Raw genomic sequence first — 72089 nt, 5'->3', positions numbered from 1 at the left:
ACAGATGCGGTCAAGTACCTGGGGGTTAACCTCACATCTACTTATGATTCCCTCTATAACCTTAACTTCCCCCCCCTTTTCCGAGAGCTGAGAACTCTTTTGAGCAAGTGGTTGCCCCTCCCTCTTTCGTGGATGGGGCGCATTGCGGCGGTTAAAATGAGCTTGCTCCCAAAATTATTATATTTCTTTGAAACCCTCCCAGTTAAGGTACCAATAAAGGAGCTGAAGTCCCTTCAGGCGGCTATCCTTAGATTTATTTGGTGTAACAAACGTCATAGGGTGGCCAGGGAGGTGTTGATGGCTCGGAGAAACAGGGGGGAGGCTTTCTGTCCCGGACATCCTAAAATACTATTGGGCGGCCCATCTTAGGAGGATCCCCTGTTGGGTGTCCCTTTGGGCATACAACAGGTGGACTGAGATTGAAAAACTTTGGCTGGCGCCTATACATCCAAACGCGCTCCTGTGGCCCCCGGCCCAGTGTGATTCGCCCCCCCCTCTTCTTGGACCGATGCAGTTCACTAGGGACCTCTGGGCATTTTGCATTAGAAGATTTCCTTTGGCATCCCCCTGCTCCCCTCTGGTGTCCTTCATATACCAACCCTTGCTCCCAAGCAGTCTGGAGTCGGACATGGTGCACCCCTGGCTCAAGGCAGGTCTATTCAGATTTGCAGACATTATAGATGGAAGTACAATGCAGATCCATTCCTTTGAGTACCTTAGAGATAAATTCTCTCTCTCTAATCGAGAGTTTTTCCAATATCTGCAGATCAGAGACTTGGCTGGCTCCTTGTTTGGCAGGGCAGGGGCCTCGATTCCCACAGATTTTGAGAAAATTTGCAGAAGGGGCACTGATACTAAGGGGCTGATTTCGGAAATTTACATTTTGCTTTCTGATTCACGGGAGGGGCCCGAGGGGTCTTTTCCATACATGCGGAAATGGGAGTCTCTATTGGGAAGGCGGATACTTCCTCAGGAATGGGCAGCAATCTGGGGAAACGCCGCCAAGACGTCAATATGCACACTATATAAGGAAAATATCTATAAAATTTTGCTATTTTGGTACCACACTCCAGATTTCCTTCATGGCATAGACCCCTCCATACCGGCTTGTTGCTGGAGATGCGGGGGAGGCAGGGGCACCATTCTGCACATATTCTGGTCCTGTCCAGGGATAGTCCCCTTCTGGGAGCGGGTTAGAGGGTTGATCCATAAAGTACTATATATAGAGGTTGATCTTGATCCCCTGATCTATGTTCTGGGTCTTGGGAATGGGGGATTGGGAAAAACGGCCTCTAAGCTTTTGTCCCACATCCTTACGGCGGCCAGATGCTTAATTGCAAAGAATTGGAGGCAGCCAGGGACACCCTCACTCCAGAGCCTCAAGTATAGATTACTGGACGTTAGACGCATGGAACATCTCACGGCACTATTGCATGACACAGTTGACCGCTTCCAGGCCGTGTGGGCACCATGGGACTACTTTGCGGGACAGGAGGATCTGTGAGACTGAGGCCTATGGGTCCTATGGAAGGAGCATGGACTCTTGAAACCCTTCCCTCTTCCCTCCTATTTCTCCTCTCCCCTCCTAACCCTCCTCACCTGTCCTGTCATTGTTTGTCTAGGTTCGATAAGAATTGTGAATTTTATGTTTTATTTTATGTATGAAAAACGTAAATTGAAAATCTCAATAAAAATTCAAAGTTTAAAAAAAAAATTGGGGGGAACCGCACGCCGTTTTTTTTTAATTATTTATTTATTTATTTTACTGCACAGTATAGACACGCCCACCGGCTGCTGTGATTGGGTGCAATGTGACACCTGTCACTCAGCGTGGGGGCGTGTCTCACTGTAACCAATCATAGGCGCCGGTGGGCGGGGAAAGCAGGGAATAGGAGATTGTTTAATGAGCGGCCGGCTTTTTCAAAATAGTAAAAGCCGCCGCAGCAGTGTGAATGCCGTGCAGCGCTGCGGCGGAGATCGGGGAACGGTAAGTATGAGAGGGGGGGGGAACTGACCGACAGACTGTGAGAGAGGGACAGACAGACAGAGAGACCGACAGAGAGACTGACCGACGGACTCAGGGAGATTGACAGACATACACAGAAATAGAAAGAATAGCCGACATCACTAGAAATAAAAACACCAAACGGACACGGACTATAGGTATATGCATACGTGTTTACTAACGTGTGTGCACATACCCATAGACTTTCATTGTGTCCACGTGTGCGTGCTCCGTGCAGATAACGGACATGCATCCGTGCCAAACGCAAACACATACGGATCACGGACACGCACACACGGACATAATGAAATAACGGACGTGTGACCACAATAATAGATTAACATTGGTGCACGTTTGGCCGTGTCTCCGGTATATACGGAAACGGACCAAACACGCACGTGTATCACGGACGTGTGAAGGGGGCCTCAGTTGGACTCCTAAAATTCTCATCTTAAGGCTGCTTTACACGCAGCAACATCGCTAGCGATGTCGCTCATGAAAGCACCCGTCCCCGTCGTTTGTGCCTCACGGGCAAATCGCTGCCCGTGGCGCACAATATCGCTAGGACGCGTAACACGTACTTACCTTCCTAGCAACATCACTGTGGGCGGCGAACAACCTCTTTTTTAAGGGGGAGGTTCGTGCGCCGTCACAGTGACGTCACACAGCGGCCCACCAATAGAAGCGGAGGGACGGAGACCAGCCGCATTAACGACACGCCCATCTCATTGCCGGAGGATGCAGGAACGCTGCTGTTCGACGTTCCCGGGGTGTCACACATAGCCATGTGTGCTGCCTCAGGAACGACGAACAACCTGCGTTCAGCACCAGCAACGATTTTTTTTAAAATGAACGACGTGTCAACGATCAACGATTAGGTGAGTATTTTTGATCATTAACACTCGCTCATAAGTGTCACACGCAACAACGTCGCTAACGACGCCGGATGTGCGTCACGAATTCCGTGACCCTGACGACATATCATTAGAGATATTGTTGCGTGTAAAGGGTGCTTTAATATCAGGATTATACAGCCAATCTGACATGTCTTTTTAAAAGTAAATAAACCAGTCTCATCAAGTCTAGAAGGCCTATTTAATAATGCATACAGATTGTATTTGGAAATCTAGTGACAGATCCGCTAAGGCTATGTGTCCACGGGAGAATGTAGCTGCAGATTTTTCTGCATCAAAATCCGCAGCTTTCCCGCAAAATCCGCACCTTTTCAAAGGTGCGGATTTGCCGCGGATTTACCGCGGATTTGATGCGTTTTTTTTTTTTCCAATTTTAAAGCCAAAATCCGGATGAAAATCCGCAACAATAATTGACATGTTGCAGAATTTTCCAGACCAAAATCCGCACGAAATCCGCTGCGGAAAAATCCGCAGCGTGGGCAGAGCATTTCCAAAATGCCATAGAAATGGCTGGGAAGTACCTGTGCTGCAGATTTTCGGGAAATCCGCGGCTTTTCCGCGAGAAATCCGCGGCAAAATCCACGCATTTTCCGCAGCGTGGGCACATAGCCTCAAACAATTATTATTATGTATCTTAGATTTAGATCCAATCTATGTAATATGGATGACATTTTGGCCAAGATTTATCATTTGCGGGTTTTTTAAAGTTGCTTTTCAGTGTTCAGTGATTGTTTTGTGGTATGGTATTTCCTGAAGTTTATTGCGCAGAATGAATCACAATAGCTCATGCAGTTCATACATTTTGTGCGAAGAAAAATAAGGCTTCTTTCTTGTCATTAACCATTTATGTGAACTTTTTAGCAAAAGTCGAACAAGATGTGGCTGTGATGCCAAACACCCAGGTGTAATGAGACGCTAAACCACTAAAGGCCCTGTCACACACAGAGATAAATCTGTGGCAGATCTGTGGCAGATCTGTGGCAGATCTGTGGCAGATCTGTGGCAGATCTGTGGCAGATCTGTGGTTGCAGTGAAATTGTGGACAATCAGTGCCAGGTTTGTGGCTGTGTACAAATGGAACAATATGTTCATGATTTCACTGCAACCACAGATCTGCCAAAGATTTATCTCTGTGTGTGACAGGGCATTAAGAGTCACTAGATACACTAGTGGGAGGAATTCTGTGGGGTAGTCGAACAAGCCAGGGGTCAGGAGCCAGGAGATCACGTCAGTAACAGAGGGAGATAGAGAAGCTGAAGTGAATGTGCAAGCTGACGGTCAGTAAACCAGGAAGTCTTGTCAAGTACCAGGAAGGGAGCAGAGCTGGGATCAGGGTATCAACCGAGGTCGGTGGCCAAGAGGACACTTCGGATACAAGGGAGAGAGTGGAGCCGGGATCAGGAAACAAGCCGAAGGCCAGTGAGTCAAGTCAGAGTAGGGGAGGACACGGGACGGGGTACAGGAAACTAGTTATCGGGACAAGATCAGGTCAGTCACTTACGGGAACCAGAGACGTGCAATAGCTCCCAGATAAAGCAAAGCAATCACCCGGAACGAGGCTCCAAAGACACACAGCACACAGGCACACAGGACTAGACCGGGAACAACATGCTCACGAGCTCATATGAGGCTCAGTATAGGCTCTGCAGGAGAGCAAAGCACCGGTAATCAGTATCATGACGGAGGCTTTTGACAACCATTGCATAAAACTACGCCAGGGGTGGACTGGAGTTCTGCCAAATCTTGTGACTTTTTTTAAAAAGTTGTAATTGATTAAGCAGGCAAAAATATCTGGAATCACTAAACTCCACCCACAATGCAGAAAACATAGAAAGAACAGGTGAGAATATATAACATAGACTTTAAAAAAGGCACAAATAGAATAATGAAAAAAAACCGGTATAAGATTAGACAAAAAAAAACAGGCACAAAGGCAATGATGAATCTGTGCCTTAAAGTAAGAACACTGATGAGGGACAAATTAGCTACGGATATTTCTATATCAAATCTGCCTGCAGTAAGCTATGCAGAAATCCTGCAAAGGGGGAAAAAACAAAAAAATAATCAATAGGTATGAAATGTAGAGTTGCACATTTTAAAGCAGACCTGCACTAAAAAAATGCAACACATTCAGTTGTGGACTTTTTACTTTTGACTTCCTTATCACCGTCAATGGGGAAAATCTGCAACAAGGTCAATGGGTGGAAAAATTCAACAGCGCGTGGATAACAGTTATTAAACTCGTATCCAGACGGCTGGTACTTTAACGGCTGTGGTTATTTTGTGTCAAATTCTACCTGGAAAACCTGCAGCATTATCATGTAGATACCTGTAAGGCTTCCTTCTACGCAGATGATGGGTGGTGGTTCCGGCTTCTAGGATCCCCTGTGATCACAAGGCCTACCTGCAAGTCTGTGATGTCAATGGGAAACTATACCACTCATGGCTAATAAAGGGCAGCTAGATATAGGAGATCCTCCGCATGCATTCTTGTTATTCAGGCTTATGGATAAGGGCTGATCTGTATGACATTTAATCAATTATCATACATTATATACACATAATATATACAGCAAAAGAAGGCCATTTTACTTGGTTCTAGGGAAACCTTTTAGCCCATGGCACTTGATATTTATCGCCCCATTATCAGAGAAACTAGTTAGGTCAGAGGAAAATTGACGTGTGCAAGTGTTAATTTTGGGCACATTTTTAATAAATTATAGGTCGACACCCTAGACAATATGGCTTTCCTTATATCACCCACTAGGGTTATCATTGAAATATCCTAGGCTTGTGTATAGCAAATCTGGCTATGTGTATAATTGTGGAAAATTTGACATGTAGCGTAAATAGGAAGAAAAAATATGGAAAAGATGTATCACAACCACTACATGACCTGTCATAGAAGACATATCATCCATTCCACCTAGAAACCAATTTAAAATCAACCTGTCATCAGATTCAACATGGATCAGCTACTGACTGTCACGAGTGTGTCACGTCCACATGTTACCTCTGGGATATCTGGGATAAGGACCCTTTCCTTTCTGGCTGAGATTACTCATAGCCTTAATCACAGTTGCAGCATCTTATCATCACTCCCTTCCACTATATTTAACCACCCCTAGCTTCATTCCATGCTGGTTATAGATGTTCTGTTATAACCACTTTAAAGGAGCCCTTTTTCTAGAGAAGCTGCAGTGTTTATTTCAGTTGTAGCTGTGAAGTTTCCTACTGGAGACACCGAGGAGTGCTATTTGTTGAGTCTTTGCACACCCGCTTATCTTACCTTCGTTATATTGTCTCACTGGCTTACACACTAGTCAGGGTGAGGTCAAGGCCAGCAATGGCCTAGGCATATGACGGCACATTGGGGGAAGGACCATCTAGGGAGTGCAGACATCAGACTTAGGTGAATGTTAGGAGGTGACCCGCTTCCCTCTCCCTATCGCCAAGACCTTATGTTGTACGTCTTCCCTGGTTTTCCGTTTGTGTTGGGCCACTCACTGGGTGATCTCTTGCACCCAGTGTGACACTGACTCCTCGCAGCCAAGTGTTTTTCATAGTTTGAAGAGCTTGGGAATATATGGAGAGACCTGACTAGTCATGCACAACGCCAAGTTGGTTCCTCCCCACCCCATTCCAGTTGATTGACAGATCTTTTGCTATGTGCCTACACAGGAGGAGATCTATCAGTCAAAAAGATCGTGCAGGCAGGCTCTGATTCACGCTGCCCATGGTTCGGACCAGACTAGCACATGCATTGGATTAGATTAGTGCAGGGGTAGGCAATTCATTTTCCTGAGGGGCAACATGAGCTACCATGACTGGTGTGGAGGGCCGAACAAATCGGGTGAAATTAATTCTGCTCAATATTAGTATTCACATATTTTTTTTTAAATCAGATCTTTTTTATTAAACAACTAAAAATCAATACAGAGAAAATATATTGCATCTTATATAACTAGTAAAAGCGTACATTGAAAAAACATATGTCAGTATTCACATAGTATTATTATTATTATTTTATAGTAGTATTAATTGCATTCCTTAACACACCTTCACCCCAATTTTCTCCTCCCCTTCTTCCAAGATCTTCCAAGAGCCATAACGTTTTTATTTTTCCATCAATATAACCATATGAGGGCTTGTTTTTTGCAGGATTATTTTTACTTTTGAACGACATCATTCATTCTGCTCCATATTGTACTGGAAAACAGGAAAAAAAATCCAAGTGCGGTGAAATTGCAAAAAAAGTGCAATTGCACGATTGTTTGGGGTTCATTTTATTTACCATGTTCAGTGTTTTTGAAAATCTAACCTAGCATTTTGATTCCCCAGGTCAGTATGAATCTGTTGATACCAAACATGTATAATTTTACTTTTAAGTGGTGAAAAAATGGGGCAAATGCGGGGGTGATTTGAACTTTTAGGGTTTCTATTTTTCTTTTATTTTTTTTAACTCTTTTTTTTGTTTTTTTCTTTTTTTTTTTTGTATTGATTCTGCTTGTCCTCCTAGGGGACTTTATGGCTGCACTGTCTAATTGCTTGTGCTGATCAGAGTGATGCTTCAGCTTTTTGCCATCCACGTTTATTTCCTTTATGTGTATTGGAACAAATAACTTAAATTAATCACTTCCTATAACCATCAACAAGCTTCTTCCACCTCACAACTGGAATTTTGGACCCCTTTTCTTTTCCAAACTGCTCCAGGTCTCTCATATATGAAGGTGCCGTCCAGTGGCGTAACTAGAGTTTGATGGGCCCTGGTGCAAACTTTGGACCGGGGCCCCCCTCCATGTACACAACACTTAGGGTACGGGATAATGATGCTGACACTTGGCTTTTACCCACAGCACCCAGGTTTCCCATGATCTAAAATCCCTCTATCAGCACCCTGCTTTCCCATGCTCTGTCATACATCTTTCCCTCAGCACCCAGCTTTCCCATATCAGAGCATGGGAAAGCTGGGTGCTGAGAGATGTATAGCAGATCATGGGAAAGCAGGGTGCTGAGAGATGTATAGCAGAGCATGGGAAAGCTGGGTGCTGAGAGATGTATAGCAGAGCATGGGAAAGCTGGGTGCTGAGAGATGTATAGCAGAGCATGGGAAAGCTGGGTGCTGAGAGATGTATAGCAGAGCATGGAAAAGCTGGGTGCTGAGAGATGTATAGCAGAGCATGGGAAAGCTGGGTGCTGAGAGATGTATAGCAGATCATGGGAAAGCTGGGTGCTGAGAGATGTATAGCAGAGCATGGGAAAGCTGGGTGCTGAGAGATGTATAGCAGAGCATGGGAAAGCTGGGTGCTGAGAGAGGTATAGCAGAGCATGGGAAAGCTGGGTGCTGAGAGATGTATAGCAGAGCATGGGAAAGCTGGGTGCTGAGAGATGTATAGCAGATCATGGGAAAGCTGGGTGCTGAGAGATGTATAGCAGAGCATGGGAAAGCTGGGTGCTGAGAGATGTATAGCAGAGCATGGGAAAGCTGGGTGCTGAGAGAGGTATAGCAGAGCATGGGAAAGCTGGGTGCTGAGAGATGTATAGCAGAGCATGGGAAAGCTGGGTGCTGAGAGATGTATAGCAGAGCATGGGAAAGCTGGGTGCTGAGAGATGTATAGCAGAGCATGGGAAAGCTGGGTGCTGAGAGATGTATAGCAGAGCATGGGAAAGAGCCCTTTTCCCTCAGCACAAAACATTCCCATCCCATACTTGTATCTTTTTCCTCCCTCATATATAGTTCTCCAAATACTATAATGGCCCCCACATAGCCTTCATATAGTATAAAGGGTCCCACATAACCCTTTATATATTAGAATGCACCCCCATAGTCCTCCATGTATTATAATGCATTTCCCATAGTTCTCCATATTTTATACTGCACCACAGTCCCCCATGCTTTATAATGCACCCCCACAGACCATGTGTAAGGTAGCCTCCATAGTCCTCAATATATTATAATGTAGCCCCCATAGTCCTATATGTATTATAATGCAGCCCCATAGACCTCCATGTATAATGCGCTGCTATAGTCTATGTATAAGGTGTCCTTCATGTTTATTATGCAGTCCCATAGACCTCCATGTATCATGCAGCCAGCACCACCAGGCCTCCATGTATTATGCAGCCAGTCCCACCAGGGCCTCCATGTGTCATGCAGCCAGCCCCACCAGGTGTCATGCAGCCAGCCCCACCAGGGCCTCCATGTGTAATGCAGCCAGCTTCCTCCGGGCCTATATGTGTCATGCAGCCAGCCCCCCCAGGGCCTCTATGCGTCATGCAGCCAGCCCCCCCAGGGCCTCTATGCGTCATGCAGCCAGCCCCCCCCAGGGCCTCTATGTGTCATGCAGCCAGCCCCCCCAGGGTCTCCATGTGTCATGCAGCCAGCCCCCCCAGGGCCTCCATGTGTCATGCAGCCGGCCCCCCCAGGGCCTCCATGTGTCATGCAGCCAGCCCCCCCAGGGCCTCCATGTGTCATGCAGCCAGCCCCCCCCCAGGTGTCATGCAGCCAGCCCCCCCAGGGCCTCCATGTGTCATGCAGCCATCCCCCCCAGGGCCTCCATGTGTCATGCAACCAGCCCCCCCAGGGCCTCACTGTGTCATGCAGCCAGCCCCCAGGGCCTCCATGTGTCATGCAGCCAGCCCCCCCCAGGGCCTCCATGTGTCATGCAGCCAGCCCCCCCAGGGCCTCCATGTGTCATGCAGCCAGCCCCCCCAGGGCCTCCATGTGTCATGCAGCCAGCCCCCAGGACCTCCATGTGTCATGCAGCCAGCCCCACCAGGGCCTCCATGTGTCATGCAGCCAGCCCCCCCAGGGCCTCCATGTGTCATGCAGCCAGCCCCCCCCCCCCAGGTGTCATGCAGCCAGCCCCCCCAGGGCCTCCATGTGTCATGTAGCCAGCCCCCCCAGGGTCTCCATGTGTCATGCAGCCAGCCCCCCCAGGGCCTCCATGTGTCATGCAGCCAGCCCCCAGGGCTTCTATGTGTACTGCAGCCTGCCAGCCAGCCCCACCAGGGGCTCCATGTATCATGCAGGCAGCTTTCCCGGGCCTATATGTGTCATGCAGCCAGCAAAATAAAAAACAAGTACCTCTCAGCTCCTTCTGACCCCTGCGACTGCGGTAGTTATGCACCTGCCCCCATATGTCACACACCCTGCTCCCTATACAGCCTGCACCCCCATATCACACACACACCCTGACCCACATATCTCACCCTGCCTGTACCCCAACTTACCCATCTCAAACACTCTGCACCCTTCACATGCTTCTGTCACAGTCTGCAGCCCTCATATCCCACTCACCCTGCAGCCCCCCCCCTCATGTCCCCTCTTTTCTCATTACCACTCATGTGTTCGAAGTATCTTCTCCTGCTTTCTCCCCGGCATCCTGTGTCTCCTCCCACACAGTCACATGGGCGTGACGTCATCGCAGGTCCTGGTAGGGATGGATTCCGTCTGCTGTGCAGGAGCACATCTCCTCTGCAGCAGGTCAGGAACGCCTGGTGGCCTCTCCAGGTCAGGGGCCCCTCTGCCCCCTGCAGACACTGGGCCCCCCTGACTCACAGGCCGGCCCCCTAACGATCTCACAGTCGGCCACTACATAGTGGCACTACACATAGGGGCCCGGCAGCCGGCTCTGCAGAGCGGCTGCCGGGCCCCTATAACCCTGCGGGCCCGGTCGCAGTGGCGACCTCTGCGACCGCGATCGTTACGCCCCTGGTGCCGTCTCCTAACAGCAATTTTAAGTACTTTCCACAAGTGTTCAATGGGATTTAGATCCGGACTCATTTCTGACACTTCAGAACTATCCAGTGCTTTGTTTGCATCCATTTCTCAGGGGCTTCTTGTAGTATATTTGGAGTCATTATCCTGCTGGATAATGATATAGGATACAAACCCAGCTTTCTGACACTGTGCACTACATTGCGACCCAAATTCCTTTGGACTTTTCAGATTTCATGATGCTTTGCACACAGTCAAGGCACTCAGTGACAGAGGCAGCAAAACAACCACAAATCATCTTTCAACCTCCATCATATTTGACTGTAGGTAATGTGTTCTCTTTGTAGGCCTCATTCCATTTTCGGCAAACAAAATTATGTGCTTTACCAAAAAGCTCTATCTTGGTCTCATCTGTCCACAAGACGCTTTTCCAGAAGGATTTTGTCTTACAAAACATTTTGGCAAACTGCGGTCTAGCTTTTTAATGTCTTTGTGTCAGCAGTAGGGTCCTCCTGGGTTTCCTATTTCCTGTTTTATTTAATTCAAATGTGGATGGATAGTTTGCTCTGATACTGATGCACCCTGAGCCTGGATCGCTTCAATTTCTTTGGAACTTGATTGGGACTGCTAGCCACCATCCGGACTATCCTGCATTGCAATCTGTCATCAATTTTTCTCTGCCATCCACATCCAGGGAGATTAGCTACAGTGCCATAGGTTGTAAATGTCTTGATTACGTTCTGCAAAGGAACATCAAAATCTCAGGAGATGAACTTGTAACTTTTTTTTGTTGAGGAAACTGTGTGAAAATGGGTGTGGCTAACAAAATGGGTGTGGTTACAGAATGGGTGTGGTTTTCAAATAGGCGGGGTTTACAGAGAACCTGTTGTTAAAAATTTGAATCCCACCCCTGCCTATATTTACCGCCGTTCTCAGGTTAAAGGGAACCCGCCAGCAGAAATTTCGCAATAGAACTAAAAGATTCCCCCTCTGCAGCTCCTGGGCTGCATTCTGGAAAGGTTCCTGTTGCTATTGTGTCCCCTTTGAGACTTAAATAAATACTTTATTATCTTACCTCTTTGTATGCAAATTTTTTTATGGTCACAGGGGCGGGCTGCCTTGCGTCCGTTATTCGCCTCCTGCCGCTTTACGCCGTCCCCCATTGCTCATTTCCATACATGAGGATGCCGCCCAATGCTCCTGAGGTCCCGCGCATGCCCAATGACACTATCGCGGGACAGCAGTGTAAAGCGTGACGGCTGGTGAGGTGATTGCGCAGGCGCGAGATTATGGGTGGCGCTGTGATTGTCATCAGCAGCATCATTGAAGTACCCACCCATAATCTCGCGCCTGCAGTAATAGGTGACGTGGGTTCATATGGCCAGCGCTTGCACATAACGGTGGAGGCAGAGGGAAAAGCGCGGGCACGAGATTATGGGCGGGTATTTGGATGACGCTGCTGATGACAATCACAGCGCCGCCCATAATCTCGCGCCTGTGCAATCATCACCTCACCAGCGGTCACGCTTTACACAGTGCTGTCCCGCGATAGTGCCACTGGGCATGCGCGAGACCTCGGGAGCAATGGGCGCCGTCCTCATGTATAGAAATGAGCAATGGGGGACGGCGTAAAGCGGCAGGAGGTGAATAACGGACGCAAGGCAGCCCGCCCCCGTGACCATAAAAAAACATTTGCATACAAAAAGGTAAGACTTTATAAAGTCTTTATTTAGGTCTCAAAGGGGGCACAATAGCAACAGGAACCTTTCTAGAAGCAGCCCAGGAGCTGCAGAGGGGAATCTTTCAGGTTTAATGCGAAATTTCTGCTGACAGGTTCCCTTTAATGGCGGTGGACAGGGTATGGGTGGACACGCTGTATATAGACCATCACTGGTCAGTGTGTGTTCCACTGTGGACAGAATGAAAAGGTCCTAGTGCGTCTGTGGCGTAAAACATACTGGTAATTCTGGGTGTCCCGTATTGGTCCCAGTGTTATTTGAGATGGGGAATTTAGATGGCAAGATCCATTGTGAGTGACGTGGGCTCATGTCGGAGATGACTCTCTTTGTACAACGCTTCAGAATAGGTTAGCGCCACATAACCGATAATAAATAAGGAAACCGCAGAGCACACAGTAGGGCATTGTTTTTCAACAGTTTTTTCATTCATGTCACTGACAGACACGCAGCATGGGTTAACGTATTGCGGGTCCGTATCAGTGTGCACGGCACAGCAGTAGCAGAAAGCCAATGTTCTGTCTGGGATTTCTCCACTAGATTCTACATCAAATACTATGGATATTTGTCAGGATACAAGAACCAGCACCGAGACGATGACGGGAATCGCCCCTATATAGACGTATGAGGCGCTGGTGTCTACTGTTGTATGTGTGTGCTGGCGCTCTGCGCATGACGGTGTCTGCACTGCCCCCTAGTGCCACTTCCTGCACCTACAACTTAGCCATGAACGTTTTACCTTCCTCGCATAATCAGCCCTTCTCTCATTGGCGGATTCCGTGCATGGGCGGAGTCTATTCAGCGGCAATGTAAGCTGTGATTGGTGGAGAACAGTGTGTCCGGTACACGTGTCCTAAGAGTCACCGGAGCCGGGATGCAGGTCTGTCCGGGAGGGCGGGGGCGGGGAGTATTCTCAGCTCACCGGTTTATGGTGGAGTCATTAACCGTGCAGCGTTTTGGCAGTCAGGGTGTGGCCAACCCGTGGCTCTTTAGATGTTCTAGAACTACAAGTCCCAGCATGCATTGCTTGTTGTCACCTGTAGCATCCACACAGCTGCTAACCTAGATGTTAGTGGCCTTCCCTATAGCTTTTGTGCTATGTCCGGCTCTCCTGTTTGGCGGTCCATAGGTGTGAGGATAATTTATAAGATATGACAAGGTGTTGTGAAAACTACAAGATAAAATGGGGGTTGCTGCTAGAATTATAACTGCAGCTTACTGCCATAATGGAGCGAATCATGTAACAGGCGTTTAACATGTAACATTAACCGAAATGATCCACTCCACCCCTAGTGTGATCGCTCCAGCCCTGTGATCGCTCCTGCCCAGCGATCGCTCCTGCCCTGCAATCACTCCAGCCCTAGTGTGATCGCTCCTGCCCTGTGATCGCTCCAGCCCTAGTGTGATCGCCCCTGCCCTGTGATCGCTCCAGCCCTGTGATCGCTCCTGCCCAGCGATAGCTCCTGCCCTGTGATCGCTCCTGCCCTGTGATCGCTCCTGCCCTGCAATCACTCCAGCCCTAGTGTGATCGCTCCTGCCCTGTGATCGCTCCTGCCCTGTGATCGCTCCTGCCCTGTGATCGCCCCTGCCCTGTGATCGCCCCTGCCCTGTGATCGCTCCAGCCCTGTGATCGCTCCAGCCCTGTGATCGCTCCAGCCCTGTGATCGCTCCAGCCCTGTGATCGCTCCTGCCCTGTGATCGCTCCTGCCCTGTGATCGCTCCAGCCCTGTGATCGCTCCAGCCCTGTGATCGCTCCTGCCCTGTGATCGCTCCTGCCCAGCGATAGCTCCTGCCCTGTGATCGCTCCTGCCCTGTGATCGCTCCTGCCCTGCAATCACTCCAGCCCTAGTGTGATCGCTCCTGCCCTGTGATCGCTCCAGCCCTGTGATCGCTCCAGCCCTGTGATCGCTCCTGCCCTGTGATCGCTCCTGCCCTGTGATCGCTCCTGCCCTGTGATCGCTCCTGCCCTGCAATCACTCCAGCCCTAGTGTGATCGCTCCTGCCCTGTGATCGCTCCAGCCCTGTGATCGCTCCAGCCCTGTGATCGCTCCAGCCCTGTGATCGCCCCTGCCCTGTGATCGCTCCTGCCCAGCGATAGCTCCTGCCCAGCGATAGCTCCTGCCCTGTGATCGCTCCAGCCCTAGTGTGATCGCTCCTGCCCAGCGATAGCTCCTGCCCAGCGATAGCTCCTGCCCTGTGATCGCTCCAGCCCAGTGATCGCTCCTGCCCAGCAATAGCTCCTGCCCAGCGATAGCTCCTGCCCTGTGATCGCTCCAGCCCAGTGATCGCTCCTGCCCAGCGATAGCTCCTGCCCAGCGATAGCTCCTGCCCTGTGATCGCTCCTGTCCTGCAATCACTCCAGCCCTAGTGTGATCGCTCCAGCCCTGTGATCGCTCCAGCCCTGTGATCGCTCCAGCCCTGTGATCGCCCCTGCCCTGTGATCGCTCCTGCCCTGCAATCACTCCAGCCCTAGTGTGATCGCTCCTGCCCTGTGATCGCTCCTGCCCTGTGATCGCTCCTGCCCTGTGATCGCTCCTGCCCTGTGATCGCCCCTGCCCTGTGATCGCCCCTGCCCTGTGATCGCTCCTGCCCTGTGATCGCTCCTGCCCTGTGATCGCTCCTGCCCTGTGATCGCTCCAGCCCTGTGATCGCTCCAGCCCTTTGATCGCTCCTGCCCTGTGATCGCTCCTGCCCTGTGATCGCTCCTGCCCTGTGATCGCTCCTGCCCTGTGATCGCTCCAGCCCTAGTGTGATCGCTCCTGCCCTGCGATCGCTCCTGCCCTGCGATCGCTCCAGCCCTGCGATCGCTCCAGCCCTGTGATCGCTCCTGCCCTGTGATCGCTCCTGCCCTGTGATCGCTCCTGCCCTGTGATCGCTCCTGCCCTGCAATCACTCCAGCCCTAGTGTGATCGCTCCCGCCCTGCGATCGCTCCTGCCCTGTGATCGCTCCAGCCCTGTGATCGCTCCTGCCCTGCAATCACTCCAGCCCTAGTGCGATCGCTCCAGCCCTGTGATCGCTCCTGCCCTGTGATCGCTCCAGCCCTGTGATCGCTCCTGCCTGTGATCGCTCCTGCCCTGTGATCACTCGCTCCAGCCCTGTGATCGCTCGCTCCAGCCCTGTGATCGCTCCTGCCCTGTGATTGCTTCTGCCCTGTGATTGCTCCAGCCCAGTGATCGCTCCAGCCCTGTGATCGCTCGCTCCAGCCCTGTGATCGCTCGCTCCAGCCCTGTGATCGCTCCAGTCCTGTGATCGCTCCAGTCCTGTGATCGCTCCAGCCCAGTGATCGCTCCAGCCCAGTGATCGCTCCAGCCCTGTATTCGCAGGACGGGGCCATCAGCGATGCCCGTAATCTGTGGTTGCTGGAGAGCGCCTCTTAGTTACCTGGCTGGTGTGACCTCATTGATTGATGTAACACACATGTGATGTTATGTCAGCCTGGATAGTCCAATGAAGAACTGCGGATGCCACATGAAGAAGCGGCTCCCATGGCTCCAATCCAGCGGCCACAGATTTACCACCTGATCACTGGACCAGGTCCTGCAAATTGATTGGCTCTAACTCTATCCCAAGTCCTCTGTTCACTCCTACCAGGATGTAACGGACAAAAAAGTGAACCCAGCAAATCCATGTCTGTGGGACTGATGGACTCAGCCCTGTACTATTACCCAGATTTCCTACACCCCTGAATGACCTCTCTGCCTAATTCTGCTAGGTTCCTATTTATCGCCTCTCTCCGGCCAGTTGTTTTATGTGGATGGCTAGTTGTGCTGTGATCCAGGGTCCCTAGCCGGATCAATAAATGCTGCATGCAATATTTCATCCGGCTCCATGAACGTTCCAATAGAAAATTATATGATGAGTTCTGTCATTAATTTCCTCCTGATTTAGGAAGCGCTCAGAATGAGGAAAACCTAAATCCAAACTACAGATGACCTAATGTAATATATAAAGCTCAGTGTATGTATGTATGTATGTGTGTATGTATGTATGTATGTGTGTATGTATGTGTGTGTGTATGTATGTGTGTGTGTATGTCCACTTAAGGAATTTGCACCGTCGCATTTACAATCATAAAATTTTGCACAGACGCCCCATGTGACCCAGGGAACGTCATAGACTATGTTTTGACGGGAAAAATTAACCCCGCGCTTTACAGTTACTCTCAAAAATCCAGCCTCCATTAAACTGAATAGGTGGGAGCTGCAGGCTATTAATAGCAACTGTCAGTGGTTGCTATAGGAACAAAATAAACTGTTAGTATAAGAAGCTTATGTGTGAGGTAATAAGATGTCGGTGGTGAGACAGAAAGAGACAGACTCAGAAAGACCTGGAAAGAGACAGACCTGGAAAGAGACAGCCGGGCAAAGAGACATCCGGGCAAAGAGACATCCGGGCAACGAGACAGCCTGGCAAAGAGACAGACCTGGAAAGAGACAGCCGGGCAAAGAGACAGATGGGCAAAGAAAAAGAAAGACCTGGAAAGAGACAGACCTGGAAAAAGACAGACAAAGACAGACGGGGAAAGAGACAGACGTGGAAAGAGAGAGACAGACAGACACAGAGATGGCGACAGATACACTGATACAAATACAGACAGAGATAGAAACAGACAGACAGAAACATAAACACAGATAGACAAAAAAAGGCACAAACAGAGAGACAGACAGCGACACACAGACAGAGACTGGGAGAGACACAGAGAGACAGTTACTATCCCGGGCAACGCCGGGTACTACAGCTAGTATATTATAAAGGCCTTATCCAATGACACAAGGAGGAGGAAGACTGTAATGGCAGCCACTAACATGATATGTAATCGGCCTATAGATTTAGTGATGAGCGAGCACTATCATGCTCGGGTGCTTTGTAGTCGTAACCAGCAGTGTGCTGAGTATAATGGAAGTCAATGGTGAACTGGAGCATTTTTCTAGAAAAATGCTTGAGTCCTCCTATTGACTTCTATTATACTTGGGTGCTCGAGTTGAACCCATCCGAGCAGTAACTACTCATTATGATAGTGAGCACCTGAGCATGGTAGTGCTCGCTCATCAATATTTGTCAGCTATCGCAGGCATGCCCCCCACCCCTGTCTGCCACTTAGCCATTGTTAGTAATACTTGTGTTCTTACTTGCTACATATTGATAAATGATTGTATGGAAACCCTGTTTTTGTATGTACGGTGTCCTAAAATAATAATATAATAATAATAATAATAATAAAAAAGGTCTTGTGTATAGAAGAGATGCCATGGTTCCATCCCACAGCTAAATAAGTGTTTCTAATCTGGGTTATTCGTGGTCATAAAAATCGCTATATGATGAAATTTTGTCTGATTTTATATAGTTAGTGGACTCATTTCCTCATCCAGTTAGCGCAGACTAGAGTCAGACGGCCATCTATTCTCCAATCCGAGAGAATCAGGCCAATTATACAAATCACACTCTTAAGCGGGCTTTATACACTACGATATATCTAACGAGATGTCGGCGGGGTCACGTCGTAAGTGACGCACATCCGGCCTCGTTAGTGATATCGTAGCGTGTGACAACTATGAACAAGCAGAAATACTCACCTTCTAGTTCATCGTTGACACGTCGCTCATTTTCTACAGGCAGCACACATCGCTCCGTGTGACACTCCGGGAACGATGAACTGCAGCTTACCTGTGTCCCGCCGGCAATGCGGAAGGAAGGAGGTGGGCGGGATGTTTACGTCCCACTCATCTCCGCCCCTCCGCTTCTATTGGCTGGCCGCTGTGTGACGTCGCTGTGACGCCGAACGTCCCACCCCCTTCAGGAAGTGGATGTTCGCCGCCCACAACGAGGTCGTTTGGAAGGTAAGTACGTGTGACGGGGGTTACAGCATTGTGCGACACGGGCAACAAATTGCCTGTGCCGCACAAATGATGGGGGTGGGTGCAATCGCAAATGCGATCGCACGAGAAATTGTAACGTGTAAAGGGGCCTTTATCAGTTTGATCAAATTCTTTCAGATGAGAAGAACACGAAAAAAAATTTCTCCATTGTGTCAGTCTGTGAGGATCGCACTAAACTCTGATGTCATCCAAGTGAAGTCCGATGTTTTCCAAGGACCCATTGACTTACATGGCTGAGTGCGATCCAACGCGGTCATAATAATAGGATACAACTCAAACGTGGCAAATTCTTTGAAAAAAACCAAGCATGTGCTCAGCCCTATTTATTGCTTCAAGAGCGATGATTTGTCAGATTGCACTTGGACAGAAAATACAGCAGTGAGCGAGCCCTTAGGCCAGGTTCAGACACCGTATTTCATGGTCTGTATACCGACCACAATGTCCGGGCATTGCATACATGGACTGTGATATACGTGTTTGAACCCGACTCAAAGGATTCACTGGGACTTAAAGGGGTTTTCCAGGATATACAAATGTAGTAGAAATAAAAAATGACTTAGTCACCTGGTACCGCTGCGTTGCCTCTGATCTGGTGCTCCCGCCATGGTGTACATACTGGCATTATTGTGGAGACACTTCATCCCAGCAGGACAGGTGAAAGACTAGCAAAGACCACCCGAGCATTGTGGGATTTAGTACCTGAATATGTCAGTTTTTTATTTTACCACATTTCCTTCTCTTAGTACAATTTTTTTCTTTATATTTTGGACAATATTCTTAAATATTGAAGTTCTTTCCTGAAGTAAAAGTGACCGTACGCATTATGATTACATTGGCCAGTCTACCATTAAATAAGTATGAATTGTTTGGATGTGTTCATGAAAACACGGGTACGAACGTCTGTGCCACAGATATGGAACGTGTACGGGCAGCTTTATGCCACGAATATTTAAAGGGGGTGTCCAGACATCTAATACTGATTATGTATCCTTACCTTAGAGTAGATAATCGATATCAGATCATGGGGTCCATCACATGTCATTATTATTATTATTTATTATTATAGCTCCATTTATTCCATGGCACTTTACAAGTGAAAGAGGGTATATGTACAACAATCATTACCAGTACAAAACAGACTGGTATAGGAGGAGAGGACCCTGCCCGCGAGAGCTCACAGTCTACAGGGAAACTCATCCCAATGATCAGCTGTTATCACATCTGGCGGGGACGGGATATAGACATAGAACAACACAGCTCTATTCAGTGTGTAGCTGCTTCCCAGAAGATAGGAGACATTACCAGCAACATATGTAAATGTCAGAGTAAAGTTATGTGGAACACAAATTTAGACGCCATTTTATGTTATTTTCTTTTATTGTCTTTTAGGACATTCAAAATGTGCCCATCGACATCCAGACCAGCAAATTGCTGGGTAAGTAGATATTTATCAGGGTTTTTGCCAGAAATCAGGAGTAGAGCTAGAGTTGGTGCAAATCAATTTGCAGGACCCGCTCCGTCGGTCAGTAATCTGTGGCCGCTGGACACGAGCTCTATGAACCGCCTCCATCTTCCCGGTATCTGTGGCTCCTACTTTGACTAGTCAGCCTGTCATCGTTGTGGCGAGAAAAGATGAGCATGCAGGACCCGGGTCCAGTGGCCACATTTTTAATCCATTACCGCTAGATTTGATCCCTGCGAAGAGCATCCTACATGCCAGTATTTGTGACCGCTGGATCTCTGTGATCCGCCTCCGTCTTCCCGACATCCATGGCTCCTCATTTGACTAGTCGGCTTGTCATCATTGTGGCGAGAAAAGATGAGCATGCAGGACCCAGGTTCACTAGCCACATTTGTAGTCCATTATTGCCAGACAACACCCCTGCGAGCCGCTTCTTACCTGACGGTATTTGTAGACCCTGCCTAAAGTTTTCCTTGCGGCATGACACGCGTATGATGTCTCATCGGGCCTACTAATCAGAGGAGACCGGGATCCAGTCCGGCGGCCACAGGCTACTGACATGGCTGCTTGACCAGGCTCCTTTGATTCCATTATGTCCTCTCTACCAGATTCGGGCTGTGTGTAGGAGAGTAATTATAGCAACAACTCAGGCAAAATGCAGAATTTTTATATACCGTGTGTGTATATATATATATAATAGTTTTATGTGGATTATAAAACCTAATCCGCTCTAAAATCCAAACTGTGTGAACATGCTCTTAGGCCTTATTCTGTTTTTTTTCTTGTATGTAATAATTCAGATGGATTTTCATCTGTCTTCAGTCAGTCTGTTCATTTTTAGCATTAGTGATTTTCTCATACACAAGAAAAAAAATGGCAAAACTTCTCCCCATTATAATGTTAATGAGAGACAGCTCACAAATTGCACACGGATGCCATGTGTGTGTTGTCCATGCTTTTCACAGTCCCATACACTTGTAGGGGTAGATTTTATCTTATTTCTTATTTATTTTACTCACTTATATAGTGCCATTAATTCCACAGCACTTTAAAGTTGTGGTCTTCACTCTCCCCATTGGGGCTCACAATCTAAATTCCCTATCTGTATATCTGTTACCCTAAGTGAAGATAGCCATGTTCCCATGATTTTTTTGTGCACACACGGTCAGTCCGGAAAAGAAACACAGACATCTGAACTGCTCCATAGATTTTAATGAGTACATAGTCTATCTCTGAAAATCACAGGTAGATCTTCTACCTTTAAAAATGGACGTCTGAATGTGGTGAGGCCGCACAGTCAGGTTTTCTAAGGGAGTCCCAAAGCCGGGTATGAATGATAACGGGAAAGAAAGGATGGAGGACGGATCCTACTTCTCCTCTTTTCTGCATCCAATCCTTATTTTATCTATAACACTTGCATCAAGGACCTGCACACACAAAACCGGACTGTGTGGCCTCACCCTCAGGCCCTGTTCACAAGGACTAGAAGGTGCTTGGGAGACTTTCATCTGTATTTAGTAGAAATGGATAAGATCCAAAAATGGGTGAAAAATAGAACATATGTTACAGACGTGACGTAAAAAAAAGTCCCTGGCATGTGAATAAAACATTACCATGTATAAATGAGTGTCAGTATTCTCTTGTGCTCACTCTGTCCCTACACAGATTGGTTGGTCGATCGCAGACACTGCATCCTCAAGTGGCAGAGCAAGGTCCTGCAGATTCGAGAAAAGGTGAATCAAGCCCTTCAGGACATGCCAGAGCATGAGGATATCCGGAATCTTCTTTCTGGAACATGTGAGATATTGGGAATACTGTGATATCCTGAGATAATGAGTTATTTATACACCTGAACAACATGGAACTGATCCTATGAGGTCCGAGTACAGATTACAATATCCGAACCGGCTGCGGGTCTCCTGTGTCCAGTGTCATATGCGTTTGAGATGTTAAAGGGATTTTCCCTTGAACAAAGTTGACTTTAATCAATAGATCTTGGAATAATAATAATAATAATAATAATAATAATTTCCACAATTAGATGTTTTAAAAAATGTTCCTGTGCTGAGATAATTTTTGTGTCCCTGCTATGTACTGTGTAATTGCTGTGTCTGACCGTACAGGGACATGGTCTGATTATACCACATCTCCTGTCCTGGGAGAGGGAAGAAGCAAGAGAGTATAAAGACATTAAAGCACACTTTTTGTGAGGTAAAACACTTCCTTGTCTGTTTTTAAAAAATGTTTTACCTCAAAGAAAGAATTATTTGCGATCCCATGGTGTAATGTTTGTATATCTTTTTGTTTCCTCCCCCACCCTGGAGATGTGGATCGCACACTTATAACACATAAGATCGAACACCCACATACATCAGATCGCACATACTCCTACATCAGATCACACACACTCCCACATCAGATCACACACCCACACACATCAGATCGCACACCCACACACATCAGATCGCACACCCACATACATCAGATCACACACACTCCCATATCAGATCGCGCACCCACATACATCAGATCACACACACTCCCACATCAGATCGTGCACCCACATACATCAGATCACACACACTCCCACATCAGATCGTGCACCCACACACATCAGATCGCACACCCACACACATCAGATCACATATATACACACACACATCAGATCACACACACACATCTCATCGCACACACACATCTCATCGCACACCCACACACATCAGATCACATATATACACACACACACATCAGCTCGCACACCCACCAGATCGCACACCCACACACATCAGATCGCACACCCACACACATCAGGTTACACACACTCATCACATCCAGCGATACCAATTGCTTCCAGCCGGCAGAGGAACCTAGGACGCAGTGCAGTGGAGAGCCAGGACCTGTGGTGGAACACATGGAGGACCTGGCGGTGGAACGCCTTGATGATTCAACAGTTGCAAAAGTTGCAATTGTTGAATCAGATGAAACATGTGAAAAAAATCTCGCCCACACTAACAAACAACATAAAAACAACACAGATGAACACATATAAAATAGACTTTAAAAAAGGTGCAACTCAAAGGAAGTATAAGGTGCAAATGAAAAATAGGCAAAAAAAACACCAAGCTATAGAAAACAAAAAAGCACAAATAATAAATTGGGCCCCAAGTCTGCAATTTTTTGCATGTTTGCCTGGTGGGATTGTCCATCGTGCCCATTGCTTTTTACTGGCTGGAAGCTATAGTTATGATAAGAAGACTTGTCATGATACCAGGGCTTCTATAAGAGGATGCAGAATGTGGATTTATAGATTTTATCGTTATATTTTTCATTTATTCCAGATATTAATTACTTCCACTGCTTAAAGATTGTGGAGATATTAAAGGGAACAGAAGCTGCCACCAAAAACCTGTTTGGACGATATTCATCTCAGAGAATGAAGGTAGGAAATTATATCTATATACAAATAAGATCTATGATGGAAAACGTTCCCTAGTAGAATTAAAGGGGTTTATCTGACACCTTTGTGACAACCCTAAACATCGGCTGAGAATTGAGCACCATCCGTAGGTATTTTGACCATACCCTGTTCATTAAATGTTCAGTACCTAAAATTCCTTTCCTAAACATTATCTTTACACCCTAACCATTTTTGTATTTTGTTTTCTTATATATTACCCTACATTTCTCTCTATCTATCTAATCCCCCGATGTAAGTTTTTTTTACTGCACTTCCTCTGAGGTTTGGTTTGAGAGCAGTCTCAAACGTGACGTCACGGGAGGCTGGGGCTGCACTTACTCCCTGTAGTGTCCATTGCCCCTCCTGGAACAGAATGTCACCAGGGGGCAGCACTGCAGTTACCTACTAGTTTCTTGCATTGCAACCCTCTCTGAAGACAGCCTGCATCCATTATGATATTCTATGGAAGATGTGAGTGTAGTGCCAGCACTCTGCTCTCGTCATCAGGAGGCGGTACTGGTGTCACTCACTGCTTTTATCACCGCCATCAAATGAATCCTCATCAGGGGGCAGTAATAAAAGCAGGAAATGACGCCAGTGCCACCCCACAGCTTCTAGCACTGCCCTCAAACAAGTTGTCATCAGGGGGCATCACTGGTTTCACTTCCTGCAGACATCATTGCCCCTGATGATGATTTGTTTGAGGGCGGTAATAGAAGCAGGGAGTGACACCAGCACTGTCCCCTGACGATGATTCTTTTGAGGGCGTTGCTAAAAGCTGTGAGGCGGTGATAGTGTCACTCATTAGTTCTATCCCTGCCCCCTGACGACATCTATTGCTGCAGCAAAGATAGAATCACATTGCCAATGCTGTGTTCACAACTCATATCTTCCTTAGTGTCTATCATCTTGGATGCAGGACGTCTTCAGAGGAGGCAGCGATGCCTGAAACTAGTAAGTAACTGCAGCGCCGCTCACTGATGACGTCCTGTTCCTGGAGGAGAGATAGATGCTGCAGGGAGTGAGTGCAGCCCCAGCTTCCTGTGACGTCACGTTTGAGACTCCTGTCAAACAAAACGTCACAGGAAGTGCAATAAAAAAACACATTTAGAGATTAGCAATATAGGGAGAAGTGTAGGAAATTGTGTAATAAAGATAATTACAAAAGTTGTTAAAGTGTAAAGATAGATATTTAGAAGGGTCACTTTAGATTCTGGACCACCTTGTTGACTGCAGCGATCGGTGGGGAAGCCAAATGCTGCTCTAGAGGCAGATGTTAACTATATAATATAGCTGGCGTCTTCCCTCTGTGGAGTGGACTCTGTTTATGAGCCTGCTGCAAAGTCCCTGACACGCTATGTGATGGATATTATCCATCATGGGATGTTAAAGGGTTAATAAAGCACCAGAATGTTAACAAAACATTGTACAATGCCTAAAATGTGTAGAATGACTTCCCCTGATATGTAAGGTGAGTGAAAAAGCCCCAGAAGTCGAGCAACAAGTGACAGACAGTGATTTGGCTACATGTAAACCAGATGCAAATAAAGCACAGTATGGTCAATGCAGATCAGCAGCCGACGTGAAATAACACCAGACTGTGACTATATACACATGGCGGGCAATTCTGTCCTTGCTGTAATGGAAATCAGCTATCCTTGCACTGATGTTTTGGTGAGTTTGTGGTGGTCTTAAAGGGAATCTGTCACCATGTTTTTGCTCCCCCATCTGTGAGCAGCATAATGTAGAGACAGAGACTCTGATTCCAGTGCTGTGTCACTTACTGAGCTGTTTGCTGTCATTTTGATAAAATCAATGTTTTCTCTGCTGCAGATCTAGCAGTTATATAGACCTCATGAATATGCTGGACTACCTGGAAGCAGGTCAAGTAGTCCTCTAATGATAATCTACTGCTGATTAACAGTGATTTCTTTGTCACTCCATTGGGAGACCCAGACAATTGGGGTGTATAGCTTCTGCCTCCAGAGGCCACACAAAGTATTACACTTTAAAAAGTGTAACCCCTCCCCTCTGCCTATACACCCTCCCGTGGATCACGGGCTCCTCAGTTTTATGCTTTGTGTGGAAGGAGGCACACATCCACTCATACATTCTCATACTTAGTTATGTCGGTTGGAAGAAAAGAGGGCTCCCACGGGGCCCCCGGCATGTTCCCTTCTCACCCCACTATGTCGGCGGTGTTGTTAAGGTTGAGGTACCCATTGCGGGTACAGAGCCTGGAGCCACATGCCGTCTCCTTCACCATCCCTTATGCGGCTCTGGGAGAAGTGGGATCCTAAGCGGTCATCCATTTACTGGGACCGTGCTCCCTCCGCAGCCCCTGTGGGAACCTGCCGGACCGGAGCCTCTTCAACCTCAGGGACCGGGCCCTGCAACTCAAAGGTACTCTGTGTCCCCATTGGGGACTGTGCAGGGAGCGCACCTTCTTCCCGGAAGCCGCGGCAGCTGCTGAATTGAGAAGGCCGGTGGACTTCCGCGCCAACCGTGCCTGCTTGTCGGGCACGGTCTCAAATTTAGTCCCCGGCTTCATCGCGGCCTAGTCGCAAAAATCCCGCCCCCGGGCCTGCCTGTCAGGGGTAAGGGCGGGATTACCGACCTGACGTCGGCTGTGAGGGCTGGAGCATCCTGCATGTTTTCCTCCCCCCTCACTGATCACTGTGGGGACCCCAGATTCCCGCACTTTCCTGGCGCCGCCCACGGCTCCACTCCTCCCCTGAGAGCTTCGGCAGCCATTTTTTGGCATTCTGCCGGTGGAGGATTCTCAGTGAACAGCTCTGTAGCTCCGGGGGATCTAAGGCAGGGAATCTGGAGGACACACTCCGCTTGTTAGCGGTCGGTAAGCCACACCGGTCACCCGGTGCTGGTCCCCCTAGGGTGCCGGAATAGATACGTATATATATATATATTTGTTCGGTCGGGCTGTATACCCCTTTCCCATATACCCTCAGTGATCACTCTCCTAGGAGACAACAGCATGTCGTCCACAAGGAGCAAAGCTGCTAAGGCACAGGGTTTTTTTGCGGCCTGTACCTCTTGTGGGGCTATGTTACCTGCGGGTTCCACCTACCCTCACTGTGAGCAATGCTCGACCCCTGTCTCGCTTGCTCAGCCGGAGCCTCGGACACTAGTGGGCCCCTCGGCTCATGTAGACCCCCCTGCTCCCCCTGTCCAGGCTGCAGGGACAGAGTTCGCCTCTTTTGCTGAGAAACTCTCTGAGTCACTTTCTCAATCCATGGCTCAGTCTATGGACAAATGGTCTTCTAAGCTGCTAGAGGCTTTGCAGTCCAGACCGGTCCTTTCACAGGCCCCGGCCCCTGTTGGCTCGTCGCCTCCAGGCCCCTCTCGGTCCGCGCCGCAGCGCTCCCAGGTTGGCCCCTAGGTCTCAGGCGGAGGACTCCTGCCCGGACCACAGTCCTAGACCGGCTAAGCGGGCTCGCTGGGAATCTTCCCCGACTTCCTCACGCTGCTCGGGTTCCCAGCTTGAGGACTCTCTGGAGGACGAGGCGGACGTCGCAGCTCAGGGCTCTGACCCTGACGTCGCCCTTAACCTTGATACACCTGAGGGGGACGCCTTAGTAAATGATCTTATCTCGTCCATCAACCAGGTGTTGGATCTCTCTCCCCCGCCTCCTCCTGTAGAGGAGTCGGCGTCTCAGCAGGAGAAACACCAGTTTCAGTTCCCCAAACGTACACGCAATGCGTTTTTCGATCACTCTAACTTCAGAGGCGCTGTCCAGAAGCCCAGAGCGGTCCCGGACAAGCGCTTTACTAAGCGCCTCACTGACACGCGTTACCCCTTCCCATCTGAAGTCGTTAAGGGTTGGGCTCACTGTCCCAAGATGGATCCTCCAGTCTCAAGATTGGCAGCTAGATCCGTGGTATCGGTTGCAGATGGCTCATCGCTAAAGGATGCCACTGACAGACAGATATAGCTCCTGGTGAAGTCCATCTATGAGGCCACGGGCGCGTCTTTTGCCCCGGCCTTTGCAGCCGTGTGGGCACTCCAAGCTATCTCGGCTTGTCTGACTGAGATTAATGCTGTCACACGTAATTCTGCTCCGCAAGTTGCGTCTTTGACCTCTCAGGCGTCAGCCTTTTCATCCTACGCCATGAACGCCGTCCTGGAGTCTGCTAGCCGTACAGCTGTAGCATCCGCTAACTCTGTGGCAGGCCGCAGGGCCATGTGGCTGCGCGAATGGAAGGCAGACTCGGCTTCCAAGAGGTTCTTAACCGGTTTGCCGTTTTCTGGCGACCGTTTGTTTGGCGAACGATTGGATGAGATTATTAAGGAATCCAAAGGAAAGGATTCCTCCTTACCCCAGGCCAAACCTAAGAGACCTCAACAGAGAAAGGTTCAATCGAGATTTCGGTCCTTTCGTCCCTCCGCCAAGTCCCAATCCTCTTCGTCCAACAGGCCGGAGAAAGGCCAGAGGAACTCCTATGCGCGGCGATCCAAGTCTCGCCCACAAAAGGCCGCAGGAGGCACTGCCTCCAAGACGGCTTCCTCATGACTCTCGGCCTCCCCTGACCGCATCCTCGGTCGGTGGCAGGCTCTCCCACTTTGGCGACGCCTGGTGGCCACATGTTCAAGACCGATGGGTGAGAGACATTCTGTCTCATGGTTACAGGATAGAGTTCAGCTCTCGTCCTGCGGCTCGCTTCTTCAGAACCTCTCCGCCCCCCGCTCAGGCCGACGCACTTTTTCAGGCAGTAGCCGCTCTAAAGATGGAAGGAGTTGTGATCCCCGTTCCCCTTCAGGAACGTGGTCGCGGATTTTACTCCAAATTGTTCGTGGTGCCAAAAAAGAACGGGTCATTCCGTCCCGTTCTGGACCTCAAGCTACTCAACAGACATGTGAGAACCAGACGGTTCCGGATGGAATCTCTCCGCTCGGTCATCGCCTCAATGTCACAAGGAGACTTCCTAGCATCGATCGACATCAAGGATGCTTATCTCCATATACCGATCGCACCCGAGCATCAACGTTTCCTGCGTTTCGCCATCGGGGACGAACACCTCCAGTTCAGTTCGTGGCATTGCCTTTCGGCTTGGCGACAGCACCACGGCTTTTCACCAAAGTCATGGCATCCGTTGTGGCGGTCCTGCATTCTCAGGGCCACTCGGTGATTCCCTACTTGGACGATCTCCTAGTCAGGGCCCCGTCTCGGGTGGCGTGTCAACAAAGTCTATCTGTCACTCTGGCGACTCTCCAGCGGTTCGGGTGGATCATCAACTTCCCGAAATCCAAGTTGACACCGACCCAATCACTGACGTACCTTGGGATGGAGTTTCATACCCAGCAAGCGTTAGTTAAGCTTCCGAGCGACAAACAGCTTTCTCTGCAAGCAGGGGTGCAATCCCTTCTTCGGAGTCAGTCACACCCCTTAAGGCGCCTCATGCACTTCCTGGGGAAGATGGTGGCAGCTATAGAGGCAGTCCCGTTCGCGCAATTCCATCTTCGGCCACTCCAATGGGACATTCTCCGCAAATGGGACAGGAGGTCGGCTTCCCTCGACAGGAACGTCTCTCTTTCCCTTGCAACCAAGAAGTCACTTCAGTGGTGGCTCCTTCCCAATTCTCTATCGCAGGGAAAATCCTTCCTACCCCCAACCTGGGCTGTGGTCACCACGGACGCGAGCCTGTCAGGGTGGGGAGCGGTTTTTCTCCACCACAGGGCTCAGGGAACCTGGACTCCGATAGAGTCATCCCTTCAGATCAATATTCTGGAGATAAGGGCAGTGTATCTAGCCCTATTGGCTTTTCATCGGTGGCTGGAGGGCAGGCAGATCCGTATCCAGTCGGACAACGCCACTGCCGTCGCATACATCAACCACCAAGGCGGCACTCGCAGTCGTCAAGCCTTCCAGGAAGTCCGACGGATTCTGCAGTGGGTGGAAGCCACAGCCTCCACCATCTCCGCAGTTCACATCCTGGGCGTAGAAAACTGGGAAGCAGATTTTCTCAGTCGTCAGGGCATGGATGCGGGGGAATGGTCTCTGCACCCAGACGTGTTTCGAGAGATCTGTCGCCGCTGGGGAACGCCGGACGTCGATCTCATGGCATCACGGCACAACAACAAAGTCCCGGCATTCATGGCACGGTCTCAGGATCACAGAGCTCTGGCGGCGGACGCGTTAGTTCAGGATTGGTCGCAGTTTCGACTGCCTTATCTGTTTCCTCCTCTGGCGATGCTGCCCAGAGTGTTACGCAAGATCAGGTCCGACTGCCGTCGCGCCATTCTCGTCGCTCCAGACTGGCCGAGGCGGTCGTGGTACCCGGATCTGTGGCATCTCACGGTGGGTCAACCGTGGGCGCTTCCAGACCGCCCAGACTTGCTGTCACAAGGCCCGTTTTTCCATCTGAATTCTGTGGCCCTCAACCTGACTGTGTGGCCATTGAGTCCTGGCTCCTAGCGTCTTCAGGGTTATCTCAGGATGTCATTGCCACCATGAGACAGGCCAGGAAGCCTACGTCCGCCAAGATCTATTATAGGTCTTGGCAAATCTTCCTATCCTGGTGCGCTAATAACGGTTTTACTCCATGGCCGTTTGCCTTACCCACTTTTCTTTCATTCCTTCAATCCGGAATGGACAAGGGTTTGTCACTTGGCTCTCTCAAGGGCCAAGTATCGGCGCTCTCTGTATTTTTTCAAAAGCGTCTAGCCAGGCTTCCGCAGGTCCGCACGTTCCTGCAGGGAGTTTGCCACATAGTCCCACCTTACAAGCGTCCGCTGGAACCCTGGGATCTTAACAGGGTGCTAACGGCTCTTCAGAAACCACCTTTCTAGCCGCTGCGGGATGTCTCTCTATCACGTCTTTCGCAGAAGGTGGTTTTCTAGTGGCAGTCACATCACTTCGGAGAGTGTCTGAGCTAGCAGCGCTGTCATGCAAAGCCCCCTTCCTGGTGTTTCACCAGGATAAGGTGGTTCTGCGTCCGGTCCCGGAATTTCTCCCTAAGGTGGTATCCCCCTTTCATCTCAATCAGGATATCTCCTTGCCTTCATTTTGCCCTAATCCAATTCACCAGTGTGAAAAGGATTTGCACTCTTTGGATCTTGTGAGAGCACTTCGGCTCTACGTGTCTCGCACGGCGCCCCTGCGTCGTTCAGATGCGCTCTTTGTCCTTGTCGCTGGCCAGCGTAAGGGTTCGCAGGCTTCCAAGTCAACCTTGGCTCGGTGGATCAAGGAACCGATTCTCGAAGCCTACCGTTCTTCTGGGCTTCCGCTTCCTTCAGGGCTGAAAGCCCATTCTACCAGAGCCGTGGGTGCGTCCTGGGCATTGCGGCACCGGTCTACGGCTCAGCAGGTGTGTCAGGCAGCTACGTGGTCTAGTCTGCACACTTTCACGAAACACTATCAAGTGCATACCTATGCTTCGGCAGACGCCAGTCTAGGTAGGCGAGTCCTTCAGGCGGCGGTTGCCCACCTGTAAGAGGGGGCCATTTTTTTCGGCTCTTTTTTATTGAGGTATTCTTTTACCCACCCAGGGACTGCTCTTGGACGTCCCAATTGTCTGGGTCTCCCAATGGAGCGACAAAGAAGAAGGGAATTTTGTTTACTTACCGTAAATTCCTTTTCTTCTAGCTCCTATTGGGAGACCCAGCACCCGCCCCTGTACCCTTCGGGCTGGTTGTTCTTTTGTGTACACATGTTGTTCATGTTGAATTGTTCTTTTGGTTCATGGTTTTCAGTTCTCCGAACATCCTTCGGATTGCATTTACCCTAGACCAATTTATAAGTTTCCTCCTTCCGGCTTTTGCACCAAAACTGAGGAGCCCGTGATCCACGGGAGGGTGTATAGGCAGAGGGGAGGGGTTACACTTTTTAAAGTGTAATACTTTGTGTGGCCTCCGGAGGCAGAAGCTATACACCCCAATTGTCTGGGTCTCCCAATAGGAGCTAGAAGAAAAGGAATTTACGGTAAGTAAACAAAATTCCCTTCTTTATCAAAACTACACAAAGCAGCCCAGTAAGTGACACCGCTGGAATCAGGATCTCTGCCCTTACGTTATGCTGCTCTCAGAATAGGAGGCAATAACCTGGTGACAGATTCCCTATAAAAACAGCCATTCTGCAGAAACTAATGGGGAGGGACAGAGCAGTCACCATAACCAGTGATCAGGCAGATGCTCTGATGCAATATATCACAGCTCTCTGACAAAAGATCAGGCCAACCTTTAGGCACAGATTTGTAATATTTAACATAAACAACTTACAGCAGGACTCTGGGTTGGGGTCCTAGGTTCAAATCCCACCAAGGGCAACAACTGCAAGGAGTTTGTATGTTCTCCCCGTGTTTGTGTGGGTTTCCTCCCACACTCCAAAGACATACAGATAGGGAATTTAGATTGTGAGCCCCAATGGGGACAGTGTTTCTAATGTATGTAAAAATTGAGAAATTATATCTCATAGGTAAAAAACCTTATAACACCATATTCAGTTGGATATTGTCAACGGGGAGGAGTTCCACATCTCCCAAACATTATCAAGCTTTTCAGGGCAACCTCTATTTTTGGTATAGAGTCTGTTTGTATGGAATTATTGTATTGACTAGTTCTATCCAAGCTCGTGTAGTTGGGTGAGAGCTACCCATCCCACGAAGGACTATGAGTGTCCTAGCCATAAAGAGAGTCTCTCGCAGGAAAATTTTGAAGTGATGGGGCCAAAATCCCTCGTCCATAACTCCGAAAAGACAGAGCAGTGGAGCAAGGGGTATGGAGAAGGAGACCAGGGAAGATAGAATCGAGGCAACCTCTCACCAAAAGGAGGCGACTACTGGGCAACTCCAAATCATGTGGACAATGTCTGCATCGTGTTGAGATCATGGTTGATGCCCTGTATATTCCCATCCATACTCCTCTGGAATACGGAAAATCATATTTGCTTATTTAGGTGGATATGTGGATCTTCCGGTGATTATGGTGGGTGACTTTAATACATATTCACATCCATGTTGGGACAAACATCATTCAGGAACTATCCCACAAAATGTTAGACCCAGATATTTTCCTCGCTTAATAGCAGACACGAGAATGAGAGTGATATGGGGACTGCACCACCCAGGGATGCGGCCATAGTCTTGTTATTCGTCTCCACATCGGTCATTCTCACAAATAGATCTAACCATTGGCAATGATCTGTTGTTAACGTATGGCAAATCTATAACATTTTTACCCAGAAAAATTTTAGATCAATCCTATGATTGCATTTAAATGTAAAAATACTATTATTTATTTACTTTTCGTAATGATAATTGCTATAGGTACATTGTGTTTTTATATTTAATACAAATGATCTAATTAGAAAAAACCCCACAGTGTTTAGACCCCTGTAGTGTATTTTAGTGAGGTGTGCGGAGTGGAGTATCTGGACTTGGGCCCCTCCATCTGCTGCCATATTATAGGCAAAAGTGCCATATAGGTGATGGCTTGTCGAGTTAGGATACATTGCGCAGATCAACGACATACACGTTGCTGTATTACATTAAAGCAATTTGTAAGATTTATCCTAAGTGGACAACCTGCTTTAGAGTCGGAGACTACGTTTTATGTTTTGTTCATCTGAAAAAAACAAGGTGTCAGTAGCTATATGTTTTGCTGGAAGCTTAAAGGGGTTATTCGGTGTTCAATTTTGCATCGGAGGCTGACGACGTTACGACCCCATACACGTGCCAAGACGTGCACTATCAACAATTATCATGTACATGTCAAATTTTAACCTCTTAGATGCCACTGGCAATTGCTTCCCATTTTCCAGTAAAACATATGATACAATGGATGATGTCACTCAAAGGTACAACTAGTCCCACAACAAATAAGCTCTTATATGGCTTTGTCTGTGGGAAAATAGAAAAGTTACAGATCTTGGAAGAAGGGGAGGGACAAGTGAAATCGTAAAAAATGAAAAAATTGCTTGGTGTTTAAGGGGTTAAACTGGACATATGTTACATGTAGGTGAATGGGAATCTCCATTACATTATATAGAGGAGAACGTTTTGTGGGGTGCGATGCAGTGTAAATAATGTCTTAGAAATAAACCCCTTTGTGTTAAATGCGCGGTATTTCATTAATAAGGTATTTTCATCTTACACATATATGACATACCTAAATATTGTTTTTATTTTTAGGATTGGCAAGAAGTGATCTCTCTATACCAGGCCGATAATTCCTATCTGGGTAAGTGCTACAAATATAGGATTCATAATAAAAACCATAAATACCGTATTTTTCGGCCTATAAGACGCACTTTTTTCAGCAAAATTTTTTGGGGAAAGTGGGGGGTGCGTCTTATAGTCCGCTGGCTGCGGTGAAGTGGGGTCGGTGGTGGTGGAGCAGGTCATCAGAGGCAGGAGCAGGCTGTAGCAGCGCCTACCGTGATCACGTGGGCCCGCTCATTAGCCTCATTTCACATGCACTGCATCCCAACGCCCATCATCTCTCAGCCCTGAAGCCAGCGCTGACAGGTGGGCGGGATGATAGGCGGGGGGTGCGCACATACTAAACAGCCGGCCCGTGTGATCATTCCTGGCTCCTACAGCCTCGAGTGAACATGTATGGCTATATTCACTGCCCTCGGTGTATCATCATCAGCGCGGGGGGCAGTGAATAAGTATACTCACCGGTCACCATTTCCTGCAGCATCACGATGACCTCCTGTTTGCCGGCCCGCTGATGTGTGTGGAGAACGGTGCGCACAGTGATGACGTCATCACTGTACGCATGGCTCCACACAGGTCAGCGGTGCTGCTGCTGGTACAGACAGGAATACGAGCGATGCTGCGTGGAGCGAGAAAAGGCGAGTATAAACGTTAATGTTTTTATGTGTGCCACAGGATGTGGGCCATATACCAGGATGAGGGACATATATACAAGGATGGGGATCCTATACAAGGCAGGAGGATCATTACCAGGATTGGGTACCTTAGTAGAGAATTTAGGGACATTAACCCCATAACAGTGTCAACAGCAGATCCTCGCCCCATAACAGTGTGTCATGACCACATTTTTTGCTTAAAATTTTATTTTCCTATTTTCCTCCTCTAAAACCAGGGTGCGTCTTATAGTCCGAAAAATACGGTATAATATATATAATGTGCAGAGGCGCCATCATTATAATAAATGGGACATTTCAAGTAGCTGCATGATCTAGTCATCAGCCAGTATCTAAGTGCAGTTACCGCGTGCTGTTAGGTGCATGGTGGATCTGGACAATTGAATAGTAGGAAGCAGATTCCGATTAAAAGTTAAAAAGAGGAAACGGGGGAGTTAGGTTAGTGAGTTGAGGTGATAATCTTGTCTAAAGAGATGTGGATTAAAGCATGCTTAAAAATGTGCGGGCTAGATACTAGTCAGATCGTCTGGGGTAGTGTGTTCCAGAAAACTGGTGCAGCACACTCAGTAAGGCTTGATATCGATCTCCTTCTTAATGCTATCACTGTTCCTGTATTATATTTTTAGTAAAATAACTGGTTTTAATAGATAATAATAAACATTTATTTTTATACTCATGCTCAAATTTTGATTTGAATGTGGTGTTACTGTACTTGATGGGCTGCTCTCAGCCAAAGGTGTAGGCATACAGTAGAGAATTACCCAATTCCCGTATATTGGCTGTAGAGTAAAAGCTGACAGTCATATGGTGCAGGTGCCATAAAGAAGAACTGCTCTGTTTCCATCTTTGTTATGGGGGCACTGTGACATCTTTCTCATAGTCAACATTTTTGTATCCTATTCATGAATCTTGGATTCTCATCATTGGATCTGGACAGCAACAGCCATACAGAAGAGTCGCTATGGCTGTATAAACATTAATGGAGACCCTTCATTCTGTGGGATCCCCAGTGGTCAAGGCCACACCACTTAGAAACTGATTAATCACTGTTTGACACTTGAAAAAACGCCAATACCACATAGGAACATAGATTGCAGAAATGCTGTGACACAATGTCTGTATGAAAGCTATACAATAAGAGCTGGGATAGTGCATAGAGTTAATTAATGTGCGGCTTTTGTATATAAACTGTGTTAAGCCGTCCATTCACCATGCATGGCTGTTGGAAGCTTGATACTTTGGATGATCATTCAGCCAACAGTCATCTCGGCCATATCTTCCATTCACAGGAGCACTCGTTTGGCTGCGAGCTCCTGTATTCTGTATGAGAGAGCAAATATGTCTGGTAATGGCATATCATCAGAAGAACAAAGTGATCGGCAGGCCGAAATCAGACATGGATTGATATATTCCTCAACAATAATTGGGGCTTTTATACCCATTAGTGTGTTGGCCAAACCAGTCAATATCGGGGAGTTCGTCCGACATTGGCCTAATGCTTATTAGAATTTCCAAGAAGTGAGCAGTGAAGTGGTCAAACATACATACTCCAGTTATTTCCATATGGACACTTTTTTGTATATTATGGGAACTCCTTTTTGAAACGTTTGTAGGGTAAGAGCCTCCTTGCGGGGTAGATAACTATGACTGAGGTGCCTAATGTGTTTTTTGCCCTTTCTAGCGGAGAGTGGCAGTCTGCTGATGCGTAATGTGAGCTATGAGATCCCTGGCTTAAAGAAACAGATAACCCGGTGTCAGCAGCTTGGTGTGGAGTGTGAGCGCCGGGCCGAGGAGTGTGTGCAGGGCGCAGCGGAGCAGCGAGAACAGTATTATAGCAGCTGCAAGCGCTATGGAATCAATGTAAGTGTACAAAATAATTAGTTTTAAAGTAAATACACATGAGAGGCTGAATCTGCTACAAAATCCACATTTTTATCTAGCAGATTTGCTGTCAATTTCATCCTTTTACATTGGTAAAAAACGGACAGCACTTGGATGCTGATTGTGGTCCAATTTGCCCAGACTGCTAGATAGGAAAATAATAGAGAATATTATTTTTCACGTAATGAGAAAAACTGATGACACTTGAGCCAACTCTGATGACACTCAGACCAAACTGATGACGCTCGGACCAAACTCTGATGACGCTCGGACCAAACTCTGATGACGCTCGGACCAAACTCTGATGACGCTCGGACCAAACTCTGATGACGCTCGAACCAAACTCTGATGGCACTCGAATTAAACTCTGACCTAAAAAATCAGTTCATTTTTCTCATACATGAAAAAAATAAGTATCTGAATAAGGCCTTAGGGCTCGTGCGCACACTGCGTCCTGACCAGTGCAGAAAAAAGCATACCCGCTGGCAGACTTGACACTGCGTTTTGACAAAAAAGAATGCATCCAAAACGCATGTATTTCTTTGTCGCTCCATTGGGAGACCCAGACAATTGGGTGTATAGCTATTGCCTCTGGAGGCCACACAAAGTATTACACTTAAAAGTGTAAGGCCCCTCCCCTTCTGGCTATACACCCCCAGTGGGATCACTGGCTCACCAGTTTTTGTGCTTTGTGCGAAGGAGGCAACACATCCACGCATAGCTCCACTTTTTAGTCAGCAGCAGCTGCTGACTATGTCGGATGGAAGAAAAGAGGACACATATAGTGTCCCCAGCATGCTCCCTTCTCACCCCACTGTATGTCGGAGGTGTTTGTAAGGTTGAGGTACCCATTGCGGGTACGGCGGCAGGAGCCCACATGCTGATTCCTTCCCCATCCCTTTTTACAGGGCTCTGGGTGAAGTGGGATTTACCGGTCTCCAGGCACTGAGACCGTGCTCCATCTACAGCCCCTGGAGAAGATGCTGGATGGAGCGGAGTACATCAGGGACATGGCCCTGCTTCCTCAAGGTACTCTGTGTCCCCGTGCATTTGGCGCTCACACCGCAGCATGCTGGGTGTTGTAGTGCGCCGGGGGACATCAGCGCTGCGGCGCCTGTGCCATGGCCTCATTCAGCTTTGCTGAAGCAGGCTCACTTATGGGAATTGGTCGCGCCGGCCGCTGGGACTGCGGCGCGGCTGGCACTTGTAGTGCGCCGGGGACTTCAGCGCGGCCTGCGCTTTTACGGCGGCCGCGCTGATAACTAGAGTCCCCGGCTTTTGCGGCCTGCTTCCGTTCGTTCCCGCCCCCAGACCTGCCAGTCAGGAGAGGGGCGGGACGCTGGCCACTTCCAGGAATCGGTCGCGCCGGCCGCTGGCAGCGGCGCGGCTGCCACTTGTGGTGCGCCGGGGACTTCAGCGCGGCCCGCGCTTTTACGGCGGCCGCGCTGATAACTAGAGTCCCCGGCTTTTGCGGCCTGCTTCCGTTCGTTCCCGCCCCCAGACCTGCCAGTCAGGAGAGGGGCGGGACGCTGGCCACTTCTATGAATCAGTCGCGCCGGCCGCTGGAACTGCGGCGCGGCTGGCACTTGTGGTGCGCCGGGGACTTCAGCGCGGCCCGCGCTTTTACGGCGGCCGCGCTGTTAACTCGAGTCCCCGGCTTCTGGGCCTAGTCTCCCTTCGTTACCGCCCACAGCCCTGACAGTCAGGGTAGGGGCGTGACGCTGCATAGAGCAGCGCTGAGAGCTGGAGTATGTTTTGCATACTCCACCCCTCTCACTGTGTGCACTGTGAAACCGGATTCCCGCACTTTCTCAGGCACGCCCACGGCTTCCTTCTCTACAAGGACACCGGCAGCCATTAGTGTCAGTTTCTGTACGATACAGAGACAAGTGTGGAAGACCCTGGCATTCTGATAGTCACACAATCGCTGTAACAGGCGTTAAGCAGCACCTGTGGTGCTAACCCCACTAGTGCAGAAGTGCACTTATAGATATGCTTGTACTATATACATTGCACTGTTTGGTCGCACGTTGTATATACCCTCCTGGATTATGCGGAGGAGTTATCAGCATATTCTCTGTGTAAAACAAAGGTGCAGAACCACATGTTTTTCTATACAGCTGGTACAGCATGTACGGCTATACGGCCGGCAGGTACATAGACTCCCATTGTATGCACTAATGGCCAGGGGATGAGGACGGTGTCTGCAGTATTTACTGACAGTTTTTCTGAGACTATGGCTATGATACTAGAAGCCTAGCAGTCCGGACATGTCTCTCACAATATGGGCACTGTTGAATCATTGATCCATGGCCCCCCTCAGTGTGAATAACTAACAGCTCCGGGAATGTCACACGCATCCCAGAGTCACGGCTCTGCACGGACGTCAGTCCCAGACAGCCTAAGTGGGCTCGCTATGAGCGGCCTCGGTTTCATCAGGGTCCTAACAGAAGGACTCGCTGTGTAATGAGGCGGAAGTAGCGGCTCAGGATTCTGATCCTGAGACCGCTCTCAATCTGGATACACCTGATTGTGACGCCATAGTAAATAATCTTATAGCGTCCATCTATAGAATGTGGGTTATTTCTCACAGCTCCTCCAGTGGAGGAGTCAGCTTCACGTATTTTTCTGGACCACTCTGCCTTCAGAGAGGCAGTCCAGGAACACCACGCTTATCCAGATATGCGCTTCTCCAAACGGCTTAGGATACACGTTATCCCTGTCCCCTGACTTGGTCAAGGACTGGACCCAATGTCCCGAGCGGCATCCTCCAATCTCCAGGCTTGTAGCTAGATCCATAGTTGCAGTGGGAGATGGAACTGCAAACTCAAAGATGCCACTGACAGACAGATGGATCTCTGGTCGAAAGCCATCTATGAGGCTGTCGGCGCACCGTTGGCTCCGGCATTCTCTCCCTTGGGGCACTCCAAGCTATTTCAGCTTGTCTTACACAGATTGACACGGTTACACGTACATCTGTGCCGCAGGTGGCATCCTTAACCTCTCAAATGTCTGCATTTGTTTCTTACGCGATTCAGGTTGTCCTGGACTCTGCGAACCGTGCGGCGGTAGCCTCCGCTACTCCGTGTTTTTAAGCAGAGCCTGGTCTGCTCGTTAAGTGAATGGAAGGCAGATTCTGCTTCCAAAAAAGGTTGCCTAACCAGTTGCCTTTTTCTGCTGACCGACTGTTTGGTGAGCGTTGGATGTAACCATCAAACAGTCCAGGGGTAAGGATTCATCCTTTCCTCAGCCCGGACACAACAAACCCCAACAGAGCAAGAGGCAGTCGGGGTTTTCGGCCTTTTCGAGGCTCGGGCAGGTCCCATTTTTCCTCGTCCAATGTGGACTCAAAAGGATCAGAGGAGCTAAGATTCTTAGCGGGCTCAGTCTCGCCCAAAAAAGCGACAGTCTGAAAACCCGCTTCCAAGGCGGCTTCCTCATGACTTGCGGCCTCGGTCGGTAGCAGGCTCTCCCGCCTTGGCGATATTTAGCTGCCATAGGTCAATGACCATTGAGTGTGAGACATTCTGTCTCACGGGTACAGGATAGAGCTCACTTCTCGTCCTCCAACTCGATTCTTCAGAATTTCTCCACCTCCCGGCCGGGCCGCTGCTCTTCTGCAAACAGGGTGCACTCTATAGGCAGAAAGAGTGATGACCCCCGTTCCTCTTCAGGAACAAGGTCACGGTTTTTACCCCAAATTCTTTGCGGTACCTATAACAACGGGCCGTTCCGTCCCGTTCTGGATCTAAAAATGCTCAGCAAGCTCGTGGACACCAGGCGGTTCCGGATGGAATCCCTCCGCCATGTCATCGCCTCAAGGTCCCAAGGATATTTCCTAGCATCATTAGGCATCAAGGATGCTTATCCACACGTGCCGATTGATCCAGAGCACTAGCGTTTCTACGCTTCGTTATAGGAGACGAACACCCTCTGTTCGTAGCTCTACCTTCCGGCTAGCGACAGTCCAACTGGTCTTCGCCAAGGTCAGGGCAGCAGTAGTCACAGTCCTGCACTCTCAGGGTCACTCTGTGGTCCCGTATTTAGACGATCTACTTGTCAAGGCACTCTCTTAGGAAACATGCCAACACTGCCCGAACGTTGCGCTGGAGACTCTCTAGAGTTTTGGGTGGATCATCAACTTTTTAAAGTCAGATCCGACCCCGACCCTATCGATAACATATCTAGGCATAGAGTTTCTTACTCTCTCAGCGATAGTGAAGCTGCCGCTAGACAAACAGCATTCACTACGGGCTGCAAGCTCTTCTTTAAGAACCAGTCGCACACATTGAGACGCCTCATGCACTTCCTACGTAAGATGGTAGCAATGGAGGCAGTTCCTTTCGCGCAGTTTTACTGCGTCCACTACAATGGGACATTCTCCGCCAATGGGACGAGGAGTCGACGTCCCTCAACAGAGTCGTCGTTCTTTCTCAGGCGGCCAAGGAATCTCTACGGTGGTGGCTTCTTCTCACCTCTTGGTCAAAAAGAAGGTCCTTCCTATCCCCGTCCTGGGCGATAGTTACGACAGACGCGAGTCTATCAGGGTGGGGAGCAGTTTTTCTCCACTACAGCGCTCAGGGTACGTGGACTCAGCAAGAGTCCACTCTTCAGATCAATGTTCTTGAACACAGAGCAGTGTATCTTGCCCTACAATCCTTCCAACAGCGGCTGGAAAGCAAGCATATCCGACTTCAGTCGGACAGCTCCACAGCGGTGGCATACATCAACCACCAAGGAAGAACGCGCAACCGGCAAGCCTTCCAGGAAGTCCGGCAGGTTCTGATGTGGGTGGAAGACACGGCATCCACCATATCCACAATTCACATCCCAAGTGTGGAAACTAGGAAGCTGACTTCCTAAGTCGCTGAGGTGTGGCCGAAAGAGTATGGTCTCCTCACCCGGACGGGTTTCAGGAGATCTGGCGCCGCTGACAGAGGCCGGACGTCGATCTAATGGCGTCACGGCACAACAACAATGTGCCAGCTTCATGGCACGGTTTCACAATCATCGAGCTCTGGCGGCAAACGCCTTAGTTCAGCATTGGTCGCAGTTCCAGCTACCTTAGGTGCCACCTCTGGCATTGTTGCCCAGAGTACTGCGCTAGATCTAGACCGACTGCGGCCGCGCCATCCTCGTCGCTACAAATTGGCCGAGGATGTTGTGGTACTCGGTTCTGTGGTGCCTCACGGTAGGCTAACCGGGGGCACTACCAGACCAATCAGACTGGCTGTCTCAAGGGCCATTCTTCCATTTGAATTCTACGGCCCTCAACCGGATGGTGTGGCATTGAGTCCTGGAACCTAGTGTCGTCAGGATTACCTCAGGACGTGGTTGCCACCATGAGACAGGCTAGCATACCAACGTCCGCCAAGATTGACCACAGGACGTGGAAGATGTTCTTATCTCGGTGCTCGGCGCAGGGTGTTTCTCCCTGGCCGGTTGCATCGTCTATGTTTCCTTCCTTCCTGCAATCTAGGTAGGAAAATGGGTTGTCGCTCAGTTCCCTTTAGGGACAAGTCTCAGCGCTATCTGTATTTTTTCAGAAACGACGACTTCCTCAGGTACGCACGTTCCTACGGGGAGTTTGTCTTCTCAGCACTCCGTACAAGCGGCCGTTAGAGCCCTGAGATCTGAACAAGGTTCTAATTGCTCTCCAGATGCCGCCTTTCGAGCCTTTGAAGGATGTCTCCCTTCCCGTTTTTCACGGGAAGTGGCCTTCTAGTAACGGTCTCGTCTCTTAGGAGAGTTTCCGAGCTAGCAACGCTCTCATACAAACTCCCTTCCTGGTCCTTCACCAGGACAGGGTAGTTCTGCGTCCGGTTCCGGAATTTCTCCCTAAGGTGGTATCCCATTTTCATATCAATCAGGATATCACCTCACCTTCTTTGTGTCCTCGTCCAGTCCATCAATTTCAGAAAGATTTGCAATCTGTTGGTTCTGGTGAGAGCACTCCGGTTCTACTTCCCGCATGGCGCTCCTGCGCCACCCGGATGCACTCTTTGTCCTTGTCGCTGGTCGGCGTAAACAGTCGCAAGCTTCCAGATCCACCCTTGCTCGGGGGCTCGAGGAACCAATTCTTGAAACCTACAGTTCTACTGGGCTTCTGGTTCTCTCAAGGCCGAAGGCCCATTCTACCAGAGCCGTGGGTGCATCCTGGGCATTACGGCACCAGGCTACGGCTCAGCAGGTGTGTCAGGCACCCACCTGGTCGAGTCTACTTACTTTTACCAAGCATTATCAGATGCATACCTACGCTTCGGCAGACGCCAGCCTAGGTAGATAAGTCATTCAGGCGGCGGTTGGCCACCTGTAGGAGAGGGCCGTTTGACGGCCCTATCATGAGGTATTCTTTTACCCACCCAGGGATTGCTTTTGGACATCCCAATTGTCTGGGTCTCCCAATGGAGCGACAAAGAAGAAGGGAATTTTGTTTACTTACCGTAAATTCCTTTTCTTCTAGCTCCAATTGGGAGACCCAGCACCCGCCCTGTTTTCTCGGGGTTTTTCTGTTTTTTCGGGTACACATGTTGTTCATGTGGTATGGTTCAGTTCTCCGATGTTTCCTCGGATTGAATTGGTCTTTAAACCAGTTATTGGCTTTCCTCCTTCTTGCTTTGGCACTAAAACTGGTGAGCCAGTGATCCCACTGGGGGTGTATAGCCAGAAGGGGAGGGGCCTTACACTTTTAAGTGTAATACTTTGTGTGGCCTCCAGAGGCAATAGCTATACACCCAATTGTCTGGGTCTCCCAATTGGAGCTAGAAGAAAAGGAATTTACGGTAAGTAAACAAAATTCCCTTCTTTGGATGCCTTTTGCATGCATTTTACATGCGTTTTGGATGCATTTTTGTTGGTGCCGTCCCCCGGCAATTCAGCTCTGCTACATGCCCACTGAGAGCAGACACAGACAGAGCCGTGCGATGAGAATGAACTCGGATGAACTTCACCCGACTTCATTGTCATCCCGCGGATCTGTCTGTGTGTCGCTTCCTGATTAGCGGTCACCCGTGAAGGACTCACCGGTGACCGCAAATCCCCTGAGTGACTGAAGTGAGCAGCGCGATCAGCAGTGCCGTCACTGTGGTTACCCGCAGCCACAGCTGGAGTCTTCCACCTGAGAGCGGTGGCCTCGGGTAACCTGAGTAACGTCATCGCTGATCGCGCGGCTCACTTCAGTTGCTGCGTGGAGCTGACAGCGGTCGTGGTCTGTGGCCGCTCGCTGTCAGCTTCATGTAACATAGCTGAAAGCGTCGTGGGACCTCATGTGGATTACGTCGGACCTGGAGGGGTATTTGGGGATTAATAAAGTGGTGAAAGAGGGTGTTTTTTTGTCTTTTATTCCAAATAAAGGATTTTTTGGATGTGTGTGTTTATTTTCTTTAACTTACAGGTTAATCATGGAAGGTATCTCGGGGAAACGGCTGCCATGATTAAACTAGGACTTAGTGGCAGCTATGGGCTGCTGCCATTAACTCCTTATTACCCCGATTGCCACCGCACCAGGGCAATTCGGGATGAGTCGGGTAGAGTCACGGGACTGTCGCATCTAATGGATGCGGCAATTCCGGGCAGCTGCTGGCTGATATTTTTAGGCTGGGGGGCTCTCCATAACGTGGAGCTCCCCATCCTGAGAATACCAGCCTTCAGCCATGTGGCTTTACCCTGGCTGGTATAAAAATTGGGGGGGACCGCACGTTGTTTTTTTTAATTATTTATTTATTTTACTGCACTATATAGACACGCCCACCGGCGGCTGTGATTGGTTGCAGTGAGACAGCTGTCACTCAGCGTGGGGGCGGGTCTGACTGCAACCAATCATAGGTGCCAGTGGGCGAGGGAAGCAGGCAATAAAAGATGGAATAATGAGCGGCTGCCATTTTCAAAAGATGAGAAGCCGCCACAGTGTGACAGCCGTGCAGCGCCGCGCTGGTGATCGTGGATCAGTGAGTATGAGAGAGGGGGTAGGAGGGAGAGACCAAAAGACCTACCTTTGTTATGTCAAATAAACATGTGGATCGCAACAAAAATGCAGTGCAAACGCAATGCTTAGTATTTTGGTAGCGTTTTTCAACAACTCATTGATTTCAATGGGTGTAGAACGCTGCCAAAACGCTCAAAAGAATTGACATGCTGCTTTTCTAAACGCAGAGATTTTGTAAATTTTTTTACTTTCAAAACGCTGCGTTCAATAAAGCAAACGTGTGCACGGATTTTGCATGATTCTCATAGACTTTGCTGGGGAACAAGAACATATGCATTTTGACAATCTGATGCTGCAACTTAAAACGCTGCGGAAACGCAAAAAAAAGAAACGTGTGCATGAGCCCTTACTCTGTTTAGACCCGATTTCACGTATCTGACATTATGGCCTGCAATGCCCAGTCTGACTGCACGTCAAATTCAATAGCCTGATAGGCATTTCTGAGGGTGTTGAATTTGGGTTACTAGACATGTGGACAGTCTGAAAATCATGACCGTCACCAGACTGTAAAGGGTGCTTTACACGCTGCGACATCGCTAGCGATAGCAACCACCCCCGTCGTTCGTGCGACATTTGGTGATCGCTGCCGTAGCGAACATTATCGCTACGGCACCATCACATGCACATACCTTTTCAGTGACGTCGCTATGACCACCGAACAATCCATCCTTCAAGGGGGAGGTGCATTTGGCGTCATAGCAACGTCACTGCGGCGTCACTAAGCGGCCGCCCAATAGCAGAGGAGGGGCGGAGATGAGTGGTCGGAATATGCCGCCCACCTCCTTCCTTCCTCATTGCCGGTGGACGCAGGTAAGGAGATGTTCGTCGTTCCTGCGGCGTCACACATAGCGATGTGAGACGCCGCAGGAACGACGAACAACCAGCGGCATGCACCACCAACGATATTATGAAAAGGAGCGACGTGTCAACGATCAACGATTTTTAACGTTTTTGTGATCGTTGATCGTCGCTCCTTGGTGTCACACGCTGTGATGTCGCTAACTGCGCCGGATGTGCGTCACTAACGACGTGACCCCGACGATATATCGTTAGCGATGTCGCAGCGTGTAAAGCACCCTTTAGATTGAAGTCGGCTGAATTCTTCAGGGAGGCAATGTGCATCTAATCCCAGACTCGTATGCATACATGCTCAATCACTAGGGAGAGAGGAGTAAGGCATTGTACCCAAACTGAAGATTTACTTTCCCATTTTTTTCCCCTGCAGGGAGACGATGTTCGTAAGGAACTTCAGATGTTGGTCCATGATGTCCCAGCAGCCCTGAGACAGGTTGGATCAGAGGCTTCTGGACTTCTTCCGGCAATCGAATTGTACCAGGCCTGCGTGTCTTTTGTCTGTGATAGGTAAGCAGTGAAGTGATGTCTTCTTCTCTTTGAATTGTTTTAGAAAAGCTGCTCAGAAATCAAGTAACTTAACATTGAAAGATTATCGCATTTTTTTTCTCTCCTTTAGTTCCTCTGAACTTGCGCTCCCACTCATCCGCTATTTGCAGGAACATGGAGACACCACGGTATATGAGTGGCGAACCGGAGAAGTCCCAGTGACAGTAGAACGGCCAGAAGGCAAGGAGGATGAGGACGTTTCCCGCTGTACAGAAGAAGGAGAGGTAAGAGTAGTCTAGATTCCATAGAAGTGTATGATTTGTGTCACTGCAATCTTTATAATTTCCTACTTTTTTGCCAGATTGACTGGGGAAATTTGGGATTAACTACAGAGACTCCATCACTGCAGCCATCAGAGGAAATAGACTGGGGCATCGTTTCAGGAACAGAGGTAAGATGCCTACATGGAGCTAGCATGTATGAGAAGTCTTTATGTTCATAGGTGACAATTCTATGTTTCTCTTATCTATTCCTATAATCTGCAGGGTTCCTCAGTCATGGGTTGATTACAGAGCCCTCTAAGAATCGACTATTCTCATTGGCAATATGGCAGAATAAATGCTGTGATGCAGGGTGTCTATTAAAGGCCACTTATTAAATTTGCAGTGCCGTGATATGGCTATTACATAGTCTGAGGGTGCAGTGGACAGAAAACCAAACATGCCTGTCATACACAACTCGGTAGAACATGTACTTGGTGTAATGGATATTATAACAATTTCTTGGGACACATTAAATAAAGCTGTCTTACTTTAAGACAGTGCAAACTAGACAGTCTAAACAAATGCATCAGATTGAACCCAGTGGCTTATTTGGATTACACATTTGGTCCATTTTTAAACTATGTGTATTTGCTGCTTTTTTTATGCACCTCTATTCACAATAAAAACAATGTTTAGGACTAAAGACAACAGACTATATTGAGCTAAAAAATATATTTATTGAAAAAATTAAAAAGATCTTGAAAACATAGATATATCAAATAGGAATATGCCCACATATAAAAAATAGATAAATATAAGTAAACACCTCCTGAAGAAGATTTTGAAACGTACGTTGAGGCGGCAGGACCCCCCCCCACGCGATGCACTACTTTGATTTGTAAGTACAGAACCTCTCACAGCTGAAACTACATACTTATATTAATTCCCCATTCTAGATTCTACATTATCTCTTGATATTAAATACATCAGTTATCGCTAGTGAGATTTAAGCAAACCTCTAACTTTTTTACCAATGGCATATTAGCTTTAGCTCACATAGGCTATACAACTCCTACTTATTCTGATCACACTGTGTTAGGTGTTAGATTCTGGAACTTGTGCTCTTCTATTTTGATCATATATTGATAGTTAGCAGATTTTGGGACTTTTTTACTATTATATCAGCATGATTATTATGTTTAACTATCAGTCTCATATGTGTATTATTTTGTGGATGATAAATCTATATGTATTATACCTACAGTGCCTACAAGTAGTATTCAACCCCCTGCAGATTTAGCAGGTTTGATAAGATGCAAATAAGTTAGAGCCTGCAAACTTCAAACAAGAGCAGGATTTATTAACAGATGCATAAATCTTACAAACCAACAAGTTATGTTGCTCAGTTAAATTTTAATAAATTTTCAACATAAAAGTGTGGGTCAATTATTATTCAACCCCTAGGTTTAATATTTTGTGGAATAACCCTTGTTTGCAATTACAGCTAATAATCGTCTTTTATAAGACCTGATCAGGCCGGCACAGGTCTCTGGAGTTATCTTGGCCCACTCCTCCATGCAGATCTTCTCCAAGTTATCTAGGTTCTTTGGGTGTCTCATGTGGACTTTAATCTTGAGCTCCTTCCACAAGTGTTTAATTGGGTTACGGTCAGGAGACTGACTAGGCCACTGCAACACCTTGATTTTTTCCCTCTTGAACCAGGCCTTGGTTTTCTTGGCTGTGTGCTTTGGGTCATTGTCTTGTTGGAGGATGAAATGACGACCCATCTTAAGATCCTTGATGGAGGAGCGGAGGTTCTTGGCCAAAATCTCCAGGTACGCCGTGCTATCCATCTTCCCATGGATGCGGACCAGATGGCCAGGCCCCTTGGCTGAGAAACAGCCCCACAGCATGATGCTGCCACCACCATGCTTGACTGTAGGGATGGTATTCTTGGGGTCGTATGCAGTGCCATCCAGTCTCCAAACGTCACGTGTGTGGTTGGCACCAAAGATCTCGATCTTGGTCTCATTAGACCACAGAACCTTGAACCAGTCTGTCTCAGAGTCCTCCAAGTGATCATGAGCAAACTGTAGACGAGCCTTGACATGACGCTTTGAAAGTAAAGGTACCTTACGGGCTCGTCTGGAACGGAGACCATTGCGGTGGAGTACGTTACTTATGGTATTGACAGAAACCAATGTCCCCACTGCCATGAGATCTTCCCGGAGCTCCTTCCTTGTTGTCCTTGGGTTAGCCTTGACTCTTCGGACAAGCCTGGCCTCGGCACAGGAGGAAACTTTCAAAGGCTGTCCAGGCCGTGGAAGGCTAACAGTAGTTCCATAAGCCTTCCACTTCCGGATGATGCTCCCAACAGTGGAGACAGGTAGGCCCAACTCCTTTGAAAGGGTTTTGTACCCCTTGCCAGCCTTGTGACCCTCCACGATCTTGTCTCTGATGGCCTTGGAATGCTCCTTTGTCTTTCCCATGTTGACCATGTATGAGTGCTGTTCACAAGTTTGGGGAGGGTCTTAATTAGTCAGAAAAGGCTGGAAAAAGAGATAATTAATCCAAACATGTGAAGCTCATTGTTCTTTGTGCCTGAAATACTTCTTAATACTTTAGGGGAACCAAACAGAATTCTGGTGGTTTGAGGGGTGGAATAATAAATGACCCTCTGAATAAACTTTTCTCAATTTAAAAAAAATAAATAAAAAAGAAATAACATTCTTTTTTGCTGCAGTGCATTTCACACTTCCAGGCTGATCTACAGTCCAAATGTCACAATGCCAAGTTAATTCTGAATGTGTAAACCTGCTAAATCTGCAGGGGGTTGAATACTACTTGTAGGCACTGTATCTACTACCACTTATCAGATTAAATACTCACCGTATTTTTCGGATTATAAGACGCACTTTTCCTCCCAAAAATCTGGGAAGTAAGTGAAGGGTGCGTCTTAAAATCTGAATGTAGCTTATCGGGGTGGTGGAGAGTGGTCGCAAGAGGTCGGGGGAATGCTGCGGAGGCTGGTGCGGGGTCTGCGGCGGCTGGGGCTGCTGTGCGGGGTCTCCGGCGGCTGGACTGGCGCTGTGGGTCGGGTGGTGAGGACTTCAAATAATGACGCCCAGAGTCATCGTGTGTGCAGATGGAGCTCTTGGCTCAAGCTCTCATCTGCGCAGGCGCTGCTTCCAGCCCAATAATCTCCCTTCAGGAAAATGACGCCCGGAGGTGGTGCTTGTGCAGATGAGATCTCGGCTTGCCATTGAGCCTAGAGCTCAATCTGCGCTGACTCTGAGCACCATTTCTTTGAAGCCCTCACCACCCGCAGCCGCCACAGCATCTGCCCCAGCACGGCAGCCCGAGTTGCAGCCCAAGCATCTGCAGCTGCACCAGCACAGCTGCCCCAGCACGTCAGCACCAGCCTCCGCCGCAGCCCGAGCCTCTTCCGCTGCACCAGCACAGCCTACAGTTTCTGGGACACCCACCGTCCCTGCCTCCTGTGACTCCTCCACCATCGCTATTGCCCACTCCAGTAAGGCGGGCTTTGCACGTTGCGACATCGCAAGCCGATGCTGTGATGTCGCACGCGATAGTCCCCGCCCCTGTCGCAGGTACGATATCTTGTGATAGCTGGCGTAGCGATAATTATCGCTACGCCAGCTTCACATGCACTCATCTGCCCTGCGACCGTCGCTCTAGCCGGCGACCCGCCTCCTTCCTAAGGGGGCGGGTCGTGCGGCGTCACAGCGACGGCAGGCGGCCAATGGCGGCGGAGATGAGCAGGATGTAAACATCCTGCCCACCTCCTTCCTTCCGTATAGCCGCTGCGGCAGGTAAGGAGATGTTCCTCGCTCCTGCGGCTTCACACACAGCGATGTGTGCTGCTGCAGGAACGAGGAACTATATCATACCTGTCGCGGCACCAGCATTATGGAAATGTCGGAGCCTACACCGATGATACGATAACGACGCTTTTGCGCTCGTTCATCGTATCATCTAGGATTTACACACTACGACATCGCAAGTGACGCCGGATGTGCGTCACTTTCGATTTGACCCCACCGATATCGCACCTGCGATGTCGTAGTGTGCAAAGCCGCCGGATTACAAGACGGACCCCATTTTGGTTTTTTTACCTTTTTTTGCTCTGATTTTGGGGTGCGTAATATAATCTGGTGCGTCTTATAAAATGAAAAATACGTTATATTATACTTTGTTAGCAATATTTGAATTATTAATTCTTGCAGTATATTGTCAATGTGATCTATACTTATATGTATCTATTTTTTATTTGTGGACATAGTCCTGCTTTCTTTGTCGCTCCTAATTGGGAGACCCAGACAATTGGGTGTATAGCTATGCCTCCGGAGGCCACACAAAGTATTACACTAAAAGTGTAAAGCCCCTCCCCTTCAGCCTATACACCCCCCGTACTGCTACGGGCTCATCAGTTTTTATGCTTTGTGCGAAGGAGGTCAGACATCCACGCATAGCTCCACAGCTTAGTCAGCAGCAGCTGCTGACTATGTCGGATGGAAGAAAAGAGGGCCCATATCAGGGCCCCCAGCATGCTCCCTTCTCACCCCACTTTTGTCGGCGGTGTTGTTAAGGTTGAGGTATCCATTGCGGGTACGCAGGCTGGAGCCCACATGCTGCTTTCCTTCCCCATCCCTCAATTAGGGCTCTGGGTGAAGTGGGATCCCATCGGTCTCCAGGCACAGGAGACCGTGCTCCATCCACAGCTCCTGAGGACCCTGCTGGATAGGAGCCGAGTATCGTTCAGGGACATGGCCCTGCTACTTGGAGGTACTCTGTGTCCCCGTGGGGACTGCGCACAGCAACACTCCAGCATTGCTGGGTGTGCTAGTGCACCGGGGACAGCAGCGCTGGCTGCATGTGTGCCACTATACACTCAGCGTCGCTGAGTGTATTTGTGTAGGGGGACTGCCGCGCTGACCGCCGCTGCCATGGTTATGCCTGCGGCGCGGCTGGGATGTTAGTGCGCCGGGGACTTCCGCGCCGACCGCGCTTATACGGCGGCCGCGCTTATAACTATAGTCCCCGGCTTCTGCGGCCTAGTCTCATTCTTTTCCCGCCCCCAGCCCTGCCAGTCAGGGGAAGGGCGGGACGCTGTACAGGTCGGCAGCACTGAGGGCTGGAGCATGCTTTGCATACTCCACCCCCCTCACTCTGCACAGTGGGGCACCAGTTCCCGCACTTTTCTGGGTCACGCCCACGGCTCCCTCCTCTCCCCAGGTCGCTGGCAGCCATTCCTCTCAGCTCTGCTAACGCTGGAGAGGAGAGACAAGCTCAAAGAGACCCAGGCAGGAATTCTGGTGCCCACACAAACGCTTTGCGCAGGCGGTAAGCAGCACCTGTGGTGCTGGCCCCACTAGTGCAGAAGTGTATTTATAGTTTATATGATTATAGTCTATACTTTACACTGTAGGGTGCACTGTTGATTTGTGGCTATTTACCCTCCTGTATTGCTCAGAGGAGACAACAGCATGTCGTCCACAAATAGCAAGGGTGCCATGGCACAGACTTACTATGCTGCCTGTGCAGCATGTACGGCTATACTGCCGGCAGGTTCCACTGACCCTCATTGTGTGCAATGCTCGGCCCCTGTGGCACTTTCTCAGCCGGAGCCTCTGCTAGGGGTGGCCCAGGGAGAACCACCTGTTAACACTGTCCAGGTGACAGGGACGGAGTTTGCAGTTTTTACTGAAAGACTTTCTGAGACTATGGCTAAGATATTAGAAGCCTTGCAGTCCAGGCCGGCATCTCAAGCCAGGGGCACTGTGTTATCATTGTCCCCTGGTTCCCCTCAGTTGGAACAGCAAGGTCCTCCCGGGGTGTCTCATGGATCCCAGGGTGAGGTCTCTGACACGGACCACAGCCCCAGACCGATTAAGCGAGCTCGCTATGAAATCCCCTCGACATCACACAATGTTCAGGGTCTCAGCGAGAGGACTCTCTGTATGATGAAGCGGAGGTAGCTGATCAGGATTCTGATCCTGAAGCCGCTCTCAACCTTGATACTCCTGATGGGGACGCCATAGTGAATGATCTTATTGCGTCCATCAATGAAATGTTGAATATTTCTCCCTCAGCTCCTCCAGTGGAGGAGTCAGCTTCTCAGCAGGAGAAATTCTGTTTCAGGTTTCCTAAGCGTACAATGAGTATGTTTCTGGACCACTCTGACTTCAGAGAGGCAGTCCAGAAACACCGAGCTTGTCCAGATAAGCGTTTTTCCAAGCGCCTTAAGGATACACGTTACCCTTTCCCCCCTGACGTGGTCAAGGGCTGGACTCAGTGTCCCAAGGTGGATCCTCCAATCTCCAGACTGGCGGCTAGATCCATAGTTGCAGTGGAAGATGGAGCTTCACTCAAGGATGCCACTGACAGACAGATGGAGCTCTGGTTGAAATCCATCTATGAAGCTATCGGCGCGTCTTTTGCTCCAGCATTCGCAGCCGTATGGGCACTCCAAGCTATCTCAGCTGGTCAGGCGCAAATTGACGCACTCACGTACGTCTGCGCCGCAGGTGGCGTCCATAACCTCTCAAACGTCGGCATTTGCGTCCTACGCTATTAATGCTGTCCTGGACTCTGCGACCCGTACGGCGGTTGCAGCCGCCAATTCGGTGGTAATACGCAGGGCCTTGTGGCTGCGGGAATGGAAGGCAGATTCGGCTTCCAAAAAAGTGCTTAACTGGATTGCCATTTTCTGGCGACCGTTTGTTTGGTGAGAGATTGGATGAAATCATCAAACAATCCAAGGCAAAGGAAACATCCTTACCCCAAGCCAAACCAAAAACACCCCAACAGAGGAGGGGACAGTCGAGGTTTCGGTCCTTTCGGGGTGCGGGCAGGTCACAATTCTCCTCGTCCAAAAGGCCTCAGAAGGATCAGAGGAACGCCGACGCATGGCGGTCTAAATCACGCCCTAAAAAGACAGCCGGAGGTGCCGCTACCAAGGCGGCTTCCTCATGACTTACGGCCTCCTCACACCGCATCCTCGGTCGGTGGCAGGCTCTCCCGCTTTTGCGACACCTGGCTGCCACAAGTAAAAGACCGTTGGGTGAGAGACATTTTGTCTCACGGTTACAGGATAGAGTTCAGCTCTCGTCCTCCGACTCGATTCTTCAGAACATCTCCGCCTCCCGAGCGAGCCGAGGCTCTTCTGCAGGCGGTGGGCATTCTGAAGGCAGAAGGAGTGGTGGTCCCGGTTCCTCTTCAGCAACAGGGTCACGGTTTCTACTCCAACCTGTTTGTGGTTCCAAAGAAGGACGGGTCCTTCCGTCCTGTTTTGGACCTAAAACTGCTCAACAAACACGTAAGGACCAGGCGGTTCCGGATGGAATCCCTCCGCTCCGTCATCGCCTCAATGTCCCAAGGAGATTTCCTAGCATCGATCGATATCAAGGATGCTTATCTCCACGTACCAATTGCTCCAGAGCATCAGCGCTTCTTGCGCTTCGCCATAGGAGACGAACACCTTCAGTTCGCGGCACTGCCGTTCGGCCTGGCGACAGCCCCAAGGGTTGTCACCAAGGTCATGGCTACAGTAGTTGCGGTCCTCCACTCTCAGGGTCACTCAGTGATACCTTACTTAGACGAGCTGCTGGTCAAGGCACCCTCTCAAGAGGCATGCCAACACAGCCTCAACGTTACTCTGGAGATTCTCCAGAGTTTCGGGTGGATCATCAATTTTCCAAAGTCAAATCTGACACCGGTCCAATCACTGACATATCTTGGCATGGAGTTTCATACTCTTCCAGCGATAGTGAAGCTTCCGCTGGACAAACAGCGTTCACTACACACAGGGGTACAATCTCTCCTTCAAGGTCGGTCACACCCCTTGACAAGGTCGGTCACACCCCACACCCCTGGGGAAGATGGTGGCAGCAATGGAAGCAGTCCCTTTCGCGCAGTTTCACCTGCGTCCTCTTCAATGGGACATCCTACGCAAGTGGGACAGGAGGCCGACGTCCCTAGACAGGAACGTCTCCCTCTCTCAAGCAACCAAAGCTTCCCTTCGGTGGTGGCTTCTTCCCACCTCATTATCGAAAGGGAAATCCTTCCTACCCCGATCCTGGGCGGTGGTCACGACGGACGCGAGCCTGTCAGGGTGGGGAGCAGTTTTTCTCCACCACAGGGCTCAGGGTCGTGGACTCAGCAAGAGTCCTCACTTCAGATCAATGTTCTGGAGATCAGGGCAGTGTATCTTGCCCTAAAAGCGTTCCAGCAGTGGCTGGAAGGCAAGCAGATCCGAATTCAGTCGGACAACTCCACAGCGGTGGCTTACATCAACCACCAAGGTGGGACACGCAGTCGGCAAGCCTTCCAGGAAGTCCGGAGGATTCTGCTGTGGGTGGAAGCCACAGCATCCACCATATCCGCAGTTCACATCCCGGGCGTAGAAAACTGGGAAGCAGACTTTCTCAGTCGCCAGGGCATGGACGCAGGGGAATGGTCCCTTCACCCGGACGTGTTTCAGGAGATCTGTTGCCGCTGGGGGATGCTGGACGTCGACCTAATGGCGTCACGGCACAACAACAAGGCCCCAACATTTATGGCTCGATCTCAAGATCACAGAGCTCTGGCGGCAGACACCTTAGTTCAGGATTGGTCGCAGTTTCAGCTTCCTTATGTGTTTCTTCCTCTGGCTCTGTTGCCCAGAGTGTTACGCAAGATAAGGGCCGACTGCCGCCGCGCCATCCTCGTCGCTCCAGGCTGGCCGAGGAGGTCGTGGTACCCGGATCTGTGGCATCTCACGGTCGGCCAACCGTGGGCACTGCCAGACCGACCAGATTTGCTGTCTCAAGGGCCGTTTTTCCATCTGAATTCTGCGGCCCTCAACCTGACTGTGTGGCCATTGAGTCCTGGATCCTAGCGTCTTCAGGATTATCTCAAGAGGTCATTGCCACTATGAGACAGGCTAGGAAACCAACGTCCGCCAAGATCTACCACAGGACGTGGAAAATATTCCTGTCGTAGTGCTCTGCTCAGGCGTTTTCTCCCTGGCCATTTGCCTTGCCCACTTTTCATCTCAATCAGGACATCTCCTTACCCTCGTTTTGTCCTCATCCAGTTCACCAATGTGAAAAGGATTTGCACTTGTTAGATCTGGTGAGAGCACTCAGACTCTACATTTCTCGTACGGCGCCCCTGCGCCGCTCCGATGCTCTCTTTGTCCTTGTCGCTGGCCAGCGTAAAGGGACACAAGCTTCCAAATCAACCCTGGCTCGGTGGATCAAGGAACCAATTCTCGAAGCTTACCGTTCCTCGGGGCTTCCGGTACCCTCAGGACTGAAGGCCCATTCTACCAGGGCCGTGGGAGCGTCCTGGGCCTTGCGACACCAGGCTACGGCTCAGCAGATGTGTCAGGCAACTACCTGGTCGAGCCTGCACACTTTCACGAAACACTATCAGATGCATACCTATGCTTCGGCAGATGCCAGCCTAGGTAGGCGAGTCCTTCAGGCGGCAGTTGCCCACCTGTAGGACGGAGCCGTTACGGCTCTATTATGAGGTATTATTTACCCACCCAGGGACTACTTTTGGACGTCCCAATTGTCTGGGTCTCCCAATTAGGAGCGACAAAGAAGAAGGGAATTTTGTTTACTTACCGTAAATTCCTTTTCTTCTAGCTCCAATTGGGAGACCCAGCACCCGCCCCTGTTTTTTGTATACACATGTTGTTCATGTTAAATGGTTTCAGTTCTCCGATATTCCTTCGGATTGAATTTACTTTAAACCAGTTTATAATTTTTTCCTCCTTCTGGCTTTTGCACCAAAACTGATGAGCCCGTAGCAGTACGGGGGGTGTATAGGCTGAAGGGGAGGGGCTTTACACTTTTAGTGTAATACTTTGTGTGGCCTCCGGAGGCATAGCTATACACCCAATTGTCTGGGTCTCCCAATTGGAGCTAGAAGAAAAGGAATTTACGGTAAGTAAACAAAATTCCCTTCTTTTTCAGTAGCTTTTTATATATCTATGTTTTAAAGATCTTAAAAATTTTTCAATTTATAATATTTTTTTTTAGCTCAATATACTCTGTTATCTTTAGTCCTAATCATTATTAGAGTTCACGTGCTTATTTTTGACCTGAGAGATATGGGTACCTCTTTCTTGTAACTAATAGTAAAAACAATGGGTTCAAAGCTCACATTTTTGCCTCGTTTTTTTGGGGTGCAGATTATAAGTGTGTTTTGTCTACTGTACATGTTTAATAAAGTTAGTTTTATTCATTAAAAACACTACAAATGCATTTTTGCAGTGTTTTTTACTTTCTTATTGCTTTTTATGGGTGAAAAGTAAATCTGGAAAAATGCTGAAAAATTGACAAATTACAAATTCTGCCAGGAAAAAACAAACAAATGCATCCTCGGCCGGAAATTGAACCCGAGAAAATATCTGAAACGCGTGATAAAATTATTACAGTTTTGTGGTGAAATTTGCGGCTCATGAAATCTCCTTCATTTTCTAATGCAAGCGTCACACGATACGATCTATCGTGCGATCGCACGAGCGATCGTACCCGCCCCCGTCGTTTGTGCATCACGGGCAATTAGTTGCCCGTGGCGCACAAAGTCGTTAAACCCCGATCACACGCACTTACCTGCTGAGCGACGTCGCTGTGGGCGGCGAACATCCACTTCCTGAAGGGGGTGGGACGTCACACATCGGCCGGCCAACAAAAGCGGAGGGGCGGAGATGAGCGGGACGTAAACATCCTGCCCACCTCCTTCCTTCAGCATTGCTGGCGGGACGCAGGTAAGCTGCAGTTCATCATTCCCGGGATGTTACACGGAGCGATGTGTGCTACCCCGGGTACGATGAACAACCGGCGCAAAGAAGAATAAACGATTTTTTAAAAATGAGCGACGTGTAAACGATACACGATTTGTAACCGATTTGCGAACGTTCAGAGTCGCTTGTAGGTGTCACACGAAACGACGTCGCAAACGATGCCGGATGTGCGTCACGAAAACCGTGACCCCGACGACATATCGCACGAGAGATCGTCTCGTTTGACGCCCACTTTAGGCTTGATTCTCTGAAGGAGCCTAAAATGACATTTTAGTCAAAGAAAAAATGTTTATGAAACTATTTTTTTTCTTCTATTCTTTTTCATGTACTCTGCAATGTGATGTTTCTATAGTGTATTTTTGTGCTTTTTAGGTTGCAGATGGTATAGTCTGGGACACTGAAGAAACTGTGCCTGGTGAAGTCATCACAGTGTTGGAAGATGGACATGATGGTGAGACCTAAAACTATAGCAATATTCCTCCATCAGACATCTCATGATATGGGGGATGAAAGCCAAATATGCTTGGGGTCGTCTAGGGATATTGGCTCTTTAAGATTATGCTCAAGTTCTGGATGATTCTTTGTAGTTGATGTTTCCATTTTTTTTCTTGTAAGAACTTAGATGGGTTCAGTCTTGTCCATTGAAAATGAAAAAAGTTAAAGGGGTATTCCACTTTCAATTCTTTTAACTCAACAAGCATGTTCTTACTTAAAGGGAACCTGTCACCAAATTTGGCGCCTATAAGCTGTGGACACCTCCAGTGATCCCTTATATACTGAATTCTAGAATACTGTATATAAGAGCCCAGGCTGCTCTGTATAACGTAAAAAAGACTTTTATTGTACTCACTTAGGGGGCGGTCCGGTCCAATGGGTGTCGCTGCTCTCTGGTCCAGCGCCTCCTCTCTGCGATGATCTCCATCATCCTCCTTCTCAGCCCAGTGTGGATGACACGTCCTACGTCATCCACACAGGTCGGCATTGCGGTCCTGTGCAGGCACACATTGATCTGCCTGCTGAGGGCAGATCAAAGTACTGTAATGCGCAGGGACAAGAAAGGTCAAAGACGCCCGCACATGTGCACTACAATACTTGATCTGCCCTCAGCAGGGCAGATCAAAGTGCGCCTGCGCAGGACCGCAATGCCGGCCTGTGTGGATGACGTAGGATGTGTCATCCACATGGAGCTGGTCAGAATGAGGACAGCGATCACAGCAGAGAGGAGGCGCTGGATCGGAGAGCAGCGACACCCATCAGACTGGACCGCCCCCTAGGTGAATATAATAAAGGTCTTTTTTATGTTATACAGAGCTCCTGGGCTCTTATATACATTATTCTGGAATTCTGTATATAAGCGCTCACTTGTGTTTACCTCAGCTTATAAGGGACAAATCTGGTGACAGGTTCCCTTTAACCCCTACTACTAAAGTAATGCCTCTCTGCAATGTTCTAGGTCCTTTTTGACATGGCTGCAGAGGTGACAACACGACTGTCACTTGTCACAAGAACTCTGAGCCCAGTGATAGGTGGCAGCGGTCATGTGTTATAGCTGAGCATGTCTGTACAGTAAAAATAGCTGAAATAGACATATTTTTTGTCTCTTTTCATCATAATAAATTGGATTATCTCTTTCCTCTCAGTTCTTCACTTTGGGAAAAAATAAATTGGCATGTTGGTTTTGACATGCCCCACCATTTGTTACCACAGGAGATAAGGCACTGTCTAATCGTTCTGGTGTTGCTTTGGTTCTCTACCCCATTGAAATAAAACATACGTATTCACATTGGGATTTGGAGAAATAGCTGTCGGATGAAGTGTGTGTGTATAGCCATCTCATGAGCAACCAAAGTAATTTAGACACTTTCCAATACTCCGTTAATGTAGCCATGTGAAGCTATGCTGCTCTGTCTGTTTCTCCCAGTCCCTCCAGGGGTAGCCCGAGGATCCGATGCCCTCACCGTGCTCGAGAACACAGAGACTCGCAACCAGTTTGTTGATGAACTAATGGAGGTGAATGTCTGATCTCTGCATTATGATGTTCTTAGCATTTCTCCATAGACACACATCTTTCTGTTTATCTTCTTATTCCCGCTTTGTTTTGTCTCTTTCTCTCTCCTTATTCCCATGTTCTCTTCCTTTAAGGCTTTGTTCTGCAGGTTGCATCATGCTTCTCTCCTATCTCTTATTCTCTCTTTTCCTTCTTGTTCTTTTCTCTGTTCCTCCATCATGCACTCATTTTTCTTTTTTTCTAGCCTTGACCGCTGTCTTGGAAATTAATCTTTTTCTTCTTGCATCCTCTTTCATCTTGTTCGCTCATGCTTACTTTCTGAATATAATTTTGTGTTACGCAGTTCCCCCCATGCTTCCCCCACCACCATCCTCTTTCTTGTCTTGTCCTTCAACTTTATTCCAGTTTATGAACCGATGACTTGTTTATTCTATCCAGATTTCTTAATTCTCAAGAGCAGATTTCTGGCCATGATAGGCAGCAATCGTCAAGGAGTCAATCTACGCTCATTTAAGCCCGCTTTACACGCTACAATATATCTTACGATGTGTCGGCGGGGTCACATCGTAAGTGACGCACATCCGGCATCGTAAGGTACATACGTACGTGCGTAAGTGCAATGCAATTGAACGTTAAAACGTTCATCGCATACACGTCGTTGAATCCTGACGAATTGCACGTCGGGTTGTTCAATGTTCCCGAGGCAGCACACATCGCAGTGTGTGACACCCCGGGAACATTGAACAGATCTTACCTGCCTCCCACGGCTCCAACCGGCAATGTGGAAGGAAAGAGGTGGGCCGGCTGCCGCGTGACGTCGATGTAACGCCGAACGTCCCTCCCACTCCAGGAAGTGGACGTTCGCCGCCCACATCGAGGTCGTATGGACGGGTAAGTACGTGTGACGGGGGTTTATCGTTTGTGCGGCACATTCAACAAATTGAACGTGCCACACATACGATGGGGGCGTTGCAAATCGCATACGATATCATACGCGAAATTGCAACGTGTGAAGCAGGCTTTAAGGCCATTTTACATGTGCCGATGCTAAAGGCCCCTTTACACACTGAGACTTTCTAGTGATCCCACCAGCGATCTCGACTTGGCTGGATCGCTGGAAAGTCTCTAACAGTCGCTGGTTAGCTGTCAAACAGGCAGATCTGGCCAACGACGCAGCAGCGATACGGACCTGTAGAACGACCTCGTTCGATGTTGTTGTAACGGTGTCAAACACACCGATACATGCTGCTCAGCGGAAAACAAAGGACCAAAAAAATGGTCCTGAAAGATTTGTAGCGACCAGCAACCTCACAGCAGGGGCCAGGTCACTGATGAGTGTCACACACTGCAATGTCGCTGGGGAGGTCGCTATTACGTCACAAAACCGGTGACGTTACAGCATATCGCCAGCGATGTTGCAGTGTGTAAAGGGGCCTTAAGTGTTTGGGGATGAATAATCTTTACTATCTCTGTTCTGCCCATATACATTTTAGATATTGTCAGGAACACATCTCCTTGGAACATAAACAAACAATTCACTGTCTGATCGCAGCCATTCAATCATCAAGGTGCAGTCCTTTCTCACACCCATCAGTCCATGTAAAAGAGCCTTCGCCCATTCTTCTCCTTCCTGCTAACCTCTCTATTTCTTCCTCCCAGTTGGAGCTCTTCCTCTCTCAGTGGCTTCAGGGAATTGATGGCGACACTGATGTTGTAACCGTTACACAGTTCCAGACAGCACCACCCATTCTGCAGGGACAAACCAAAAATAAAGTTGAAGCCATGTTATCCCATGTTAAAAATTTAATTGGACGCTTAACGGATGTCAAAATGCGCCATCTTTTCCTCATTCTAGCCTCCCCACGGTTAGTGTGATCTGATTTTCTTTTATTGTTCCTGCAAACTAGATATATAGACAGCCCTGAGTCCTTGTGTTTAGTAGATCGGGGTCCTTTTTGGGGTTCAGGTTACATTATCATGTATCCTACAGGTATGTTGATCGTGTTACAGACATACTACGACAGCGTCTGAAGCAAGCAGAGCTCTTAGAGATAAAAAGAGAGGCATGGTTGGAAAGAGGAAAGTCAGCGCAGGAGGAGAGAGAGACCCTGGAGCCTAAGCTTGTACTTCTACAAGAGAGGAGTCGTGAACTTCAGAAGCAAGTAAGTGCTGGGACCTAGTGGAAGTGGTAGGTGTAGCTAGGTGTGTATATGCCCAAATGGAAGGTTGCATAAGTTATCACCCATTCACAGGATAGTGATAACTTGCTGATTAGTGGGCATCGGGACCCAGACAGATCTGCAGAATGGGGAATTTTTATTTTTGTTACAAAAATATACGGTGGGTTGGACACCTGGGGTTGACGGAAAAGTAGAGCACAGCTGCCGCTTTTATTCCGAAAAAATGTGAGTATGGCTACCGACTTTTCTGGGGCTACCGTAAAATCTCGAGCATAACATTTCGTCTGCCCCATGGAAATGAATGAAGCAGTGGCACGGAATATGCGCTGCCCCTCCATTATAACTGAGATATAAAGGTTCCCAACTTTGCTAATCTGACACCCACGGATCAACAAGTTATCACTAATGTTGAGCAAGCACACTCGGTCAAGTATTGGGGTGCTCCGGAACAACATGTTTGGATGTAGTGTGTCAAAAACTAAAAAAAAAATACACCCTACCTTTTCCTCGGAAATGCTCTCTTTATGGCTGGCTATATGTCGGCGGAGAGCGAAACTGCTCAATCATTGATTTCCATGACACTTGTTACTCAAGTCAAATCCTTTCAGAGCGTCTGACCTGCTCGAATCGAGTAACGAGCACCCGAGCATTTTAGTGCTCGCCCATCACCAGTTATCATATATCCTTTGGATAGGTGATAATTTGTTTTCACCAGACAACTCCTTTAAAGAGGACCTTTCACCAAATTATTCATGTTGAACTAGACCCACAATCTAATTGTGGCTGAAGAGCAGAATAATTTATCTGTTTATTTATTTACTTTTGCCTCCACATTACAGAGATATTAGAGATTAAACTATTTGGTACTTAAACAGTTACATTTTTTATTTTAATTTTTACCAGAGGGATTTTACTGGGGGTGACTACTTCTTCCTCTATCTGACCGTGACCAATCAAACAGTCAGCAACACACTTGGGGAAGAAGAACACGACCCCACTAATAGTTTGGAACAGGCTATTTGTGAGACATGTATTGACAAACATTCTGCTCTCCTCACTGCAGAGTGATAACATGTGATGAAACACAGCAGACCTGAGTGTGATTAACTAACAGCTTCAAGCTCTCATTGCCAGCAGTCAGTGTGGGGGTACGGGCTGTGCTGCAGAGTTGAGTCTCATTACATACACTTCTAGTGGCTTTCCTCTCATAGTTATGCCTGCTCTGCCAATCATAAGCAGGCCTCTCATATAAGAGGAAACATAAGACACTCACTCTTTAGCTTAGAAAAGGCTCAGTCTGCTCTTCTCACTGCAAAATAAAGATGGTGTCACACACAGCAACGGCGACAACGAAGTCGCTGCTACGTCACCAGTTTCTGTGACGTAGCAGCGACGTCCCGTCGCTGTCGCTGTGTGTGTCATCCAGCAACGAGCTGGCCCCTGCTGTGAGGTCGCCACTCGTTGCTGAATGTCCTGCTTCATTTTTTCTCTCGTTGCTCTCCCGCTGTGAAGCGCACATCGCTGTGTGTGACAGCGAGAGAGCGACGAACTGAAGCAAGCAGGGAGCCAGCTTCTGGCAGCCTGCGGTAAGCTGTAACTAAGGTAAACATCGGGTAACCAATGGAAGCCCTTTCCTTGGTTACCCCATATTTACCTTCGTTGCCAGCGTCCGCCGCTCTCGCGCTGCCTGTGCTGCCGGCTCCCTGCTCCCTGCACGCCAGAGTACACATCGGGTAAATAAGCAAGGGTTTGCTTATTAACCCGATCTGTATTTTGGCGTGCAGGGAGCCAGCGCTAAGCGGTGTGCGCTGGTAACCAATGTAAATATCGGGTAACCAAGCCCTTGGTTACCCAATATTTACCTTAGTTACCAAGCGCAGCACCGCTTCCACCCGTCGCTGCTGGCTGGGGGCTGGTCACTGGTCACTGGTGAAATCTGCCTGTTTGACAGCTCACCAGCGACCATGTAACGACGCTTCAGCGATCCTGATAAGGTCAGGTCGCCCGTCGTGATCGCTGCTGCGTCGCTATGTGTGAACCCAGCATAATTACATGTGCTATAGCACAATAGACCTGAGTGTGATTAACAGCTTTTATCTCAAGCAATGTGGGGAATGGTCAGTAAATCAGAGTTGGCAACACTACACTTGCTTTGGGAAAATTAATGGGTATTTGATTCTGCCTATAAAGCTCATTTGAATTTGAGAGGAGAGAAGTGTTTGTAATGAGACACGACTTTTGCAGCACTGCCCCTTCCCACACTGACTGCCAGAGATGAGACCTGAAAGCTGTCAGCAAATCACACTCAGGTCTGCTGTGCTCCAGTACATGTCATCACTGCAGTGTCATCGTGTCTCACACTGAGCCTGATCTAAGCTATTGTGGGGCTGTGTGCTTCTCCCCTTAGAGTGTTGCAGCCCATTTATCGGCGTCAGAAAGAGAATGAAGTACACACCTCCTCTATAATAATGTTCCCTAAACTTAAAAAAATTAAATTAAAGATATATATATATATATATATACAGTACAGACCAAACGTTTGGACACACCTCATTCAAAGAGTTTTCTTTATTTTCATGACTCTAAAAATTGTAGATTCACATCTATTCACATCTATCACATCAATTGAAGACATCAAAACTATGAATGAAAACGTGGAATGAAATACTTAAAAAAGTGTGAAACAACTGAAAATATGTCTTATATTCTGGGCCACCTTTTGCTTTGATTACTGCTTTGCACACTCGTGGTTTTCTTTTGATGAGCTTCAAGAGGTTGTCACCGGAAATGGTTTTCCAACAGTCTTGAAGGAGTTCCCAGAGATGCTTAGCACTTGTTGGCCCTTTTGCCTTCACTCTGCAGTCCTGTTCACTTCAAACCATCTCGATTGGGTTCAGGTCTGGTGACTGTGGAGGCCAGGTCATCTGGCGTTGCATCCCATCACTCTCCTTCTTAGTCAAATAATCTTTACACAGCCTGGAGGTGTGTTTGGGGTCATTGTCCTGTTGAACAATAAATGATGGTCTAACTAAACGCAAAGCGGATGGAATAGCACGCCGCTGCAAGATGCTGTGGTAGCCATGCTGGTTTAGTATGCCTTCAATTTTGAATAAATCCCCAACAGTGTCACCAGCAAAGCACCCCCACACCATCACACCTCCTCCTCCATGCTTCACAGTGGGAACCAGGCATGTAGAGTCCATCCAATTACCTTTTCTACAAAGACACGGTGGTTGGATCCAAAGATTTCAAATTTAAACTCATCAGACCAAAGCACAGATTTCCACTGGTCTAATGGCCATTCCTTGTGTTCTTTAGCTCAAACAAGTCTCTTCAGCTTGTTGCCTGTCCTTAGCAGTGGTTTCCTAGCAGCTATTTTACCATGAAGGCCTGCTGCACAAAGTCTCCTTTTAATAGTTTTTCTATAGATAAGAAGGTGTGTCCAAACTTTTGATCTGTACTGTGTATATAAAATATATATACACACACACCATATTTTTGGATTATAACATGCACTTTTCCTTCCAAAATTGGGAATGGTCAAAGGAGGCAGGGGCAATGCTTCGGGCTGTGGGCTGTCCTGCGGACGGTGCTAGTACTAGCTGCGTGATGTGAGGCAGGGGCTATCCTGAAAAAATGTCAGTGGTGCGGGCTTCAAATAATAGCGCTCGGGTTCTGCACGTGCGCAGATTGAGCTCTTGGTTCAAAATCTCATCTGCGCATGCACTGCGTCCGGCCCATTGAAATCCCAGCAACAGACTTAAGAAAAATCGTGCCCGGAGGTGGTGCGTGCACATATGAGATTTTGGCTCATCATTGAGCCAATAGCTAAGTCTGCGCATGCGCCGACTACCGGTGCCATTTCTTTGACACCCGCACCACCGACAGTTTCTGGATATTCCTTCTTCACAGCGTCTACAATAAGCATCTGGGACGCCTGCCTTACCGCCCGCAGCATCGCTCTGCTCCTCCACCGCCCTTGCCTACTGTGACCGCGCAGCACCACCGCTGCCACCCCCCGGTAAGACACCACCAGACTATAAGATGGACCCCATATATTTTTGTTTTACCTTTTTTTTCTCTTTAAATTAGGGGTGCGTCTTATAATCCGGTGCGTCTTATAAACCGAAAAAAATACGATCGGTCCTCTAAGTCACAAGGCCTGCAGTCAGGCTGAAAATGAATACTGAATATAATACAATCGTGTGATCCTTCCTATTAGACAACACTTTTGGGCCTGTTCACAATGAACCAACTAATGGAGCAGGTGCCAAACCAAATACAAATTATCTTTTCATTTTTTTTTCTAGATTGAAGCTGATATATCTCAGAGATATAATAACCGCCCAGTGAAACTCATCGGCACTGGACTTTGAAAGTCATCACTTGACCTCCGACTCCGGTTTATACATTAAAACATCATGTTTATAAAGTGTTCTAACCGCGTCCCGTCCTTTCACGTAATATTTGGCAATGACAATGACACACTTCACCTTATCTCTCTAACCTGTCTGCTGCCTGACCATTCTGCGGCTGACACATCGTCTCCCTTCTTGCTTCTCCCTCTCAGTACCACACTGCTCCTTTCGTGCCTTTCTCCTCTTCCTGGCTCCCTAATTACATCCCATCAGAATGACGAGTGACCTGTCACTGCTCATTATTCTGGCTGCTCGTTATCTCGGATCCTGGGGGGGGGAGTTGCACCCTCCAGCTGGACACTGAGTGATGGCATCTATTAATCAGCAGGCTCACGGAGCCATACCTGTAAGCACATCGTGCGCCTCTGCCAGTGGGCGGCAGCCATGGTTTGTCGGGTTCTGACTGGATGGGTTTACAAATGACGTTGCGGGATCTGGCTGTGAACGAGTTCTGGGAGCCTGGGCTTGGATCTCTGTCATTGAACATGGTCCATGAGCAGGATGCTTTGTAGGTTCTACCATTATAACAATATGTTTACACTAGCCAGCAGTTTCTGTTGAAATCAATCCCATACATCAGAGGTTTGTAAAAACCATACTCCTTTATTTCCAGAAACTATTTCTTTTGGATGTATGGGAAAAACTTTTAGAAGGAATTTTGACAACAAATCTCCCACATGTGAACATATCCCGATACTTGTCCGTTTGTCATTCCTGTTTTATATTTTGTGTGCGTGTGATATCCATATTTATACAATAACATTTTAAAATGTATATGATCAGATAGGGTTTCCTATGTAAGCAATAATAATGTATCCGGAAAAATCAGACGCAAAACGGAAGATCCCTAGTGAATATGTTTTTTTGTGCGCCCATAAACTTGAATGGGGGAGCTTCATCTGATATATTGAAAGGAATAGTGCTAACAGTTTTGGTCTTTTTAACCATACACTCGGGCCATGTGAAAAAACAATAATCTGAACAGCCCTACTGAATTACATTAGTCTGTGTGTTGTCAGATTTTTACATACCTGTCCATATTATACGCTCATGTGTTTAATCCTAAGGGCTCACTCACACCACTATATTTTCGGTTCGAGTGTGACTTGACAAAACATTGGATCACACTCAGACCCATATTATTCTATGGGGCCTTGCACAAGTCTTTTTTTTTTTTTTTGGGGCTAAATCTCAGCATGTCCATGCTGTATCCAATTATCAGATCACACTCAACCATGGAATTCAGTGGGTCCATCAAAAAAATTGGACCGTACTCCAATGATAACCAAGTGTGGTCCAATATTTATGGACTGACAATGGAGAAGATAGAAAATTATTTTTTTTTATCTTCTCGGATGAGGAGAAGATAAAAAAAAATCCGATTTCCTCGGATCCCACTGTGATTAGATCTGATCAGAGTGTGATTAGCATAATTGATACGATTTTCTCAAATAAGAAAACACACGCTCATCTGATCTGAGCCTAAAGCGGGCTTTACACGCAACAACATTGCTAACGAGATGTCGTTGGGGTCACGGAATTCGTGACGCACATCCGGCCTCGTTAGCGACGTTGTTGCATGTGAAACGCAGGAACGACCTGTTAACAATCAAAATTACTTACCAAATCATTGATCTTTGTCCAGTAGTTCCTATCTCGATTATCGTTGCTGCTGCAGGTCGCAGGTTGTTCATTGTTCCTGCGGCAGCACACATCGCTATGTGTGACACCGCAGGAACGAGGAACATCACCGTACCTGCGGACGCCCGCAATGAGGAAGGAGGTGGGCGGGATGTTACGTCCCACTCATCTCCGCCCCTCCGCCGCTATTGGGCGGTCGCTTAGTGACGTCGCTGTGACGCCGAACGAACTGCCCCCTTAGAAAGGAGGCGGTTCACCGGCCACAGCGACATCGCCAGGCAGGTAAGTGTCTGTGACTGTTCCTAGCGATGTGTGCCACGGGCAGCGATTTGCACGTGACGCACAACCGACGGGGGTGGGTGCTTTCACCAGCGACATCACTAGCGATGTCGCTGTGTGTAAAGCCCGCTTAAGGTGAGAAGGCTGACTGGTCTATAGTAGATGCTATAAAAGAAAAAAATACAAGGTGATTCTCATGTTACTGAGGGGGATTCAGTATTATTTTATTACATTTTTGCATATGGGCTTCCACTGTAGATTGAAAACAAATGTATTCTTCTTATTTTTTATATATTACTTCACCTGTACATAGAATTGTATGGAGTCTGTAGTAATACAGGGTTTATATAAGGACAGTATGCTGAGGTTCTTGGGTGTCAGTAACAAGAATCTATCCTGTTTGTCACTTTATAGAAGTGGCTGTAATAAAAAACTAATATAATATTTGTATGGCTTTTTCTAGATCTTCAAAAAAATACGGTAGAGTAGATATAGTGACAACGTTGGGGAAAAGTACAGTCTGAAGCCATTGATCTATGGTAACCGAATAAATTGTATAATTTCTAATCCATATCTTCCTACTTGTAATGCCAGGAAATATTCCTGATATTGGCGTCTGTAAGGTTGAGCAGCTTGCTCTGTAAATGACCCCTAACCTATCTTATATATGGGATCCACAAATGCAGTAATAGGGTCCCTTGTGAGCTTGTCATACGACTAGCTGCATGTACATGTATAATGGCAGTATAGACACAGGAGATATATCCTCATTTTCATACACCCAAGGATTCCAAATTCTGTAAGTGGTCTATATAGAGAAGCCCAATTATACAATGCACTCTTTTACTGTGACCTTCAAGATCAGTGCTCAGGGAATAATAACGGTGAGCATATCAGAAAAGTAAAAGCATGTATATAGTTCATGCGTATTTGCTAGAATTTGCTCTTCTGTCTTTTACTCGTTACCCCTGTTGGGGTCTAGGTGATTAAATACCAACATCTCCATACTGTATTCCCAATACTTGGCTAAGAGGTGCAGTCTAAGATTGGTTGGGGTACTGTTAGGCGGATGTTATACACAATCTCCGTTGCTACATGTCGGAGGCTTTCTGCTGCCATAGAGATTACTGACGTCATGGCTCTCAGCTTGTGTACGCTAATCGGCATCATTGTGTACGCTGTCCTATAGAGATGATATCAGACTCGGATGGGCCTTCTATGGTGCACTGTAAATCACCAGGCTTTTTGCACATTTGTCTCCAGGGGTAATTGTTTTCTTTCCAGTTTTTGATCCACTCGGGGTCTCTTCCCTGCTTTGCATTGATTACCATCCCCCACACACAGGCTGCAATCTCTTCCCTGTGTCTGTTGTGTACCCAGCATCCCTCTGTTTCCTGGACTTTGTCACCTGTCAGTGGTGACAGTCTGTGTCCCCTCTGCATAGGCTGCAGTGCCTTCTCAGCTGGCACTCACAAGATAATTACCAATTAGGGCTCAGTCCATCTGCTCCTATGTGACACTGGGTTTCCCTTCCCTTTAATTAAACGTCTGTTGTGCTGCTCAATCAATTAGCTGAACAGCAGCGCACACACCAGAGACCCCCAGACTGTGTATGTCTTTATGGGCTGCGCAGAGCGTCTCTTTGTGCTGATGTGCGTCACGCACTCCTGTCGTCACATTGCTAATATATTCTCGCCCCCTATTTTTTCTACTCTTCTGCTGTTGTGCAATGCACTATATGGATGAATATTGGGTCACACCTTTGTATCACTCAAGCCAGGTTTATTATTCAGTCCCATCGCCACAAGTGTATAAAATCCAGTCCCTCACCATGCAGTCTGTGAAAGAATGGCTCACTCTATAGAGATCACTGATACCATTATGGTCCTGTAATAGGAGTCATCATTGTAACAAGTCAGTTCCGTCCATTTCTTCCCTCCTAAATATTCCACCACCACATGTGACTGATATTATATTGAAAAGTGGAAGCATTTAGGAACAACAGTAACATGGCCACCAACTGCAAGCCACGTCCCCAAGTGCTGGGGAGCGTCGTGCAGAAAAGTCACCAATGCTCTTCTGTCTCCATATCTGCAGAGTCCAAACCTCCTCTGGCAATAACATCAGCACAGAAACTGTGTGCCAGGGGCATGATGACATGGGTTTCCATGTCCGAATAACTGCATTAAAGCCTTACGTCACCAAGCACAATGTCAAGTGTTAGGTGGAGTGGTATAAAATATGTGACAACTTGACTGTGGTGCGATGAATTTCGCTTATTTATCTGGCAGTCTGATGGACGAGTCTGCGCTTAGTGAACTACAGAAAAATGTTATCTGGGGTTGTTTTTCATAGGTCGGCCTACATTCCTTAGTTCTAGTGAAGGGAAATCTAATTCTTTGGCATACCAAAACATTTTGGACAATTGAATGCTTCCAACATTGTGGGAACAGTGAACGTGAAACAACTCCATGTTAATACCTATGAATTTAGAATGGGATGTTCTAAAGTAGCAGTGTATCTAAACGGGTGCAGGCATGACATGTGCCCCCGGCACAGCCAGCAGGGGGGTGCGCCACTGAGCCACCAAATGCGGTCAAATGAGGTGTCTCTTAGGTGGCATTTTGCCACCCCGTTCCCAGATTGGGATTCGTCTGTTCTTCAAGCCAGTTGTCAAACTGACAGTTAGCTCCCTGCACTTAATTGTATTCGTATCTATCAGGTGCAAGCACAATCGAGGCTCTAACCTGTGGGTCTTTCAGAGTCAGGGCAATGTTGGAAGCTTGGTCAAGTTACCTGATCATGCTGCTGATGTCACTTCTTCTGCGCTGCAGAGGAGGTGGTAAGGTAAGCACTCCAGTGGAACCAAAGAAACAAGTGTTATTGGTGGTAAAGTGGGGTGAAATGTGTGCGTAGACAGTATCCTGGAAGAAAAGTGTCAGGGGTCACAGTATAGATATGGGAAGGGGAAATTGTGTGAGGATGGAGCCTTAAGGTGGCTTTACACACTACGACATCGCTAAAGTGATCTCGTTGGGGTCACGGAATTTGTGACGCACATCCGGCCGCTTTAGCGATGTCGTTGTGTGTGACACCTATGAGCGATTTTGAATAGTCGCAAAAACGTTCAAAATCGCTAATCGGTGACATTCCCCTCTAATCTCAATTATCGTTGCTGCTGCTTGAACGATGTTGTTCGTCGTTCCTGCGGCAGCACACATCGCTACGTGTGACACCGCAGGAACGAGGAACCTCACCTTATCTGCGGCCGCCGGCAATGCGGAAGGAAGAGGTGGGCAGGATGGTACGTCCCGCTCATCTCCGCCCCTCCGCTTCTATTGGGCGGCCGCCTAGTGACGTCACTGTGACGCCGAACTAACCGCCCCCTTAGAAAGGAGGCGGTTCGCCGGTCACAGCGTTGCGGTTTTGGTGCGTTTTTTTACCGCAGGTGCGGGATTCTTTAAGAGGGTCCAGATTTTCCTTGAGAGAAAGTCACTTTCTAGTGCGCACATGGCCTTAGGATTTTTCAGCTTAGTTTCTTAGCATATTGATATGTTTCCTTATGGGTTTTTTTCAGATATTCCTCATTCTTGCATTAACAAAGCAGATACTTTTTTGCTACATATGCGGACAAGTCATCTTTGAGTCACAAAAGAAAAGCTTGACTACCATGATAGGGAAAGCCTACAACCTGTATTTTGGAGACTAGGAGATCAGGACAATAGCTGGGCTCCACACATATGCTGCAATATATGTGCATAACACCTTACCTAGTGGTTGCATGAGAAGAGGTAATCTATGCCTTTTGCAGTCCCAATGATCTGAAGAGAGCCAACCGATCACACTACCAATTGCTATTTCTGCATAGTGCCCCTCATTAGGAAAGGAGATACAAGGCAGAAGTGGACTTTGCAGTATCCAAACATTCCATCTGCAATATGCATAGTACCACATACAGAGGAACTGCACCAGAAACATTTTCAGTCGAGTCAAGTGAGGAAGAAGAGGGTGTTTGGTGTCAGGAAGCATTTTCCACTAACGACCCGGACTTTGTCAACAACCTCAACTGAACTACATCTTATAATGCAAAGTGAATTGAATGATCTTGTTAGGAAATTGGATCTGCCCAAAAGTAAAGGGGGCTTTACACGGTAGCGATATCGGTACCAATATCGCTAGCGTGCGTACCCGCCCCCATCGTTTGTGCGACATGGGTATATCGCTGCCCGTCGCGCACAAAATCGCGCTCCCCCGTCACACAGCTTACCTGCCTTGCAACGTCGCTGTGGCCGGCGATCCGCCTCCTTTCTAAGGGGGCGGGTCATGCGGCGTCACAGCGACGGCAGGCGGCCAATAGAAGCGGAGGGGTGGAGATGAGCGGGACGTAAACATCCCGCCCACCTCCTCCTTCCGCATTGCCAATGGAGGCAGGTAAGGAGATGTTCATCGCTCCTGCGGTGTCACACACAGCGATGTGTGCTGCCGCAGGAACGAGGAACAACATCGCTAATGAGAGGCAAACGATTTTGGCTGCTTTTGCGATCGTTTTAGGTCACACACAAGTGTCACACGCTGCAATATCATTAATGACGCCGGATGTGCGTCACTAACAACGTGACCCCGACGATAAAACATTAACGATAACGTAGCGTGTAAAGCCCCCTTAAGGCTGAGCTGTTAGGTTCCAGGGTACAGCAGTGGAATCTCCTAGAGGGCCATGTTTGGATTTCATTGTTCTGCAACCATAATAAAGATCTTGTCCAATACATCTTCACGGAGGGAAATTTTTGTGGCATGCAACAACATAAAAAGTTTAATGGGCGCTCTGTAGATAATCCAGAGAAATGGAGGCTCTTCATCAAATTGTCGAAACAAGTCTTGCTGCATAAAGGCAATGCGCTACCTTCAATTCCAGATGGTTATGCCGTCCAGATGAAAGAAACGTATGACAACAAGACACAGCTACTGAGGTGCCTGAACTATGATCAAAATTTGTGGCTCCTCTGTGGTGACTTAAGGCCCACACAGAGATAAATCTGCAATTTCCGTAACTGTTTATTATTCACAATAGCGTTCAAACGTTTTAGTTATTTGAATTGTTGCTAAGTTTCCTTTAAATAAATATCAGAAAATTGGCATAAAATATTCTGCACATCTATATTTGCAAAAATAATTATGTTTCAAAGTACTGAAACTTTTAAGCATTAATTATATGTGACAGTAAGGCCTAAACCACACGGTTTATCGCATTCCA

At 48.2% G+C, this 72089-nt stretch overlaps 1 protein-coding gene across 1 annotated transcript; it reads left to right on the top strand.

Moving 5' to 3' along the window:
* The first annotated feature begins 13205 nt into the window (after positions 1–13205).
* CDK5RAP3 (CDK5 regulatory subunit associated protein 3) lies at positions 13206–64934 on the top strand. The gene is made up of 14 exons (XM_075350060.1): positions 13206–13255; positions 19642–19687; positions 21380–21511; positions 23053–23153; positions 33318–33366; positions 35703–35881; positions 45112–45248; positions 45358–45511; positions 45589–45678; positions 56682–56760; positions 58231–58319; positions 59977–60182; positions 60308–60479; positions 64808–64934. The coding sequence occupies exons 1-14, from the start codon at positions 13250–13252 to the stop codon at positions 64871–64873; spliced, it is 1506 nt and encodes a 501-aa protein (XP_075206175.1). The 5' UTR covers positions 13206–13249; the 3' UTR covers positions 64874–64934.
* The last annotated feature ends 7155 nt before the right edge of the window (positions 64935–72089 follow it).

The sequence above is a fragment of the Anomaloglossus baeobatrachus genome, chromosome 5 (genome assembly GCF_048569485.1).
Source record: "Anomaloglossus baeobatrachus isolate aAnoBae1 chromosome 5, aAnoBae1.hap1, whole genome shotgun sequence".
Lineage (NCBI taxonomy): Eukaryota > Metazoa > Chordata > Amphibia > Anura > Aromobatidae > Anomaloglossus > Anomaloglossus baeobatrachus.
The sequence above is the reverse complement of the archived record's forward strand: the minus strand, read 5'-3'. Positions and strand labels throughout refer to the sequence as shown.

What these genes read in the sequence shown, in the direction of transcription:
- CDK5RAP3 (XM_075350060.1), top strand. An exon ending in ATTCATCTCAGAGAATGAAG is followed by an intron (nt 23,154 to 33,317) that starts GTAGGAAATTAT and finishes TTTTATTTTTAG; the next exon opens with GATTGGCAAGAAGTGATCTC. An exon ending in GTCGTGAACTTCAGAAGCAA is followed by an intron (nt 60,480 to 64,807) that starts GTAAGTGCTGGG and finishes TTTTTTTTCTAG; the next exon opens with ATTGAAGCTGATATATCTCA.